The sequence below is a fragment of the Symphalangus syndactylus genome, chromosome 3, assembly GCF_028878055.3.
Source record: "Symphalangus syndactylus isolate Jambi chromosome 3, NHGRI_mSymSyn1-v2.1_pri, whole genome shotgun sequence".
Lineage (NCBI taxonomy): Eukaryota > Metazoa > Chordata > Mammalia > Primates > Hylobatidae > Symphalangus > Symphalangus syndactylus.
In genome coordinates, this window is record NC_072425.2 from 46,925,239 (window position 1) to 46,997,327 (window position 72,089).

Here is a 72,089-nt window from a genome sequence, read left to right on the forward strand (position 1 = left end):
GCTGGAAACCATCATTCTGAGCAAACTATCACAAGCACAGAAAACCAAACACTGCATGTGCTCACTCATAGGTGGGAATTGAACAACGAGAACACTTGGACACAAGGAGGGGAACATCACACACTGGGGCCTGTCTGGGGGTGGGGGGCAGGGGGAGGGATAGCATTAGGAGAAATACCCAATGTAAATGACGAGTTAATGGGTGCAGCAAACCAACATGTCACACGTATACCTATGTAACAAACCTGCACGTTGTGCACATGTACCCTAGAACTTAAGGTATTTATATATATATGTATTATATATATATGGATGGTAAGATGTGTATATATATATATGGTAAGATGTGCAAAAATGTTATGTAATATTCACTACAAAAGAGGCTAAAATCAAGCACGGTTATACCTCAGAATGGAGAGACCACATCTAGGCAATTAAAGGGAATAGAACAGAATGGTTAAATCCCTAAACTTTACAGTCAGACAGCCTTAGTTTTGAGCCCTAATTCTGCCACTCATGAGTTTATGTGATCTAGGGATATAACCTCTTTAAACCATGGTTTTGTTATCAGTGAAATGGGGATACTATTAGTTGGAAAAATGAAATGAGATACTGCATATAAAGTGTCAGCTACCCATTAAGAGTTTGTAGAGTGACTAAAGTCTCATCATATCATTGTCATCGTTGTCATCATCATCATCGTCAAAGGCTTTGTGATGAAGGCACTCACTATCTGGATGGGCAGACATACGACAGAAGACTGAACAACCAGAAGTTATGAAGATAGGTACTGTGGGTGTTAGAAAGATTCAGGGCAAAACAGGGAAGGCAAGTGGTACTATTTAATGGAAACATTGGGTAGTTCCAGGAAAGTAATGGGAAAGAACATTGGGAAGTTAGACTTAAATGCCAGACTGGGAAATTTAGTCTTTATTCTACAGGCAATACTGAGGCTTTACAGGATTCTAAACATGGAAGTGACTGGTTCAGAGCCAGCTGTAGCAGGAATATTCTGGATGTTTGTGCAGGATGGACTTGGGTGAGGGCAGATGAAAGCAGACAGCCACTTAGGGAGCTTTTCCAATGCTTCCAATGAGAAGTTGAGGCCCCTCTCTGGGATGGTGGTATAGGACAGGAAAAGATGGAATCAGCATGTGGGACACTGGGAAGAAAGAACTGGCAGAACTGTATCTAGCTGAATGTGAGAGATAAAGTGAAGAGGCAGAGTCAAAGAGAGTTCTGAAGGCTAAGGACTAGATGGCCAGGCATGGTACTACTATTCTAACAGAAATAAAGCACAGGGAGCCTAGTTTTAGGGGGGAAGATAAATTTGCTTTTAGTTATGCTAAGTTTGAGGTGCAGTGGGACATCCAGCTAATAAGTGATAACCAAGAAACACTTGGAAATGTGATCTTAGCACCCTGACATATTTATTTAGAAGACATCTGCAAAGAGGTAGTAGCTAAAAAGTATATAGTTGGATCAACTGTCTTTGGATAAGAGTATTAACTCAAAAGGATCAGGGACTCTTGGAAAACACCTCCCACACCTAGGGGAGTGAAAGAGAAGCCTGTGAGCAAGGAGGAGGAGAAGGGAGAGAGAGGTGAGGACACCACACCATCAGAGAGGCTCCACACCATCAGAGAGGCCAAAAGTGGAGCAAATTTCATGGAGCGTAGGAGTACTCAGAGGAATTATGAGCTGCAGAGAGGTCAAAAAGGAAGAACTGAGAATGGACCACTGGATGTGGCCATTAGGAAATCATTGATGATTTATGAGAGAATGAGTGAAAGAAAAAGCTAGATTACAGATGCAAAGCAATGAAATGGTGTAGGGGGAAAAGGAGACACTGAGAATACATTACTAGTTCAAGAAGTTCAGAAATGAAAGGACAGAGATAAGGGGGAGGCTCAAGGTGGGACCAGAATTGCTCTTCCCCAGATAAATGACCACTCATCAGTGTTTATTCAGAGATGTTTGTCTATACTCTAATAGAAGGAGTATTTGTGGGAGGATTCCAGAGGAGGGACTTTGGGACAAACTAGATTGAAAGGCAGGCTACAGCCATTGTAAGTTATAGAACATGTTATCTATATGTGTACAGCAGCATCTGTTTTAGCAGAGAGAAGTCATTTATCATGCATCAACAGACTGAGAGAGAGAGGAACAAGAAACTCTCCTTCTCCACTTAGGAAAACAAAGCTTGATCCAGTCTTTGAAAAGTATTTAAAAGCTTTGAAAAAGTATGTTAGCAAGGAAGGAATGCTAAGAAAAACAAGTGTCCATTGTGTTCCCTTCCATGACTTTTCCACCCAAATATATTTTAGGAAATTGCCCAGGTGCATCGTTAGAACATTCTAATATCACTATTAACACTGTCCAGGTTGATGGGACATATATCTGCAGTGTTTTTCATTTTATAAAAAGCTCTCATGATCTCTTTTATCCTCGCAGAATCCCCATGAGGTATTACCTTTCTCTATTTTACAAGGGAAGAAACTGAGGATCAGAAAGAATTAAGTGATTTTCCCCAAGTTACCCAGCCAGGAAAATGATAGAGCCCTGTACCCCTCATTCTTTTCAGTGTATGCTTTCATATAATATGGTCTTCACAGTATGGTTCTCTGGCTATGGCATGACAAACCAAAGTGTACCAGGACTCTCATCTCTCTGGTTTTGGAGGCGCTATAATTTTTATCAATATAGCCTTAAATGGCGTTAACTTTGGGGCACTTTTACCCAGTCTTGTTTTTGACTAAACAGTATCCAGTACATGGCCTGAGCTATTTTTTTCTGTGCTCCCTTTTCACCCCCATCTTAAAGGGCCCTAGGGCAGAAGTTTCAGCAATGTGTTTCCTTCCCTCCTTCATTTGCCCAGCTCAGTCAGGCCTCTGAAATGCATGACCAAATTCTCAATACTTACACCTGCTCCAGAAGGTCAGGAGGCAGGAAAGCAACTCTCTCCCTCAATACCTAGTTTGTTCTAGTAGGAAGAGGGCCAGGCCGGGCTTGGTAGCTCATGCCTGTAATCCTAGCACTTTGGCACGCAAAGGCAGGGGTATTGCTTGAGCCCAGGAATTCAAGACCAGCCTGGGCAATGTGTCAAAACCCTATCTCTACAAAAAAAAAAAAATACAAAAAATTAGCCAGGCATGGTGGTGTATGCCTGTAGTCCCAGCTACTTGGGAGGGTGAGGTGGGAGGATCACCTGAGCCCAGGGAGGTAGAGGCTGCAGTGAACTGTGATTGTGCCACTGCACGCCAGCCTGGGCAACAGAGTGAGACCCCATCTCAAAAACAAACAAACAAAAAAAACAAAAAAAAAAAAAAGAAAAAAGAAGGAATTAGAGGGAATTGGAGGCTGAAGGCCCAGCTTCTGGTGCAAACTACCAGTCTCACTCTGTGATCTTAGTTATGTCACTCAATGCACTGAGCACCAGTTTCTTGATCAGAAAAATGAGGACAATAATAGCTATGTTATAACTCTGCTTCAAGGATCCAGTGAAACACTTGCTGGGTTTAATTTTCTCCTATAGCCATCTTGAAATTCTGAGCAATTTTTGTAGGAGAAGCCCTGTGTTTTCATTTTGCACTGGGCCCCCCAAAAATTATATAGCTGGTTTCATCTGCATGCCCTTGGCCAAGTTACTTCACTTCCATAATCTATAATTAATTTAAATGAATTGAATTGTTAGGAAATCAATTGTTAGGACAATTCTCAATCCTTCCTCTACTTTAGCAAAGTTTGACACAGTGGATTAGTCTCTCCTCCTTGAAACAGTCTTTCCTCTTGGCTTCTGAGACACTATATTTTTCCAGTTTTCCTCTGCCTCACCAGCTGCTCCTTTACTGTTTTCTCCCTAACCTGTTAGCACATCCAGAATGAAACTCTTGATCATCTCCTCCAAGTCTGCTTCTCCCAGTCTTCCTGATCTGTGAATGCTAACTCCATCCTTCCAGTTGTTCACAACAAATCTTTATCTTGATTCTTTATGTCTCACCCCATATACAAGTTATAAGTTAATCCAGAATCTGACCATGGCTTCACCACCGCCATCATCCAAACCTTAATCATCTCTCATCTGGATCATTGCAATACCATTCTGATTGTTCTTCTTGCTTCCTCTGCCCCTGTCCCACATAGTAGCCAGAATAATTCTTTAAACATATAAGTCAGATAGTATCACTCCTCTGTCCAAAACCATGCCATGACTATCCATCTCACTCAGAGTAGAAATCCTACAAGGGGCAATAATAGGCTTCTTCTCTGATCCCACCTCCTTAACACTCCCCTCCTTGGGACATTTACTGGTGCCCCTATACCTGGAATGCCCTCCCAGATATCAGCATGGCATATCTGGCCCCTCACCTCCATCAGTTCTGTACACCTGTCACCCTACCAGTCAAGCCTTCTCTGACCACACTATTTAAAATAACAGCCACCATCAACCTCCTTTTTCTTATCCTATTATGCCCAGCTCAGTTTTCTCCAAAGCACTTATCACCATCTGACACATTATATATTTTATTTATTTCCTTATTGTTTATCTCTCCCCATTAAAGTGTAGGTTTCATAAAGGCAGGGACTTTGCTGTTCAATTACTCTATCTCTAACACATAGGACAGTGCTGGGCACGGAATGAATGACAGTAGAAAGAGCTCTGGCACAGATGATGATATTGCTATTATTAAGTCACAGCAGCATCAAGCCCTGAGTGTATAAATTACTGTCCCAGGCTGCATGTTCATGAAGCAGGGAGTGAGGGCGATTATGGGGACTACAGTGAGCCAAGCCTCCCACCAGATCATACTTTGGAGACAGAAAAGTGAATCAGGAGCTGTATCTGCTCTCTAAGGGTTTGTGGCCTAGAGAGAGGTTTATGTATATATGCAAATAACTCTAGAACAAGGCAGCATTTGTCAAAAAACATGTGGACTTTAATGCCTAACACACATTCTGGAAATTCTAGTTAGAGAATTCTAACTAAATTTCTAACTAGAATTTTCTACAGAGAGAAGGGACCATGAACTGTGGCTTGTAAACTTACTGTAGGCTATTTCTGTCTCAAATTCCCGCTCTGGCCTGTTTATCATGCCAGAGACACCTTGCCTGACTTCCAATCTAGTTTGCTCCAAAGTGTCTCTCCACTGGCTTCCTCCACCCAATATTACCTTCAATTTACTGTTAACTTGAAACCCCACCCTCTTACAGTCCCTCCACACTCTGCTTCTAGATACAGGGAACATGGGGCAGGGGTGGAATTGACTTAGGTAGGTTGTAGCAGGATATAAAGAATCTATTATTTCCATGCAATACAGATGTACACACTTTCTCCTCTATGAGCCTACAGGGCACAGAGCTCAGGAACTGCACCATCCGCCTCTACAGCACAAGAGGGGGCATTAAGTAAAATTTACTGAATTGTTGAACTGGGTGTTACAAGCTCTTAGTAAGGATAATTTTATTCAAGAAGTACTTCTGCATCCACTGAAGGTGTCCCAGAGGGATTCTATAATGTTATTTTATTTTTATTTTTATTTTTTTTTGAGACAGAGTCTTGCTCTGTCACCCAGGCTGGAGTGCAGTGGCACAATCTCGGCTCACTGCAAGCTCCGCCTCCCGGGTTCATGCCATTCTCCTTCCTCAGCCTCTCCGAGTAGCTGGGACTACAGGCGCCCGCCACCACGCCCGGCTAATTTTTTTTGTATTTTTAGTAGAGACGGGGTTTCACCGTGGTCTCGATCTCCTGACCTCGTGATCCGCCCACCTCGGCCTCCCAAAGTGCTGGGATTACAAGCGTGAGCCACCGCGCCCGGCCTATAATGTTATTTTATTAAACTATCCTAATGTAAGAAACAACCTAACTAATAAGAATTAAAACATATCAAATAAAGGGGCCAATATTTAAAAAACACTATTTTGTAATTTTTAAAGTTACTTTGAGTTATTTAAACCCCATATCTGAAAATCCAAAATTTTCAAGCAAATAATGCCTGCTGTTCCGTGCAGGATTCCTTTGAGTAGGGGCTCCCTGAAGTTACTTGAATTTTTAGATACAGAGATTTACTTAAGAGAAGGACTGGGGAACTGAAGAGAGGTAAAGCTAAATATTAGGATTTAGTAATTAAAAACCAAGTTAAATTTTAGTGGCAGATACTTGGGTGTTTGTTATATCATTCTCGATACCCTTTAGTGTGTTTGACAGCTTGTTTCTCTAATATATTTACATGATACACACATTTTTATACCCAGGAAAGATCAAGCACACAAAATGATGACCCATCTCCTAATCTCTAAGAGATGTTGCTGACAATAAGTAATAAAATACTGAGTATAGGTAACTCTTCTCCTCGGTTCTCAGTTTCTTTGTATATAAAATAGGCAGGGACTAGATGATTTTGGGCTGTTCGAGTTCTAATGCCTTAAGACTCCATGGAAGTAGTGGGTATCTATTCATATTACAAAGGTCTTTCTTTATAAAGAATCCTCTTCAGACTTTCTCTTTCTTTAGCGCATTTAAACTATGACTTGCTTTACCAAAATCTGGTTACTGTATTTTTATTGGTAGCTAACATTTATTGACCAAGTTCAATATGCTAGGCACACATAAAATGCCTCATATGGATTACTGGACTTAATCATCCCAGTAACTTTCTGAGGTGGATACCGATATTGTCCCCATGTTATAGATAGGTAAATTGACTCCAAGGCTATCTAACCTGCCTCAAGTCACTGAATTAGGGAATGCCAACCCTAGAATTCAAACTCACTTCAATTCAATCTGAATCCAGAACACATATATTAATCCTGCATCTCCCAGACTGGCTTCCTGTATCAGGAGGTGCTCAGGGTTTCTTCTTTAGTTGAACCATAGTAGTCTGTGGCTCCTTGTATTCACAAATGGGGTGACTGCTTGGAGATAGGATGGTTCCTTTGATGATTTCAACTTAATTTCTGGGATATAATGTGGTGATATTTTCATTAAGAAGTAATTTTTCACATTCCCCTATATGAGTAACAATGGATTTCACTAGTTATCTTGAGTCACTTGTGAATGATTTGGTGAGCAAAAAAGGGTATAAAATTGCTGTGAAATTCTAATTTGGTTCTTTATGTCTATTTCTTATCTAAGTCTAACAGCATACACAGCAAAACTGTATATTATTTTGCAACAGATTAAGGTGAAAAAAGCCACATACGGGAAACCATGTAAGATTAATATATATCACACTTTCTAGAAACTTTTATATCCATTATTTTCACTTTCACAAGAACCGTATGAAGTAGGCAAGACAGGAATTATTTACCCATTTTGCAAATGCAGAGAGTCACAGAAAAGGGAGGTGACTTGCCCTGGGCCACTGAGCTGGTTGGAGCCTAGATTGTGTTCTTTCTACACTAGGCTAACTCCATCTGTAAAAAAGAACATCAGATCCAGACACTTCCTGGAAGATAGAACCAAAAGAGTGCTGACTAGAGGCTGTGCCATGCCAGGCTGTGGCCAGAGAGTTTCCCTGTATAAATAGCAACCTATGCTAGAGGTTGCTAGCACCAGCCATTTCCCCTACTCACACCTGTGCAGTGTGATAAAGATAGTAGAATTAGCCTGCAGTTGTGGTCCAACCAGATAAAACTTTTAGGCGGGAAGTCAAGTGACAGGCAAACTTGTGTGTGTGGTTTTTTTTTTTTTTTAAGTGTTAGTTGTTTTTGATATTTTAAAAAAGTGTCTAGGCTGCTTGTGGAAGTCAGACCAAAATAGCAGGAAGGTATTGCAGCAAGATGGATTTGGGAAAGGACCAATCTCACTTGAAGCACCATCAGACACCTGACCCTCATCAAGAAGAGACCCATTCTCCAGGTAATGAAAAATACCCTAAGAGCTGGTAGCTGTTGAGGAGAATTCAGGGTATGATAATTTTCTCTTTTCAATGGATCTGGCCAAAAAAAAAAAAAAAAAAAGGAAATATACTTAAATGAAAGCTAATGAGACTAGTTCATCCAATAATTTCATTCGATGGCTGTGGTAAAACAAGTGGATTCATACATTTCTATGGCAGCACAAATTTGGTCTAACGTTTGGAAAGAGATCTGGCAATAAGTGGTGAGAGCTATAATACTGCTTATTCTTTTGACTCACTAATCTCAGTCCTTGGATCTATCCTAAAGCAACATTTCTCAAAATGTTTTGTGGAACCTTAGGCCTTGAGATAACTTAAGACATTGTTTTAAATTTTTTTTGCTACATGGATCTCTTTGGCATTCTGATGAACCCAGAGACTCCTTCTTTGAATAAAATTTTTAAAGGCATAAAATTAAATATATAAGACTAGAAAGGGAATAATTATATTAAGATACAAATATCAAAATAAAAATTGTGATATAGTAATCTATATGAGTATTTATAGATTACAATATCCAGTGGTGGGTCTCATAATAGTATCAAGTCAAATAAATCATAGCCAGTAGGTGATATTTTAAGGTATCTGCAACAACCATAATGTGATATAAAAAATATGTGATTTCTTTATAGGGACAAAGTCATATGCTGAGGGGGAGGGAGAGCATCAGGAAGAATAGATAATAGATGCTGGGCTTAATACCTAGGTGATGGGATGATCTGTGCAGCAAACCACCATGGCAAATGTATACCTATGTAACAAACCTGCATATCCTGCAAATGAATCCCTGAACTTAAAATAAAAGTTGAAAAAAAAGTCATATACTGCCAAACTACTGTGGTTGGTTATCTACATTCATAATTGAAGGAACTGTCAATTTTAATTAGAGGTTGGTAAAAATAAAGGTATAATTTTTTCCTATAAAGAACCCTTATCCCAAGAACAAGAGGCACCATGGTTCAAGGGGCATGCTCTATTCTTTAGAGGTCCCAGTGTGGATTTGTGTTACTTCACAGGCTCTGGGAAGCTCTACATCAAAGACTCATTAATTTTTCTCAACCTTAGACGGCAGCAGAAACTTTTTTGATCAAACCCTTAATTTTCCAAAGAACTTGAAGAAACACCATTCTAAGGAAAAAAATACCAAAGAAAAGCTATATGCAATGAATATGCTTATTATAATTTGATATACAAGGCAAAGATAACTAGCAACAACCTAAATGCTCAATCCAAGAGGAATGATTGGGTAAATGAGAGTACATCAACTAGACTATGTATCATATTGTCATTAAAATTATCATTATGAAGACCACATCATGGAAAATAGTTCTAATATAACGCTAGGTTAATAAAAAGATAAAATTGTGGTATGCTATTCTTACAACTTTGTGTAATATAAAGACTGGACAGAAGTGAGGAATAAAATGAAAACAAGTTATCACATTAAAGACAGCAAAATATGGCTGCTTTTTTCATTATTTGTACAATACATAAAATTACTTTGAAGAAATTAATAGGTTGGTAGCACACTTATGTACAAATACTACGTAGGAGTAGGTCTCTGACCTTTTCATTCAAAAACATTTGCTGAATGTCTGCTTCCAGGCTTTCTCTGGAGATACAAGGATAAACGAGATGCAGTCTTTGTCCTCAAAAAGCTAGGAGAAAAACCTAGCACAGAGACTCTGCCACTTGGCTACAGAACTTTTGCTGATAGACACCCCAGTTCATCACTTTCTCTAATCACTTTCATTTTATTACAGAAGTCATTGGAACCTGGAATTTGAGAAACAGAGAACGACTTAGAAAAAGAAAAGCTGAAGTGCAAGAAAAGGAAACGTCACAATGGCTATTTGGGTATGGTAGCATCAGAAGGGAAAGGGAACTAATATATTTATTGAGGATGTTATGCATCAAGTAGTGCTGTGCACTTTACACACTGTATTTTTTCTTTCCAACAATCCTGTAAATCAGGCATGGTTATCCCTATTTTACAGAAAAACAGAGACTAAGCCTCCAGTGAGTTACATCTCTTGCCTAAAGTCACACACACAGCTGGTAAAATGGTGGGAACAGAATTTTTTTCCCTGGTCTCTTTTAATTAAAGCACTGAGCAACCAAATTATATTATAGAGAAGCCTGGCGTTTAGCTCCTATGGTAATATAAACATAGAAGCATCCTGTTGGGAGTGGGAAACATCATTGAAGAAGCCTCCAAGATTGTTCTCCAAGCTTTCTATTAGCTAAATCTTTACTGAATGAGTGTGATTAACTCCCCATGGAATAAGCCAAAACATTCGCTGTAAATGAGTGACAAAGAGTTTACATAACCTGTATGTTCACCTGTATGTAAATGCAGGAAGGGGGTACAATAACATGACTGTACGTTAGGCAGCATCTAATTGCATCTATTTCAAATATGATTGTGACAACTGGGGACTTGCTTGCTTGGAAGGGGAGCCCAAAGAGCCAAAAGTGCAGCATCCATCTAAGCCAAAGTGTCTCCACCTTGGCACTGCTGACACTGGGGGCAGGAGAACTTCCTGTTGTGTGGGGGGCTGGCTTGTGCACTGCAGGTGTTTTGTAGCATTTTCTGGCCTCTAGATGCCAACAGCACCCTCCACCCCAGCTGTGACAACAAAATGTCTCCAAACATTGTCAAATGTCTTCTGGGGTGGGGCTGGGGGGAGACAGGCAAAATCACCCCCAGTTGAGAACCACTAATTTAAGCAAAGCACTCGTCCTAAGAAAGGGCATTTTCCAATCCCCCAAACCCCACTGTGGACTAAGCACTGTCTGTTCTGCTACAACAGATGTTTCTATAACACGAAGTTCACATACGATTGATAAATAGGAGAATGATGTCAGTATAATGTGGGGATTGTGTTGGTTCATGATTTTTTCCTAGTCAGAAGAAAGCAGAATAGTGGGAAGAGAATTAAAGCCTTCAGCTGGAAAGAAAAAGCCTTCAGCTTGGCTGTTGCATAAGCAGGATTCTTTTCAGCCGGCATCCAGGGTTCCCTCCCCAGAGAGGCACAACACCAGCCTTGCGCAGCTCTCCATCAAGTGGCAGCTTGCACTTCCCTCCTGTGCCCAACTTAACAGCAACCCCGCTGGCTCAGAGCTCAGGTGTCAGCAGCTTCAAGCCTGCAATTACACTATATTTGCATTTACTATCCCCTGAGGCAGCCTCCAGCCACAGTAAACTGCTTGTCTGGACCATCCAAGTTCTCTCTCCTGGTACCAATTATTGTTTTAGTTAGTGTTAAAATGTTGCAAGCGTTTTGAATCATTTGTCCCAAGCCTATTTGCCCCACCTCCATAACCACTGTAACTTTATAGAGGATGATTTTGCAGAAAGTGAGGTTTTTTAGGAACACGTGTATCATCTTATAGTAGAAATATTTGTATTAGGGTCCTGTGGCAGGTCTACTGAAGATTATCCAATTAGCTCCCAAATTCCATACTAAGCAATCTTCCAATCATTACTTGGCTTCCCAAGTACTTATCTACAGAGACAGTGCATTTGTTTGGGAGCCCAGAGCCCAGGTATTCTCCTCTCCTCCCCCGGCACTTCTCTCCCCCATCCCCTCCTCTCTCCTCTCCTCTCCTCTCGTTTTCTTTTTTCTCTCTCTCATTCATTCATTCATTCGTTTTGAGACAGAGTCTCACTCTGCTGCCCAGGCTGGAGTGCAGTGGCACGATCTCAGCTCACTGCAACCTCTGCCTCCCAGGTTCAAGTGATTCTCGTGCCTCAGCTACCAAGTAGCTGGGAATACAGACACTGGCCACCACGCCCAGCTAGTTTTTGTATTTTTTAGTAGAGAGGGTGTTTCACCATGATGGCCAGGCTGGTCTGGAACTCCTGGCTTCAAGTGATTTGCCCACCTTGGCCTCCCAAAGTGCTGAGATTACAGGCGTGAGCCACTGTGCCCAGCCAGTCCAGGTATTTTCTACTATGTGACTTTGTATGTCTGTTCATTTAAAAATTGGTCTTCTTTTGAGAAGTGTCTGTTCATGTCCTTCGCCCACTTTTTGATGGGGTTGTTTGTTTTTTTCTTGTAAATTTGTTTGAGTTCATTGTAGATTCTGGATATTAGCCCTTTGTCAGATGAGTAGGTTGCAAAAATTTTCTCCCATTCTGTAGGTTGACTGTTCACTCTGATGGTAGTTTCTTTTGCTGTGCAGAAGCTCTTTAGTTTAATTAGATCCCATTTGTCAATTTTGGCTTTTGTTGCCATTGCTTTTTTGAACAATGAGAACTCATGGACACAAGAAGGGGAACATCACACTCCGGGGACTGTTGTGGGTTGGGGGGAGCGGGGAGGGACAGCATTAGGAGATATACCTAATGCTAAATGACGAGTTAATGGGTGCAGCAAACCAACACGGCACATGGATACATATGTAACAAACCTGCACATTGTGCACATGTACCCTAAAACCTAAAGTATAAAAAAAAATTGGTCTTTAGGTTTATATGTCAGTCTCCTTAAATCTGCTTGATGAGCTCTGCCCCTGCCCTGATAAATGGAGGTAGTCTCAGTGTGCTAACAGAATCAGGTTTCTGGGCTTGCTGGACTGAGGGTATTCACTCAAATGGATAACACCTTAGTGAGCCTCTTGGCAGCTGGCTGGACTTGCTCTGGTGATACATCTCTATAATGCTGAGGCCTGTGCCCTCTTTCCTCACTACAACATACCATACAGTGAAACTTTATCAGTTTCAGAGAGAGGCAGCAGAGTACATGTTTATGAGCCTGGCTGTTAAAGCCAGAATGACTAGATTCGTAGCCTGGCTCCCCTACTTTGTAGCCAGAGCCCTTGGAAATATGGAAAATAAATAATTCTCATTATAAATGAATAGACTGGCACTCTGGTTTATATACTAGTCTCTTTGCATTTAGTCTGTGTGTATTACTTCACTACCCCTGAGTAAACTCATACTCAGGGTTTCTAGACCTGCAATCCAGGCACGGCTCCTTGTCTGTGCAGCCTGCAGGTGGATAATGTATATGGCTTGATTATCAAATACAAGTGTTGGGCAAGTTACTCAACATCTCTGTGTTTCAGTTTTGTCATTTGCAAAATGAAAATAATAACTATCTACTTCATAGACTGATGTGAAGATTATATGAGATAACAAAATAACTAAATTATTTAAGCAGTGCCTGACATATACAAGCACTATAAATGTTTCCTGTATTCATATGAGTCCTAATTTATATTTGAATAATTCATTCATGTGTTATTATATATAATTCTTATAACCACCACATGAAATTGGGCCGATATTATTTACCTCATTTCACTTACAAGGAAACCAAGGCATGTAGAGGTTAAGTGACTTGCCCACAATCATGAGAGAGTACAGTTTAGGCCATATAGGTATTTTTTGTATTTTTTGAAAAACTACCAGGGAAGACATGGACTATTACATTACTCAGATCTCCTCATATAGAGATTTAAATAACAAATTCTTTAGGGTTTAATATCTAGGGAAAAATACGTGTTTCCTAATGAACTTGGATATACTATTAATATCTTTTTCAAAAAATTTATCAGAATTTTATGATTTATCTTGTCACCTTGGTTACTTGTAGTAATAGTTCAAAATGCTGAGGTGCCATAACCATCATCTTTAGATTTCCTTTTTTTTTTTTTTTTTTTGAGACACAGTCTCATTTTGTCAACCAGGCTGGAGTGCAGTGGCACAAGCTCAGCTCACTGCAACCTCCACCTCCTGGGTTCAAGCAATTCTCTTGCCTCAGCCTCCCAAGTAGCTGGGATTACAGACACGCACCACCATGCCTGGCTAATTTTTGTATTTTTAGTAGAGACAGGGTTTCACTATGTTGGCCAGGCTGGTCTTGAACTCCTGACCTCGTGATCCACCCGCCTCGGCCTCCCAGAGTGCTGGGATTACAGGCGTGAGCCACCGCACCCGGCCTAGATTTTCTTTTTTAAATATAATTTTCAATATTATTTTAGACTGCTCTGTTACATCTATATCTTTTTTTCTTTTTTTTTTATAGCCTCATATTAGAAGTGAACATATATACTTTGTTGATATTGACTTCAAACTGTGTTTGGTGAGGTAATCTTTTAAAAACACTTTTTTACAACAGAAATTTCAAACATACACAAAAAAATGGAACAGGGTATACTTTTTTTTAAATATGCAAGGAACGATGGGCACTATAAAGATGTGAAAAAACACTGGTTTTTATCTCCAAAGACTGTCTAAAATGTTTACTAAAAGAAATACAGTTTCTTCAGAAATAACTACAGTATGAGGCAGCCTACATTCCTTGCCTTTAGCATGGTACACCCAGTAAGTCCTATAGGAGTGCTAAGCTGGGAAAGCATTTTAGTCCTGTAGTCTCTTAGAGAAGGCTCCATGGAGCGGGTAGCATGAAACAGAATTTCAGTAGATTTAGAAAGATGATGAAATGCTTATTTATAGTACTTCCCCCAGCCCCCAGCCCATCTGTATTAGCCATCTGTATTTCGTTGTATTTGCAGTGCCTAACAATTTGTCACTGGCTGCATTTTCCATGCATACCCTTTCATCTTCTAGATCTTTAATTTATTAATTAGGAATAGGTATAATATGGCCACTCATGCCTATCTACCAGGCTTCTTAACTTCAAGAAGTGTTTTTGCAGCCTTTGACCCCTTACAGTATACCTCATTTGACATATACTGTAGCAACTTAGAATTCTTTACACAAAATAATGTATTTGATAATCAAGCCATATACAGCATCCACCTGCAGGCTGCACAGACGAGGAGCTGTGCCAGGATTGCAGGTCTAGAAACTCGATTTGTATGAGTTTACTCAGGGGTAGGGAAGTAACACACACAGGCTAAATGCAAAGAGACTAGTGTATAAACCAGAATGCCACTCTATTAATTTGTAATGAGAATTATTTATTTTCCATAACCAAACTTCAAGAATATGCTCAAACACACACACACGCGTGGGCGTGCGCACATGCACTACCCTCACCAAGAAGGCTCCTGGTAAGCAAAGTATCAATGCCACGAAGTCCTGGAGAAACATTCCCTCTCCTAAGAATTGAGAACATCTAGCGCTGCTCCTTCATTTTACAAACAAGGAGATTGAGGTCCAGAGAGATTAAGTGACTAGTTCATGATCCTTGTGCAGTGAGGCAGTGGGGGACCTGGCACTGTTATTACAAGCATTTATTTGAATTCTGTAGCACCACTGCTGACACTAATTCTGTTCTTTCTGCAGAGAACAGAAAAAACGCAAGCAGCAGAGAACAGGAAAAGGAAATCAAAGAGGCAGAAAGAGACAACAAAATACAGAATGGAAGGTGGAGCCTCAGTCACAGATAGAAAAGGAAATAGTGGAGAAAGCACTGGAACCTACAGAGAAAAAGACTGAGCCACCTGGGAGCATAACCAAAGTATTTCCTTCAGTAGCCTCCCCACAAAAAGTTGTGCCTGAGGAACACTTTTCTGAAACATGTCAAGAAAGTAACATACATCAGGAGAATTTTTCTGAGTACCAAGAAATAGCAGTACAAAATCATTCTTCTGAAACATGCCAACATGTGGCTGAACCTGAAGATCTCTCTCCTAAAATGTACCAAAAAATATCTGTACTTCACGACAATTCTTCCAAAATATGCCAAGACATGGAGGAACCTGAAGACAACTCTCCTAACACATGCCAAGTAATATCTGTAATTCAAGACCATCCTTTCAAAATGTACCAAGATATGGTTAAACGAGAAGATCTGGCTCCTAAAATGTGCCAAGAAGCTGCTGTACCCAAAATCCTTCCTTGTCCAACATCTGAAGACACAGCTGATCTGGCAGGATGCTCTCTTCAAGCATATCCAAAACCAGATGTGCCTAAAGGCTATATTCTTGACACAGACCAAAATTCAGCAGAACCAGAGGAATACAATGAAACAGATCAAGGAATAGCTGAAACAGAAGGCTTTTTTTCTAAAACACAAGAAATGGCTGAGCCTAAAGATCTTTCTACAAAAACACACCAAGAATCAGCTGAACCAAAATACCTTCCTCATAAAACACGTAAAGAAATTATTGTGCCTAAAGCCCCCTCTCATAAAACAATCCAAGAAACACCTCATTCTGAAGACTATTCAATTGAAATAAACCAAGAAACACCTGGGTCTGAAAAATATTCACCTGAAACGTATCAAGAAATACCTGGGCTTGAAGAATATTCACCTGAAATATACCAAGAAACATCCCAGCTTGAAGAATATTCACCTGAAATATACCAAGAAACACCGGGGCCTGAAAACCTCTCTACTGAGACATATAAAAATAAGGATGTGCGTAAAGAATGCTTTCCAGAACCACACCAAGAAACAGGTGGGCCCCAAGGCCAGGATCCTAAAGCACACCAGGAAGATGCTAAAGATGTTTATACTTTTCCTCAAGGTAAGGGATGTTTATAGCACCAAGGTAGGTACATCTCCCTCAGAGTAGTGATTTACAACTTTCTCTGACAATCCTAGGTTATCCCCGGTTATTTCAATGGATACTATGAATTTCACTGACTAGTTTTAAGTGAACAATATTTTCATGCAACCAATGTCTGTCTTGCCATATTTCAAAGAGTTAAAAAAATTGAAAATACAAGCATGTACATTAAGTACTTATTCATACTATCCATCCGTTATGAGATGCTATAGTCAATGAAATGAACCCAGTATAGGATGAATTATTGCAAAATATTAAAAAAAATTAAGTCTACATTAACAAGAAAGCTTGATGAATGAAGTTTTTCTAGGAAATTTAATTTGCCTGATAAATGGAAAGCAGGTAAATTCATAGTATGAAGTACTGAGGGAGATGCAAAGCTGTAAAATATAATCCTGTTACTAGGGAATTCATTGTTGTAGGATTTATCAGGTTTACCAAAAACCCTATTTCAAGATTTGTTCCTGAAAAACTTTTTCCTAAGTATAGCAATTTGAAAATAATGCAACCTTTCTTTAATTTCACTTGCCTCAGAGACATAACTGAGAACTCTGGTTCTCTTCGTACAATACTGTAGACAGTATAAGAAATGGACTGAGTCTATCAGATCATAGTTATACCCAGGAAACTGATTTCTAAAGAAATCCCTTTAGTAGTTTATTTGCTCTTTATCCTAAAAGATGAGTGCAACAAAAAGACGGTGCTAGTTGGTTTCCAAGTAATACCAGTTTTGAGGAACTACTTTAAAGAAATACATTGCAGCAAAAAGCAGGCATGTGAAGCAGTACGTGCACTGACAGAGTACCCTGCTGGAGAAGCAGCTCTAACCAACACAGCGTCCTGATTCCTAACTGCTTCATTCTAAACCCAGCAAGGTTGATGTGGTCAATTAATTAATGCTTATTTTATTTTTGGCTTTGTTTGACCAAATAAATGGGAATACCTATTTTTCCTGATTATAAAAGTAGTAAGTGTTCATTATAATAAAGCAATATGTAAGTGAATATCGAGTAAAAGTCCCCTATGATACCATCTTCTATCTCCAGTTCCCAATGTTAAGGTTGTTTTGTTTCAACAAATGAGACAGTACCCATCCTATTCTGTAACTTGTTTTTGTTTTCATTTACAATATGTATTGGAGCCATCTTTATGATGTCTTTTGTAACAACTGCATAGTACTGTGCTATATGTATATTCAACCAGTCTCTATAAGGATGAACACTCAGGTTGCTGCCAAGTTTTACTATTACAACAATGTTCAATGAACATCATTGGGAATAACATTTATTTAGTTAACATTTATCTGGTACTTTTCTATGTGCCAGACACCATATTAAATATTTTATGTGGTTTATTTTATTCAACGTTAAAAGCTCTACTGGATAAATAATACTCCCATTCTAAATACAAGGAAATGGAGGCACTGGAGGCTTAAGTTTGTCTGATTATTTCCTTTGAATCAATCCCTAGAAATAGAATTGTTGGGCCAAAGGGTACCCAAATTTAAAGTTTGAATATACAGTCCGTCAGACTAGCCTCCAGAAATGTGGTAGCAATTCACACAAGACAGATGCCTTTTCCCCACACCCTTGTCAGCACTGTACATTATGACATTTAAAAAATATTTGTCTGTCTGCTAGGTTAAAAAATACACTTGATCTTAGCCAAAAGGCTGAGAAATGATAGGTTAAAAAATAAAACCCACCTAATGGTCTTAATCACCCCTTTCTATAATTAATGGTACTAGACATCTTTTCAGGATTATTATAAATATAATTTTTAAAGAATTGCCTGTTTGAATCCTTGTCCCATTCAACATTTTTTATTTCTTTTTTCCGATTAAAAAAATCTCTTTAAATAATACTTTTTACTATGTATATGTTGCAAATATTTTTCCAGTTGTCTTTGATTTGGTTTAACTTTGTTTATAGTGGTTTTCGCCACATATAATTTTAATTTTTAGGTATTCAAACCTGCTAGTCTTTTCCTTTATGGTTTCTGGTCTCTGTGTTCTGCTTAGAATCCTAAGATCACTAAAAACACTATTATTTCTATAATTTTATGGTATTTAAAAATTTACCCCATCTGCAGTTTGTTGTTGTGTATGTTGTGAAGCAGTTTTTCTTCCTCCAAATGGAAAGTCAATTGTCCCAATACAATTTATTGAATCTATTTTTTTATTTTATTTGATTTTACAGAAATGAAAGAAAAACCCAAAGAAGAGCCAGAAATACCAGCAATTCTGAATGAGATTCATCCAGAAAATGATGTCTATAGTTATGTTTTGTTTTAACAATGCTCAACCATAAAGTTGTGGTCCAATGGAACATACAGCTTAATAGTTTATGCATGATTTTCTCAAAATATTGTAAAACTTTTGACAATGTTCATGAATATTATTTTTTCTATTTGTAGACCATATCTGAAAGAAACAACATTTTTTAAGGCTGTACCACATAGACAATATCATGCTAGAGTGTGTGTGTGTGCGTGCATGTGTGTGTATATGTGGGTATATGTCGGGGAGAGGATAGTGATGGGAAGAGACAAATAAGGAAGGGGGGAGGACTGGATAATTGGTTTTCCCCCCTAAGAACATTTATTTAAGTCTTAAGAGCAGATAAGTGACTAAGACTGAACACGTACATTTTGGGGAGTATATAGTTTTCTTGTAAATGCTGTTCAATTATTAGTGTAACAGTAGCATCAAAATTTTATTCAGGCTTTAGTTGACTCTTTTGGTCAGTTTTAACAATTCTCCTTAAAAGCTATTTTGGAGTGATGAATGTTGTTTACTTTTGTATTTGAATTTTGATTTTCTATTTTTACTTTTTAAATATTGTATTTGTGCAAAATGTACATTAAATCATTATTACATGCTTAACTGTGTGGATACCATCATGTTAAGAATTGTGGAGGTTAGAAGACCTAACACCCCATAGTGGGGTTAATTTGGTTTCATGGGGAAATAAAACAGAAAACAAATAATTACAAAAGAAAATAGTAAGGGCTGGTGCCATTTGAATGGTGGATACAAACAGAGAATGCTCACTTTTTGCTGGAGTGACCTGAAGAAATTACACAGGCATGAAGCCTTGAAAGACGGAAAGTATTTGCATAGATGAGGATAGCAGCATTACTGTATGTGACAAAGAGAAGGGTGAGTTCAAAACATGTTCAAGAGAACTGCAGGCAAACCATGGTTAATGTAGAGTCCATATGAAATAGTAGTAGGCTTGCATGCTAAAAAACTCATTATTACTAGAGCATAGAATATTTTGCTTACCTAACCAAGAAATGTATCACTTGTTAAAAATGGGGAATGAAGTCAGATTTTTGAACAATGGAATGGCAATTTTAGTATTTTAGGAATATGATAAATATGGTGATAATGGTAAAGATTAACTGAAAACAAGAGACCAGGGGCAGGAATAGAAGCTATTCTGGATGGGAAGATGTCTGAAAATCTACCCTTGTATTTTTTGTTTTCAGTTTTCCTTCTGTTATTACAGAGGACTAAGGATATTTTTGCAAATAAAGGTTCATTCAGCAAGAACACACTTGCACAAGCTTTCCATATAGGCACTGTGCTCGGTACTAGCTACATCAAAGAACAAGACAGGGTCACAGTCCCTCAGGCATTCATGGTATAACGAACATGAGAGAGCAGTGGTTCTCTCAACCCTTCTGGTACATTAGACTCGCCTGGGAAGGTTTCAAAAATACATATATGTCCAGACTTCTCCCCCAGGGATTCAGATTTCCCCGTCTAGGTGATGTACAGGCATAGGTATATTTATTTTTTAATTGTTTTATGCTTCAAATAATAGTTTTTGGAGGAATAATTTTAGAATTACAGAGAAGTTATGATAGTACAAAAGTTACTATACACCTTTCACCCAGTTTACACCAATGTTAACGTCTTACATAACCATGGGCCATTTGTCAAAACTAAGAAATCAGGATAGTTACACTATCATTAACTACAGACATTATTCCGTTTTCATGAATTTTTCCACTAATGTCCTTTGTCTGCGTCAGGGTCCAATCCAGGATATAGAATTGCATTTAGGATGTTTTTATTTTAAAAGCTCTCCCAACAATTCTGAAGTGGAGCTAGGGTTGAGAACCACTGGTACAGTGGGATGTTACAGTATTGTTTCCCTCCTATCAGCCTACCCCCTTTTGTGTGTACATTAAATTTTTTACCATCAGGATGTATTCATTGTACAATTATTCATACCCCCATTATATTTATTACACAACATACTGAGGGCAGGGCAGGGCAGCACAACCACATAATAGTTTCTTCTCTTTTTTTCTTTTTTTTTCAGACGGACTCTCACTCTGTCGCCCAGGCTGGAGTGCAGTGGCACTATCTCGGCTCACTGCAAGCTCCGCCTCCCGGGTTCACGCCATTCTCCTGCCTCAGCCTCCCGACTAGCTGGGACTACAGGCGCCCGCCACCATGCTTGGCTGTTTTTTTTTTTTTTTTTGTATTTTTAGTAGACGGGGTTTCACCGTGTTAGCTAGGATGGTCTCGATCTCCTGACCTTGTGATCCTCCTTGGCCTCCCAAAGTGCTGGGATTACAGGCGTGAGCCACCGCGCCTGGCCACAACCATGTAATAGTTTCTTACCTCTCAATGACACTTCAACATTTATACTTTCACATAAACTATTTTATTTGATCTGTACAAAAGTATGTGAAATAGGCCAGGCGGTGATTATCACTCTCACTTAAAGATGAGGGAATAACATCATAGAGGGAAGGTACTCACCCAAAGTCACATCTGACTTCCTTAGTGCTTTTTGTTTCTTCTTTGGAATGTGCTTCTGTCTCAATTTCACCTGCCAGAGTGGGCCAAAATTAGAGGAAAAAAAAAGAGTAAACTGAAGTCTCAAGTTCTAACAGTGTTGCATTAAGATGGACCTTAAGAGATTTGCATACGTACGGTGCACAGGAGCACAAAGATGAGATGGGGAAGGAGAGGGAAAGAGGAATGCAGTACATTAGAGGAAGCAGAATTTCTCTCTTTACCTCTCGGGACCCTTTCTGCTTGCCCTCTTACATCACTCCCTGCATTCACACACAACTTCTGCTTTCTCACCATTCTTGTTCAAACATCACTGTGCATCTAAAATTCTTTTGGCGTTCTTCTTGGCTTAGAACCTTTAGGTGATAGAATTAAAGTTTTGCAAGAATCCTTCTAGCTTGACTTTGTGCTGCCCTCCTCTCATGTTAGGTTCTTGGAAACCCATGAACCATATGATATTATAGCTAAAATGATGTGTGATGGTTCAAAGCTTTAATTGATTCTCAAAGGGGTCCTTTACCCAAATGAGAGGTTAAGAATCACTCTACTGAGAAGTGTTTCTCAAAGTAGTACAAGCTGAAGACTACATAATTATTTAGGTCATTTCTTTAAGGCAGATTTCTAGGTCTTACATCTGGAGGAGAGGTTAAGTCTTATAAACTGCAAATAATCACATATAATTCCAGACAAGATAATAAGAACTTCAAACCCTAGACTCAAAAATGTGCTGCATATTTAAGTTCCTGTTTTCAGTCAAGAGAAATTTTACCTATAAAAGAGGTAGCAATCTATTTCCCTAGTATATTCAAATCAGCTTTGCATTTCAGTACTTGTCACACTTGGTAATTACATATTTTTTGTGTGATTATCAACGTCTACCATGCCCTCCAGGAGGGCAAATATCTCTTTAAGTCTAGTCTTTCCACAGATTAAGCGGGACTATCATTTTCAGCAACACCACCATCTAGTGGCAAGTGCAGTAATTCTGGCCCCGTTTTACACACACACACACACACACACACACACACACACACAGGCGGGCGCGCTATATATATAACTATATATTATATATTACTATATATTATATTATATATTACTGTATTATATATAACTATATATTATATATTACTATATATTATATATTACTATATATTATATATTACTATATATTATATATTACTATATATTATATATTACTATATATTATATATTACTATATATTATATATTACTATATATTATATATATAACTATATATTATATATTACTATATATTCTATATATTATATACATATATTACTATATATTATATACATATATTACTATATATAATATATATATTACTATTTATATTTATATATATTACTATATATATTACAATATATATTTATATATTACTATATATATTACAATTGTTTTCAAACTTGTTTCTCCAGCTGCACACAGCTGTTCCTCCTAAAAAAAGTCAGCCTTTTCCAAGTTGTCCTGTAAAAATGACCTGCCGAAAGACACTATATGAATTTGATCAGTTTTATCTTATTTTTTAAACCACAATCTTTAATTATTTGGCTCCTCCTGCTGGTTATTTTCTACCAGAAATCAATGACAAATGGACAGACATGGAAACATCTTTTCATGGTTAACGTTAGACTTTTCAATCTGTGGATGCATATGCTTTTGAATATTTTATACTGCAGATAATGTTAACAGATAAAAAGATAAAAGATTTTAAAATTTCTCCCAGAAAGAGAATTATATACAGAGAAACTTACTATAGGTGAGAGACAGCATTACAGGTGGGTAAAAGGCTATCATTGCAAGGACAACTGGTCATTGCATGGGGTTGAAAAATGATTCTTGTTAGCTCTTAGCTTCTCAGAGCTGTCCAGAAACGACAATAATCCCCACAATGCACATGGCATGTTGTCTCTTACAATTCCATTCTCACTTCAGTTCTGGTAAGGTGTGCAGCACAAGAAACAGTTCCCACTCCTTAACCCCTAGCACATAGTAGGGCTCCTTTATAATATCCACCACACTTGAAATAAGACTTATTTGGGGTTGTTTCTGACAAAGCATAACTTCTATTACGGAAAAATTGGAGCATAAAAAGGATAATCACATCTGTTTTCCCACCACCCAGGGATAATTTTTTTTTTTTTTTTTGATACGGGGTCACCCAGGCTGGAGTGCAGTGGCGCGATCACGGTTCACTGCAGCCTCAAACTCCTGGGCTCAAGCGATCGTCCCGCCTCAATCTCCTGGGTAGCTGGGACCACAGGTGCCAGAGGAGAATTCTTAACATTTCTTAACGTCCAGTCCTTCCGCTCTGTGTTAATTACATATACACATCCTTTAAAAATTAGGGTCATACTGGACGTATAGGTTACTTAATAATGTTTCGACAGAGACATAGTTGCGAGTTCTTCATGGAGGTGTGTTCCCTCTCAGAAAGCGCGGGAACCCGGAGCCGCAGCCTACCCTAGGAGGGCGGGCAACTGTAGCTGCTCTGCGTAAGATAAACGAGATTGGGGTCCCGGAGGGGCACACGCCCAGGATAGGGGTTCGACGCCCCATGGAGACCTCAAAGCGTCCCTCAACGCCACACTGCGCACGCGCACTCATCTGGGTTCGCGGGACAGCGCCGGCGAGGCCACTGCGCATGCGTCAGGCATGGAGAGCGGAAGCGGAAGTTGGATGCGTCGGGTGGGCACCTCAGCAACCAGTAGCCATGCGCAGCTTGGAGGAGCCGGGGCCCCGGCCTACAGCGACCCCGTGCGGCTGCGTGAAGCCCGCTCTGGAGACAGGTAACTTCCAAGAGTGGCGGTGCCACACTCTGGAGAGGTTTAGGCCCAGGCAGCGGACTTCGTTGCCGAGAGGGGTGTGAAACACACGATCTGGAACTGACGTGCGTCATTCTCCTACCTTCGGCGAAGGCACAGGTCACGTGCTGCGGCGACCACGTGATGTGCTTTGGCGAGCGGGATGACGTCATCTGGCTTGTTCCGCTTTGTTATAAGACTTGTACTGTCTGCGTAGTCTTGGCTCAGTAGCTGGAGCAGCTACGTGCGGGGTAGCGGCCTTTTAGGGGTTTCCTTGCCATAGCGAATGGGAGGTGGTGTTAGGCGGGTTAGGAATTAAAAAATACCATAGAGAGGCATCCTGCGCTGTAGGAATGAGAGAGAAGGGGGAAAGTTTCGGGGGGAGAAAATAGTTTTAAATTGGGCCTAGAAAGACAGGCATGAATTTGTTTCTCTTAATTCACACGTCTTCATAGAGGAATATATTAGCTTTAGAAACTAGAAAGCAAATGGAAGAAAATTAAAATAACCTGCCAGAGAAAGCCATTGTCAATATCTTGGTGTTTACCTTCCATACTTGTTTCTTTGTATACACACTTGGAAAGTGAGGTACTATACGACCTTACTGTTTAGTAATGTTAAAATAATTTAAAAAAATCTTAACAGGGCAATTAATGTTAATTTTAACACTTTGGGCCGGGCGCAGTTGCTAACGCCTGTAATCCCAGCACTTTGGGAGGCCGAGGCGGGTGGATCACGAGGTCAGGAGATCAAGACCATCCTGGCTAACACGGTGAAACCCCGTCTCTACTAAAAAATACAAAAAAATTAGCCGGGTGTGGTGGCGGGCGCCTGTAGTCCTAGCTACTCGGGAGGCTGAGGCAGGAGAATGGCGTGAACCCGGGAGGCGGAGCTTGCAGTGAGCCTAGATCGTGCCACTGCACTTCAGCCTGGGCGACAGAGCGAGACTCCATCTCAAAAAAAAAAAAAAATTAACACTTTGTTTTGTTATTATTAATTTTTGTAGAGGCAGGCTCTCACCGTGTTACCCAGGCTGGTCTCGAACTCCTGGGCCTAAGCAATCCACCTGCCTTAGCCTCCCAAAGTTTTGGGATTACAGGCATGAGCCACTGCAACCAGCTGAACACTTTGTTTTAGAGATGTGCTCTAATTTATGTAACCAGCTTCCTGTTACTGAGCATTTAAGTTACTGCCAGTTTGCATTGTTCTAAAAGAAAGCTCTTGAAGCTGAAATGTTTGTGTACATTCTAAAGTTTGAACTTTGTTAAATTTCTTGGAAGTGCTATTACCTGGCCAAATGTGCTTATTTAAAAAAAATTGTTTCCCACCGCCGATTACAGGTCTAATATTTTGACAAGAAGGAAAACGCAGAAGCCAGGGCTCAGAAGTCTACACAGTATAGGTTTGGGGAGCTGGAAGTCTAAAGTGTTGGATGGAACAGGGAGGTGGGAACCTTTGGATTCTGATTGTGAAGAACCTTGAGTACCAGACTAAGAAATACAAAGTCTGTTAACAGGGGAGAATATGAAAAGTTTAAAGTTAAAGAGTTAGCATAATACAAGAAACTCTAGGAGTGTTGAGGATTTGTCTAGAGTATTTTGAGAAGGGGAAGAACTTGCAGTGGGGACTGAAAGCCTAAGAAGGGTAATTTAATAGTCCAGGCAGAAATGAAAAGGAGCTGAACTTATTTTCAGAGCAAGACGTGTAGACAATCCTGTACACAAAAAACCCCACATTGATTACTTGCTGGCTTTTTACTTATTACACAGTTAATACAGTTGTAATGTTTAAATGAGGAAAAAGCCTGAGCAGGGACTTTAAAAAGCACTCCTTGCTGGGCACCTTCTATTTTACTGGATGCTTTCCATATTTTATTAGTACTCTTACAGCTTTCCAAAGTAGGTAGTATCCTTGTTTTATAGATGAGAAAACGGATTCAGAGAGAGAAGCTAGTTTTTCCCATGGTCACACAGCTAGTGTAGTGGCCCTGTGTTGTTTTTATCCTTTCTCCATCTGAAAGCAGTCCTAATTCTCTCATGCTCCTTTGAGGAACCACTTCTCCCCATTTCCATGAGGTTCTTATGCTGGTTTTTGGCATACCTGTGCTTATTTATCTCTATCCCTGCAAAGGCACCTAGCTAGAATTGTTGATTTACTTGTCTTTCTCTGTCAATGTACTGGAAACCCTTGAGGACGAGAACTGGTTCATATTTGTACCCCAAGTCCTTAGCACAGTGCTTACCAAATGGTAGGTGTTTACTGTTCTTTTGAGTTTTTGTTGTTGTCGTTTTGAGATAGGCAAGAAGAAGAAGACCAGAATTCCCCTTGGCAAACAGTGTCAGGTCTCTGCTTCAAATAGCATTTATAATTTCATAGCATTATCCCCAGGAGGGCACAGAGAATGTATAAATATGTCCTAGAAGAGTTCAGACGTACTAGGATGTGGATATTTGGTATTTTGAGAGTGGTCCCAAACATTTTAGAGTAGCAGAGTTAGAAGAACTCTTACAAAGTAGCTCTTGAGTATACTTTCAGTTCATTGCTAATCCAGTGTTGTCTTGCTTATGTTCTTAAGGAGATGCACAAAGAGGATAGAAGTAAATCTAATTGGCAGCTACTTATGTTTATCATATCATATGTGTAATCTGTGAAAAACAGGCATAGACTGATACATTGAAGTGATAAATCAGCTCTCATATAAATTCCTAGGCCCCAAATCAAAGAGTCAAGGGCGGAAGGCTTTGATTACGTTACTGCTGACAGGACATTTCCTGTGATACTGAAGCATGGTGTGAGAGTCTCCCCAACCATTAAATTCCTCTGTCGTTAAGAGTTCTTGGTTTGTATCTTTTCTCCAAACTTAACACAGTGTCTGGCAATTGTAGACACTTGGAAAATAGTGTTTCTCTCTTTCTTTTCTTTCCTTTCTTTCCCTTTTTTCCCTTTCCTTTCTTTTCTTTCCTTTTTCTTTTCTTTTCTTTCTTTCTCTTTTTTTTTTTTTTTCTCCTCTTTGTGGAGCAGAGCTAACTCGTGGGCAGTGTGCCCAGAGTATCAGCCAGAAAATGTTTCTTGAACAAATGAAAACAAGACACAGGGATTTTGTGGCTGGGTTAGGAGTCTTTTTGGCCATTTATCTTCCAGACATAAGATATACCAGGTCGTTTGGCCTCAGTTTCTTCATTTTTAAGATGTCTACTATATCTGTTCCATAGAAGCATGGATGAGGATGAAAAAGAAAAAACAAAAAAACGAAAAACAATGCCTGTAAGCATACTTGGACAAAAATTAAAGTTGTCAAAAACATACAGAATATATGGATGGATCTTAGCCTCGTAATATTGAGAGAGAAAAAGCAAGTCTGAGAAGACAACTTACAATTTGGTGCCAGTTTTTATAGATCTTAAAGACAAAAATCAATGAAATACTGTTTAGGCATGCATGTACATGTAACAAAATCATACTCTAAAAGGAAGTGAATGATAAAGACCAAATTCAGGCTTCTGTTTATCTCAGAGGGAAAAGAAGAGTGTGAGATAAGGAAAACAACCTAAAAAGAACAAGTCGTTAGTAACGCTCTAGTTTTTGGGATGGGTGGTGTATACACGGGGTTTCGTTATCATATTATGCCGTATAACTTACATGTATGTTACATATAATATTTATATGTATCAAATAATATAGCTTCTAGAAGTGAAGAGTAATGAAAGATACTGTGAGGGACAGCCCCGGACCTATAGTGTTACTGCTTATGCTTTTAGGGTAGATTTAAGGAAGCAGGAAATAAAATGAAAGTCTGAAGTGTCTTTATATCATCTCTCAGAAATTGATAACGCTGTCATGAAATGTGAAAATGAAAAAGTTATCAATAAATTCAAAATGGTAGCCATGGAAACCTTGGACTTTAAATTTATATTGATAGTGTCTGGCCATTTTTTTTTCTTTTGAAATATGTTGTTACTTTAAAAAATTGTGATTTTTTTTTTTTTTTTTTTTTTTGAGATGGAGTCTCGCTCACCTAGGTTGGAGTGCCGTGGCATGATCTTGGCTCACTGCAACCTCCGCCTTCCAGGGTCAAGTGCTTCTCCTGACTCAGTTTCCTGAGTAGCTGGGACTCCAGGCATGCACCACCATGCCTGGCTAATTATTTTTTTTTTGTACTTTTAGTAGAGATGAGGTTTCACCATGTTGGCCAGGCTGGTCTCCAACTCCTGACCTCAGGTGATCTGCCCGCCTCAGCCTCTCAAAGTGTTGGGATTACAGGCGTGAGCCACTGCACCTGGCCTAATTTGTGATTATTGAAAAAATTTCAAATATTACAGAAATTACAAAGTTAAACATAAAGGTAATTAAAAAATCTCACCACCCAGATTAACCACTGTTAAAAAAATTGGTGAACATTGGCCAGGTGTGGTGGCTCACACCTGTAATACCAGCACTTTGAGAGACCAAGATGGGCAGATTGCTGGAGATCAGGAGTTTGAGACCAGCCTGGCCAACATGGTAAAACCCCTTCTCTACAAAAAAAAAAAAAAAAAAAATTAGATGGGCACGGTGGTGCGTGCCTATAATCCCAACTACTTGGGAGACTGAGGCACGAGAGTCGCTTGAGCCTGGGAGGTGGAGATTGCAGTGAGCCGAGATCGTGCCACTGCACTCCAGTCTGGGCAACAGAGCAAGACTCTCTCTCAAAACAAACAAACAAAAAAAAAAAAACAAAACACAGCATTTGGTGCATATCCTTCCAGATAGCTTTCCAAACATACCTGTACGTGTTTAAGGAGGTAAATATATAAGAAATTTCCATAAGTGGGATTATATTATACATATTATTCTTTTACTTTTTCAATTTCCACGTTAATCAGTTTAGACATATATAATCTTTTCTTCCATGCAACATGAATTTTTTGAGTACCTACTCCGTTGCAGGCAGTGTACTAGACAATGAGAATGCACCAATAAACAAGACAGAAAAACTGCCCACATGGAGCTTATGTTCTAGAGGGGCAGCAGGCTACAGGACCAAGCCTAACTTGAAATTTACCTTGCCTCTAGATATTTTAGCACTATGAGCTTATAAGCTCTCTTTATTGCTTAAATTAGTTTATTTCATATGTTCTGTTGCTTTCAATTGAAGATATCCTTACTTATGTATTACATATTACTTATGTATACCCAGTGTTTCCTCATCTTTCATTATTCTCTGCCTCTTATTTCATACTCCAGCCAATCAAAATAGCTTGTTCCCTGCATATGCTATGACATTTCTCATTTGCTTTTGTGTACAGTCTCTCCTCTATTAGAAATACCCTCATAGGCCAAGCACTATGGCTCACGCCTATAATCCCAGCACTTTGGGAGGTCGAGGTGGGCGGATCACGAGGTCAGGAGTTCAAGACCAGCCTGACCAACATGGTGAAACCCCTTCTCTACTAAAAATACAAAAAAAAAAGCTGAGCATGGTGGCAGGTGCCTGTAATCCCAGCTAGTGGGGAGGCTGAGGCAGGAGAAATGCTTGAACCTGGGAAGCAGAAGTTGCAGTGAGCCGAGATCGGGCCACTGCACTCCAGCCTGGGTGACATCTCAAAAAAAAAGAAATACCCTCATAGCCCTGGCCAGAGTCACTTGACTTGGTATTGGTAGCATAGAATTTTAATTATGGTCATAGTAGGTATTCTGAAAATGCCCCCTTCCTTTCATTCTTTCTTTCTTGGACCATTATTCTTTCTAGTATATCTAAAGGGATATTACTATGTATGTAATGATATATGTGTATGTAATGATGAGAATACTTATACGTATTCATGAATACTATAAAAATCATTTTTGTAGTTGCACGACACTAAGATTTTAAAACTATGAAACCAATGCATTAGAGAAAACATGTTTTCTTACAACTTGGTTTGACCTTTTGACTAATAATTTTTTACCTAATTTTCTCCTGTAGGGAATCTTTTAACTGAGCCAATCGGCTACTTGGAATCTTGTTTCTCGGCCAAGAATGGTACTCCAAGACAGCCATCCATTTGTAGCTATTCTCGAGCCTGTTTGAGGATTAGAAAGAGGATCTTTAATAATCCTGAACATTCCCTGATGGGCCTAGAACAGTTTTCTCATGTTTGGTAAGTTGTTTTATAGTTAGATATAGGATTTTGGGCCAGAACTTGCGCCCGAATAAAGTACTGCAGTTGAAGGCAACCTTGGAGTCTGCCATCCAGACCACCCTCATCTTTCTGTTTTGTTTTGTTTTTGAGTCGGGGTCTCTGTCACCCAGGTTGGAGTACAGTGGCGCAGTAGCAGCGCACTGTAACCTCTGCCTCCTGGGCTCAAGGTATCCTCCCACCTCAGGCTCCTGAGTAGCTGGGACCCCAGGTGTATGCCACCGTGCCTGGCTAATTCTTTTTTGTATTTTTGGTAGAGATGGGGTTTCACCATGTTACCCAGGCTGGAACTCTCATCTTTTGCGTGGATTTTTTAATTTTTTTATTTTTTGAGACAAGTGCAGTAGTGAGAAGGGGGGAAAAGTAGAACAAAAAGTTCAATCTGTAACTGACTGTGAACAATCAATTGAGATAACTCACTACCTTTGGACCAGCCTGTTGTATGGAATTTTGTACTGTATTTGCGCATACGATTATCTGTGTCATTTAGATATCCTCAGGGAAGCTTGGGATCCACTGAGGTGGCATGTTCCATTTGCAGTTGGTTCTAATGGTGATGAACACCTTCTGTTGACTGGAAATTATAGACCTCCTTGACTCTGCCCCTCAGTCATTATTCTACCCTCTAGACCAGGGGTCAGTTAACTATGGCCCATTTTTGTAAATTATTTTTATGGGAACAAAGTCATGTCCATTTGTTTAAGTATTGTTTGTGGCTGCTTTTGTGCTGTAGCAGCAAAGTTGAATAGTCTCTATAGTGACTGGTTGGCCTGCATGTCCTAAAATATTACCCTCTGACCTTTTACAGAAAAAGTTTGCAGATCCTACTCTAGACTCATGTAGAATTAAGTATACTCCTAAAAGACAAGACACTGTAGAAATCTGGATATTTTAAGTGTTACCTATATTACGGCCTGTGTTATACTAGCATTGTTTGTTGTCATTTCAAATTCTGTGTTCATTCTTCCTCACCCCAACATCAGCAGTCTGAATGGGTCTATTTTTATTGGTAGAGACCTAAAAATTAAGCGTTTATTCTGAAATAGTTTATTTTTCATGTTATTTTGGGGACAAGAGTAGATTTAGAAAATGTATGTTCTGACCTAGTTTGTATTATGATCCTGATTGAATTATTTAAGTTAAAAACATTGATGATGTAAAAAATGGGTTCAGAAGTATATAAAGAGATTTTTCCTTATCCCTCCTATTTTCCTCCCCTCTCTCCCCAACCCCAACCACTCATCAGAGATTATTACTGTTAACAGCATGGTGTAGATCCTGCCAGACCATTTAATGTTTTCTTTTTCAAATACACATAGAAACAAATATACACATACAGAGTGGGTATTTGTTTTTTTAAAAAAAGTATGTTTTCTTCACATAACAGTATATACCATGAAGAGCTTTCATGACAGTAGATTCACTCTTTTTTTTTTGCTTTAATAGCTATTATTAGAAAATATAGATGTAGCCGGGCATGGTGGCTCACACCTGTAATCCCAGCACTTTGGGAGGCTGTGGCAGGCGGATCACGAGGTCAGGAGATCGAGACCATCCTGGCTAACACGGTGAAACCCCGTCTCTACTAAAAATACAAAAAAAAATTAGCCGGGCGTGGTGGCGGGCACCTGTAGTCCCAGCTACTCCGGAGGCTGAGGCAGGAGAATGGCGTGAACCTGGGAGGTGGAGCTTGCGTGAGCCGAGATCACGCCACTGCACTCTAGCCTGGGCAACAGGGCGAGACTCCGTCTCAAAAAAAAAAAAAAAAAAAAGAAAATATAGATGTATATTTTGTAATATACACACTCTTGTTAATGGAGGGCTGTATTGTTATTATAATAACTGTGACAAACCCCCTTAGACACATTCTTGGCCACTTGTGTATTTTTATGAACAGGATGCCAGAAGTGGATATATTGGGTTAGAAGGTAAGCATATTTAGAATTTTGGAGAACTACTTCCAAATTATCCTCCAAAATTAACCAATGTATACTTCAATAATATATGCAAATGACCTTTTTCTTACACCCTTCCCAACACAATATGTTATCGGTTTTTTACATTTTTGCCTGATGGGGAAAAAGAGTATTTTGGTTTTTTAGTTTAATTTCTAAATTTAGAAATTTCTAAATTTAGAAATTTCTAATTATTAGTGAAGCTCAACATCTTTTCATATGGTTCTTAGCTACTTGCCATTTTTTTGTGAATTACTTATTCATGTTCTTTGCATAGTGTCCTATATTGGGTTGTCCTTAGTAATTTGTAGGAACAATTTGTGTGCCACAGATATTAACCAGTGGTCCATTATGTATGTAGCAAACGTTTTCTCTTAGGCTGACATTTTGTAGTACATAAATGTAATGATTTCATGAGTTCAAATCTGTTAGTTTTTCTTCTTGGCTTCTTGGTTTTGTATCTTATTTAGGAAGGTCTAGTCATGCCAAATGAAAAAAAAAGGAAGGTCTGGTAAAGTTATTTAACATTTCTGAACTTCAATTTCCTCATCCCAAAAATGGGGGATAAATTATATTACTTAAGATAGTTAAGATTGTATGAAATGAGTGTAAAAATGTTTTACTGTACTACCTGGCACACCTCAGACACTTAGTAAATATTGTTTATTGGGCACTTGATAAACGTCTCAAGTTCCCACTGTGTGCCAGTTGTTGTGTTAGCTGCAAAGGATGTGGAGATGAGATTCTGTCTCTTCGTTTAAGGAAAGGGGATGGTGTTATTTTCTTCCCACCAGATTACAAGTTAATACTATTTAAGACATGATTTCTGTTAATTTGTGGGAGATTGCATTTTTTTCCCATCAGATCATTGTGGTAAAATAACTTGTGCTCTTTTCTTATTCCGTGGTTTGTTTTGTTTTGTTTTCTATAGGATTTTGTTTGTTTTTCACAAAAATGGTCATTTGAGCTGTAAGGCAAAAGTGCAGCCTCCTAGGCTGAATGGTGCAAAGACTGGAGTTTTTTCCACAAGGAGCCCTCATCGTCCCAATGCAATAGGACTGACCCTGGCCAAGCTGGAAAAGGTAGAAGGTAACCCATTTCATTTCTACTTTTACCTTTTTCCTTACCCAAAAAAGCCTTATAAAATAAACACAGCATTCACCACTGGCTGTTTATTCAGACGAGTACCAATGATGTTAACTCCTGAGAATCAGCAGACATTGAAGAAAATACAATGATTAAAAGAATGTTAGCATTGAAAAATGTTGAAATAAACTCTCATAGGATGCTCAGGTTTGTTTATATTATTGCATATATCCAAAACTATTAAATTATTTAGAAATAATACAAATTTCATAATCATTAAATTAGTAACCAAAGTTTCTCTGACTTGGAGTGCAGTAAATACAAAATGATTAAAAATAAATGGACACTTTCCAGTTTAACACACAATAACTCATTGTACATGCACATATGGAAAACACATAGACTGGTGGTATATCATTCCTTCCTTGCAGTCTTGGGGAAATGGACAGACATCATGGCTGCAGTACTGATGTCAACTGTGCTATGTGGCAGGAGTCTGGGATGAATCACACTAGAAGGACAAACATTGGTCAGATTGTAGAAGTTTTAAACTAACTAGTTTTAACTGTGTGTTCATATATAACCTAGTTACGCATTTATGGAAAGCATTCCATTCTGACCTAACAGATGCATTTGTTATAGAGGCAGCAGATGAAGTGGCAGGTAAACTAGGAGTCAAGAGACCATTCCAGGCTTCAGCCTGCTGGTTGTGAAGTGGGCAAAGGAGAAGGACCTGCTTCGCCTGTGATTCCACAGAATATTTTGAGAATCTTGTAAGAGAAAAGTTCTAAAACTACTTTTTCAGGCTATTGGACACTAAATAGATGAGAGCAGTTATTTTGCTTGTTCTTTCCAAGAACTTGAACTCTCCCACTGGATTGTACTCAACTGGGCCTTAGTTTTCCCAGAAAAATTGAGTAGCTGATCCACCTTGAATTTTATCAATTTGTAATGGCTAACAGACTTGGATAGCAAGTACTAGAAGATTTTGTGATTATTCAGGGACATATTTTCTAGCACTGAATATGTGCCAGACTTTGTCCTAGGTGCTAGAGCTATAGTGATAAACAAATCAGATAAAAATAGAAATCCATGCCCTAAAGAACTTAATGTTTCAATTGGGGAGGTCAAGTCAGAAAGGTTAAAAGGGAAACACAGTAGCACTGTAGACATTACTATATAAGCTTTATGGCAACTAGTGTTTGTGCAGTGCTTTACAGTTAGTAAGTGTTCATGTACCTTATCTCACAGTGGCTTTGTGGGTTTGACAAAGTAGCAATCCTCATCTCATAGGTGAGGAAACTAGGGCTCTTTAAGGTTAGATAATCTGTCTGATAGCATCCAGCCAGGTGGTCATCTAACCCTAAATCCTTTGAAGTCTTACTTATGCTACAGTGCCTTTCTTTTTCCTACAGATATTGTTAGGCATAATTCATCATCTAGCAAGTCCAGAATCATCTTTCCAGAGTTCCAGCTCATTCATAATAAGCATGTTTCAGAAATCAGGGTCCTGTATTAGTTACGTTTTTCTTAAATGGAGACGGAATCAAATGTGACTGCATGCAGTTTTTCTGTTCTCATTTGGCCTATTTTCCAAGAGTAAGGTTAGTAGATGACTACTTGTAGCAGTAACTGGACAGCATCTGTCCAGTGGGACAGCTGGAGAGTTGTCTTTAGTATTTGGTAATGCTGACTTATGTGCTGCTTAATCTTTTGAGTCTTGATGGATGTATTAGATTTCTACTGTTGTGTAACAAATTACCACAGAATCATCAGTTTAAACAACACACATTTATTATGTGTTTGAAACATTATTATGTATCTGTGGGTCGGAAGGATGGGCACAGCTTAACTAGGTCATCTTCTTAGGTCTCACTAGATTGCAATTAAGTTGTCAGCTGAGATGAGGTCTTATCTGGAGGCTTGACCATGGAAGAATCTGCTTCAAGCTCACTCAGACTGTTGGCCACATTGATTTCCTTGCCATTGTAGTAGGACTGGGGGCCCCAGATTCTTGCTGGTTGTTGGCTGGAGGCTGCCCTCTGTCTAAAGGCTACGTGGGCCTTGCAGTTCCTTGCTACGTGGGCTTCGTAGCATGGCTGCCTACTTCAGCAAGCCTTTAAGGAGAGTCTCTCGAGTGAGTCTTCCAGCCAGCAGCAGTGCTAACGAAAAGCATAGTCACTGGAGGGACATCATACCTCTTTTTCCGTATTCTGTTGGTTAGAAGCCAGTCACACTCAAGGGGAAGGATTATATAAGGGCATGAACTTCAGGAGGTGCAGGTCACAGGGCCACTTTTGGATCTGTTTGCCACAGTAAGAACCTTCATTGGTCCCACAGAGATATACTGAGGACTACTATATCCCTGGAACAGAAGCACCAGTGATACAAAGATGAGTTGGCCCCAGCCTATGTTAAGGGGCCTATCTGCGTCTAGGGATAAAGACTCTGAGCAGGTCACTACCCTACCATGGGGAAAGGACTCTAGCAGAGGTTTGTGCACAGGCTTCTCTATGGGGACTGTAGGAAAGAATGCTTTTGTCTGGAGGAGCCAGAAAGGCTTTGTAAAAGGTGTACTTTTGAGGGCCTCAAAGAGCAAGTAGGAGTTTGATAGGTAGAGAAGAGGATAGGCTACCAGGTAGCAAGAAGGGTGTGTGTTGGCACCAGGTCTATGTGAGAGAATTATGAGTAAGTGTAGTGAGGCATAAGCAGACAGTGTTAGAGGATTCTGGGATGTGATTGTATTCTCCAAGTGTTTGCACTGTTCTTCATTTTTCACTTTTTTATGTCATAGGTGGAGCTATATACCTTTCTGGAATTGACATGATACATGGCACACCCGTACTAGACATCAAGCCCTACATAGCTGAGTATGACTCACCACAAAATGTGATGGAGCCTTTAGCAGACTTTAATTTACAGAATAACCAACATACACCAAACACTGTGTCCCAGTCTGACAGCAAGACTGACAGCTGTGACCAGCGACAGCTCTCAGGGTGTGATGAGCCACAACCCTACCATAGCACTAAGAAGAAACCTAAATGTCCTGAAGACAGAACTTCAGAAGAAAACTACCTGACACACAGTGACACAGCCAAAATTCAGCAAGCATTTCCTATGCACAGGGAGATAGCAGCGGATTTTGGGTTGGAATCAAGACGTGATCAGAGTTCCAGAGTGGCAGAAGAACAAATTGGCCCATATTGCCCGGAGAAGAGCTTTTCAGAGAAAGGTACAGACAAGAAGCTAGAGAGAGTGGAAGGAGCAGCAGTCTTGCAAGGAAGCAGGGCAGAGACACAGCCCATGGCCCCTCACTGCCCTGCTGGAAGGGCTGATGGAGCTGCCCACAGCGTGGTTCCTGCCTGGGTGACAGAGGCTCCTGTGGCCACTTTAAAAGTGCGGTTTACTCCTCATGCCGAGATGGACCTTGGGCAGCTCAGTTCACAAGGTGAACCGGGTATCTTCAGTTTCTTCATTCTGAATGAGAGATGAACTTTTACTCTGAGATTTAGCCAAGTTTGGTATTTATGAGGGCAGTTACATGAAGTGTTTTGTCAGTATGACTAGTTTATAGGAAACAGGTAAAATAATATTTTTGCAGCACCATCATATGATGACTTTTGTTGGACAATTTTGTGGTCAGCACAGTTAGTTCCAGGCTGTCAGTAAAGCATTGGCAGAGAGTGGCGGCTGCCTCATGAGGTGGCCTGTGACTTACTTGCTACAGTAGTTCTTAGAGTCTTCAAACATCATTCAGAAACTAAATTGTGCTTGTTCTATACTTATGTACATAAAGTTTTCCTACTTTTTTTACTGTCTGACTAGAGAAATGTTGCATTGTATTCTGACTGTCAGGTAGCTGATAGCTCAGCCTCTGGCACAGAGGACTCTAGGAGCCCAGAGTCAGAGGGGAAGAGTCTCTTAGCACAGAACTTGCCCCAACAAAGTCCCACTGCTAGAGGCATACACTTTGCTGCAGAAGAGAGGCCACAGGGCTCTTACGTGGAGCTGCTTACTTTAACACATGGTTCTTAACAAATGTTATCTTGTTTCCCCAGCCCACAGCAGATCCCAAGCAGTAGCCTAGGATGAAGGAAGGGGCTGTTAAGATGTGGATACAGTGATACCAGTAAGAAGTAACTACTTTCAGGCTGGGCATGGTGGCTCACTCCTGTAATCCCAGCACTTTGGGAGGCCGAGGTGGGTGGATCACTTGAGGTCAGGAGTTCAAGACCAGCCTGGCCAACATGATGAAACCCCATCTCTATTAAAAATACAAAAAGCCAGTTGTGGTGGCAGGCGCCTGTAATTTCAGCTACTCGGGAGACTGAGTCAGGAGAATTGCTTGAACCTAGGAGGCAGAGGTTACAGTGAGCCGAGATGGTGCCACTGTACTCCAGCCTGGGTGACAGAGTGAGACTCCATCAAAAAGAAGAAGCTGGTTGCCAAAGACATGTCAGATTGCAAAAAGCTGTTCTTTGTGTTACAACTCAGTAAGGAGCCAGCATAGCCATATAAAGAGGGAAGTTCATTTATTCATTCCACAGTTGTTTACTGAGCTTCTGCTAGGTATCAGACATTGGTCTAGGTTCTTGGAATACATCAGTGAACAAAACAGATGTAAAAAACTCCTGCTGTCATGGAGCTTGCATTCTAATGGGGAGGAGAGAGACAAACTAAAAGTATAATAAGCAATCAAGTTATTAGACCAAACATATTCAACATTATATAATATTAGAAGGTGATAAGAGTTACTGAAAAATTTGAGAATACAGCAGGCTTGAGGTGTTGTTACTATTTTATTTTATTTTTGAGACAGGGTCTCACTGTGTCACCCACGCTGCAGTGCAGTGGCAAGAACATGGCTTACTGCAGCCTCAACCTCCCGGGCTCAAGCAGTCCTCCCACCTCAGCCTTCTGTGTATCTGGGACTACAGGTGTGCACCACAACACCTGGCTAATATTTTGATTTTTTTTTTTTTTTTTTTGAGACGGAGTCTCACTCTGTCGCCCAGGCTGGAGTGCAGTGGCTCGATCTCAGCTCACTGCAAGCTCCGTCTCCCGGGTTCACGCCATTCTCCTGCCTCAGCCTTCCGAGTAGCTGGGACTACAGGTGCCCACCACCACACCCAGCTAATTTTTTGTATTTTTAGTAGAGATGGGGTTTCACCATGTTAGGCAGGATGGTCTCGATCTCCTGACCTTGTGATCCACCCGCCTTGGCCTCCCAAAGTGCCCAGATTACAGGTGTGAGCCACCGTGCCCAACCTATTTTGATTTTTTTAAAAGAGATGGGGTCTCATTTTGTTGCCCAGACTTGTCTTGAACTCTTGGGCTCAGGGGATCCTCTGTCTCAGCCTCCCAAAGTACAGGGATTACAGGTGTGAGCCACTGCACCTAGCCTGTTGCAATTTTAAATAGGTGGCCCCAGTGGGCCTCACTGAGAAAGACACATATGAGCAAAGGTCAAAGAGGTGAAGACATGAGCCAGTCTGTCCAGAGAAAGGACATGCTGGCCTGAGGGACAGCCAGTGCACAGCTGCAAGGTGGAGGGTACATGGCACGTTTGAGGTCACGTGGCCAGAGTGGACTGAGGAGGGCTGAGTGGAAGGATATGAGGTCAAAGAAGTACTAGAAAAGGGACGAGGTCACCTAAGGGTTTTATAGGCCATTGTAAGGACTTGAGTTTTGATCTTGGGAGAAGTAAAAGGCAGAGGAACTTGATGTCCGTATCCCCAGAGAGCAGGGGACCATCTCTGGGGTCAGATCACTACCTGTGTGATTTCTGGGATGTCACACTTCAGTGACATGCAAAGGCAAGCTGGAGTTCCTTATTGAGACAATGAAGACTTTCATTCTGTATCCAAAAAATAAAGGCTTGCACAGCCAAAGATACTAGATTTTCCCCTGCTTTACTAGCAGAGAGAGAATGAAGAGGCTAGGGGGGTATTTGGCTTTGATAATCCAACCTGACGAGGTTCTTCTGTTGGGAAAAAGAAGTCTAAAAGTTGGGACTGGAGACACATGCCAACTGACTCTGAGATCTCCCCATTTCTTCCTGTCAGAGCCACAGCCAGCCCACACTGTTGCCTTTTGCAAAGGAAAAGCCACCCCTTCCTCTGGGTGGAGGCAGCCACCTGCCAGGGCCCAGGAGCTGGTTTTAGCCCCAACATGCCAACCTCAGCCAAGTGCCGTATGCAGGGCACCCCCTGTACTTCTGCACGCGGCAGTCTCGTGGTCATGAGTGGTGATGCCACTTGAGGGTTGTGCTTCTCGTTCACTCCTAAGGCTTTACTTTTAAACAAAGCTTTTGATTTTAAAATTGATCTCTTTATTTTTAAAAGTTTTGTTGATAGAAATCATTGCATCACTATATACAGTTGATGGGAGGAGGCTGGTCAGTTGTAAAAGGATTTTATGGTGGAACAAAACAGTCCTGCCTTCTAGACACTTTATGTTTATGCTTACCACTTGTTCTGTGGTTATTGTCGAATGCAACCTACTATGGAAAGTTTTGTTTTTCTTTTTCTTTTCTTTTTTTTTTTTTTGAGATGGAGTCTCGCTCTGTCACCCAGGCTGGAGTGTAGTGGCGCAATCTCAGCTCACTGCAACCGCCGCCTCCCGGGTTCAAGCGATTCTCCTGCCTCAACCTCCTGAGTAGCTGGGATTACTGGCGTGAGCCACCACACCCAGCCTGGAAAGTTTTGTTTTTTAAACTGCAGTGCAGTATGTGTCAGATGTTTGAAATATGCCTTACTGATTAAAAAAATGATTAAAATGAGAAATTATGCAGTGTAACTACAAAACAGGAACTGATTGATAGCAAACAGCAAAATTCAGAGCTGTTACAGAAATAAAAAGTGACTTCAGGAAGCTCTGGGTCTAGAAGAGGTTAAAAGTGTTGAAATGGGAGGAAGTTTGGTGCTGGAGTAAAGGTCTGGGCAGAGTGCTGTGGGCACTCTTGAGAGGAGAATCCTGACTTGTGTCTGGGAGGGAGTGTGGGAGGAAACAGTGCTTGAGCTGAGCCTGGCAGGATGAGTAGGCAGGAAATTGGGGGAAGGCACCCATGCCAGATGAACAGCCAAGCAGAGGCCTGGAGCCTCTCCCAGAAATGCTGTCACAGGGGAGTGTGATGAGCTCTCCTCATTTTTGAGTGGCCTTCAGAGCCATTTTCTATGAGCCATGCAGTAAAGGAACCTTATTGCCATATAATTGAATTTTTTTTTTTTTTTGAGGTACAGTCTCTTTCTGTCACCCAGGCTGGAGTGCAGTGGTGCGATCTTGGCTCGCTGCAACCTCCACCTCCCGGGTTCAAGTGATCCTCCTGCCTCCTGAGTAGCTGGGATTACATGCGTGCGCCACCATACCCGGCTAACTTTTTTTTTTTTTTGTATTTTTAGTAGAGATGGGGTTTCACCATGTTGGTCAGGCTGGTCTTGAATTTCTGACCTTGTGATCCTCCTGCCTTGGCCTCCCAAAGTGCTGAGATTACAGATGTGAGCCACTGTGCCCAGCCCATATAATTGAGTTTTGACTAAAAATTGTACTTCATGGCTTTATTTACCCAACCTGCTTATTAGATATGGCCCACAGTGATTTTTGGCTGTTTGTGGAAATCAAATCCATTCCAAGAGGGATAAAGATCCACTGCCATCACAGATGATATTTTGAGCAGGGACAGTGTTTTTAAGATCTGTACCTTCCTGGAAGGGGCATTTGGATGTATGTGATGTTGTAGTTATGAAAAACTAGGTCACAGTTACTTTCTAAATTTATGTTTTATACATACTGTATTAAAAAATAAAATACATTAAAAATCCTACAAACATAGGAAGTTTTGCTGTTTCTTAGGGACACGGATGTGAGAGAGTCCCAAAGCAAAGGGACGTTACTGGTAACTGGGGCTGTGATACCAGCTTTCTGGTGCAGCCTCTCTTGCCTGTAGCTGGTGTTCTGGGTGTGTATGGGTTTAGTTCTCTTTCTTGTGGCTTTCTGAGGATGCTGGGACTGTCATGCATTTCCTTGTCTCTGTTCTGAGAAGAAAATGATAAGGAATTAAAGTCTACATTGAGTATAGAAAAGTGGCATTTTGGATGTCAGAAAAGTGACATTTTGGCTGACAGAAAACGAAAGCTCACCTGCCTTAGGAGACTAAGGAAAAATACTACCATGATTTGGGGGTGTACAAGTTAAACCTAATGACAATAAACACCTCTCGAAGGTGACAGTCTCCGTAATGATCAAATAGTTTTCCAAACCCTGTCCATGTCAAGTGATCTTTAAGGAACCAACCAAATTCCATATTGAAGTTTGTTGTAATTAAATTCAACCTGCATGATAGTGCTCATTAAGTTGTGTTTTTTTCATTGCAGATGTTGGTCAGGCGTCATTTAAATATTTTCAGTCAGCAGAGGAAGCAAAGCGTGCCATTGAGGCTGTGCTGTCAGCGGATCCTCGGTCTGTGTACCGCCGGAAGCTTTGCCAGGACCGCCTTTTCTACTTTACTGTAGACATAGCGCATGTCACTTGTTGGTTTGGTGATGGCTTTGCAGAGGTGCTGAGGATCAAGCCGGCTTCTGAGCCTGTTTATATGACTGGCCCTGTGGGGTCCTTGGTGTCTCTACGGTCTTAAGGAGCCTCCCTCATGTCTTTAAGGTAGCATCATTGATCTTTGGATGTGGCTTTTGGATTTTCTGAACAAGCTAATGTTGTGTCGAGAAGCAACACTTTGTGATCTCATGGCTTTGGTTGATTTGGGCTGTTCAAAATGTTTATTTGAAAAATGTATACATTAATAAACTTAACAAAGAGATATAAAATACAGAGAAATCACCAAATGCTTTTTGATCTGTCGATATTAAAGAATCGAAAGGTGATGCTGTCTCGATAATTTCTGAAAGAAGCTGTTCTTGGTGCACTTGATAAAATTAAACAAAGGTCATTCCAGCAGAGACGTTCTAGTTGAGGGGATCTATTCGGTAATTCATATTGGTTTTCCTGTCTGTCTGGAAAAGCCTGACCTTTCTATTTGATTCCAGATCAAACCTATATCTTAGGAAACTAACAAAAAACAAGTAGAGATAGTTTTTGAGATTAAACTTCTGTGTTTCAGAGACTTTGTGACATAGTCACACACACATATATATGTATATATATTTAATACTGATTCTAAAATAGAGACTCTCTGAGATTTCTTTGGATGTCTTTGTATCAGAAAAGGAAATCACCCCCAGAAGTTCAAGAAAATTGTTACTGTTTTTTTGTTTTTGTTTTTGTTTTGAGATGGAGTCTTGCTGTTTCGCCCAGGCTGGAGTGCAGTGGCGTGATCTTGGCTCACTGTAATCTCTGCCTCCCAGGTTCAAGCAATTCTCCTGCCTCAGCCTCCTGAGTAGCTGAGATTACAGGCATGGGCCACCACGCCTGGCTAATTTTTGTATTTTTAGTAGAGACCATGTTGGTCAGGCTGGTCTCAAACTCCTGACCTCGTGATCCGCCCACCGCGGCCTCCCAAAGTGCTGGGATTACAGGTGTGAGCCACCGTGCCTGGCCTATAATTACTGTTTTTTAATATACTCACTCTGCAACTATTTATTGAGAACCTATGGGTTAGGTTTTGGTGATAAAATAAGATGACAAGATGTAGTTCTTGTTGCAAGTCATGGTTAATGGAAGAAGTAAGACATAAATAAATTATTGTATTATAGTTTTAGAAATACAGTAATTATACATGGGTCCTCTGTAGTACTACATAGGAAGCAGTTGTAAGAATGTATTGCCTATAGGTGATTTTAATGATGTGATCCCAGATAACTGAGGATTTATGATCAACATAACCAAATTAGACACCTGTCAACATGGTACATGCTTTCCTAATCATGATTGTAAATCTTAATAGCTGATTGAAATGAGCTGATTGGAATAGTCTTGAATAGTTTTGAAATGAGCCCTACTGCCTGTGGATACTTGTGCAGAGTCATTTGTGGCTGATGACACTGTACTCCTAAACCAAACTGATTTGTAATTGCCTTTGATGTTACCTAGAACTTCTTGGGGAGGTATCTTTAATTTGATTTTTGGTTTTTGATTTCTTTTTAGAGATGAGTCTCATGCTTTTGCCCAGGCTGGAGTGCAGTAGCCTGATCGTAGCTCACTGCAGCCTTAACCTCCCAGGCTCAAGGGATCCTCCCACCTCAGCTTCCTGAGTAGCTGGGTCTACAGGCTTATGCTGCCATGCCCCACTATTTTTAAAATTTTTTGTAGAGACAAGGGTCTTGCCTCATTGCCCAGGCTGGTCTTGAACTCCTGGCACCAAGCAACCCTCCGTCCTCAGCCTCCCGAAGTGCTGGGATTACAGGCATGAGCCACTGTGCCTGGGCTAATTTGATTTTTTAAAGCTTTTTATTTTGAAATAATCAGAGGTTCACAGGAAATTGCAGAAATAGTAGAGTTCCCATGTACCCTTCACCCAGCTTTTCATTTAACTTCTTCCAGTGGTTCCATCTTACATAACTATAGTAAACATTAAAGGTAGGAAGTTGACACTGGTATAGCCTACACTTTAGTTTGATTTTGTTGTCTTTTCTTTTGAAAAGTTATTTTGAAGCTTAATCAGGGCTTGAAGCACAACATGTTTTGTTTAACATGTTAACAATGACTCTGGGGGATGGTAACCAACCGGCCTTATAACAAGAGGACTAGTAAGTTGTTTGGGGTTTTATTATACAGTCTCAGGATTTTAGAGCTAAGAAGGATTTTAGGCTGGGTGCAGTGGCTCATGCCTGTAATCCCAGCACTGTGGGAGGCCGAGGCAGGTGGATCATTTGAGGTCAGGAGTTCGTGATCAGCCTGGCCAACATGGTGAAACCCTACCTCTACTTAAAATACAAAAATTAGCTGGGCAGTAATGGCACATGCCTGTAATCTCAGCTACTCGGGAGGCCATGGCGGGAGAATCACTTGACCCCAGGAGGCAGAGGTTGCAGTGAGCCGAGATCATGCCACTGCACTCCAGCCTGGGCGACAGAGAGAGACCCTGTCTCAAAAATAATAATAATAAAAAGGATGTTAAATATAATCTGGCTCAGTTTTCTGCCAGTTCCTGAGTCTCTTCAATGTTCCCACCATTTGGCCTTTCCAGGCCCTGCCTAAACACCTTCAGAGATGAGGTATACACCCCTGACCTGTGCAGCTTATTCTTTATGGACAGTGCTCATTATTAAAACGTTCTTCCTGAACGTGAGATCCACTCTGTCCTCCGACAGCTCTGCCCCACTAGAGAGACCACACAGGTTGGTTGTCCTCCCAAGTTAGCCTGTCATACCACCCCTTGGTCTTCCCTAGGCTGAGCACCCCTTTTTCTTCAGCCGTGTCTGATAACATGATCTCAAGCCTCTTCTGAACCCCAGTCCTTCTTGAGTCTCCATATGAGCATTTGTCTCTGTGGGCGCAACTTCCTGTGTCCTTTGTGAGGAAATGTGCATCTCTGGTTGGTGAACTTCCATCCGTCAGAGAGAAATAGAAGCACAAATTTGAAACAAAATGTCTGTTCCTTTATGTCTTGGAAACTTATTTATCCATCCAAGCTTTTTTTTTTTTTTAAGCCTTTGAGAACAGGCAACCATCCAAGCTTATTCCACGAACCCAGAGAATTAAATATACCTGATTTGTAGCACAAAATAAATAAATGATAAACATTCCCTCAAACCTTCCATCAAGTGGTTTAAAAACTGTCATTGATTTTATGTCCGGAATTGAAGTTGTTTTGGTGCGTGCCCACACACACATGCATGTACACACAAATATACACTAATCCTAAAATGAGATGGAAATGAGCTACAAGAAAACTCAAAAGTGCCATAATTATGACTATCAAAAATAGTGTTACAGCTCTAGAGTCGTTTTGTGTCCTATTTATATCAAAATCACATTTGGGAGGTCCTTTATAGGTGGGAGGTGAGTACATCAAGAGGAAGAGGTTGTTTGATTCTTGACCTTTTAGATTTTTAAGACTCTTTGGCCAGAGTTTTGGAAAAGGGATTATGTCAACAAGTAAAGTTATGGTTTCAGGACTGCCTTAGAAACTTTTTCAAAAGAAGAAAGGAAACAGTTCCCTACTAGGCGTAAATGGCACCCACCCTAATTTTTAGCCTTTGCTTTTTGGTGCCTGTAGGGGGAGCCCTTGATAGCAGATTTTATTCCCCCTTCACTGGCTTGGAGGAAAACGCCAGGAGTTCAAGCTGTTTAGGTAATTTTGGCGTTTGGCCCATCTGCCCCAGCTTTAAAGAACAGTAACTTGTACAAACAATGCTGACTGATGCTTGTCAGTCACGTGAGAAGAGATTAGAAAGATGAGTGGCATTTATTAATTTTTTCTTAAATTGTAAGCTTGGCTTCAGGAGTGGGATTGATTATTCCAGCATGTGGATCTGTGCACAACCAGGTGACTCATTAAGTCCATGAACACACACGGACAAGGCATTGACTTTGCTTCTGTGTTTGTGACTTTTTTTCTCGGAGAGAAGAAAATGAAGTTGACGTGAATCAACCTCTGATTGGTAGGGTTTTTAAAATGCTATGGTCCCAGAGAAAGCAGGAGAATACTCAATAAAAATGAAAGTCTGCATCACTTACTGAACTTTATCATGTCCTTGGAACTGGACTATGCACTTTTTGTACATAGGGTGGAGGTTAAGTAACGTGCTCAAGCTGGTCAGCTGCATGGCTAGGATTCCAACCCACCAGGTCTGGCCTGAGTCTGCTTCATTCTCAGCCTGGCTGTACGCCTTAGCAAGTCATGCTGGTTTATTGGAAGGTCAGCAGTTCCATATGATTCAGCACAGGACTCTGGCAGAGTGAAGTCCATGGAAATCCAACCACTCATGAAGAATGCACAGGGGAGTAAGGGCAGAAACGCCCATTCCCACAGGATCTGCATGGAACCTCCTGGGAAGCAAGATGGGAAATGCGAAGAGCACTGGGCTTGGCCTCAGAAACTTCAAGCACTTTCTGCCCTGCCATGGGCTAGCTCGGGACCTCAGGCAAGTCGCTGCACCCTGCCTCCAGCTCTGTGACCTTACAGAGTTGTTGCAAGGATAATGCTTGGGAAAGTGTCTTCTGAATTCTTCAATGACCTGTAAACCTAGGTAATATTTTTATTGTGCTTCTCTTCATTGATAGCCTTTCTCTACCACTCTGTTCTGGCTTACCTGGCTAGATAAGCAGATTTCAAGGGGATCTAGGGGGTCCCTAAAATTCAATGTATGAATGGCTTCTGTTTTTGTTGTTTTGTTTTGTTTTTTGAGGCAGTCTTGCTCTGTTACCCAGGCTGGAGTGTAGTGGTGCAATCACGGCTCACTGCAGCCTTGACCTCCCAGGCTCAAGTGATGCTCCTGCCTCAGCCTCCAGAGTAACTGCTTGTCACCATGCCCAGCTAATTATTTTTTCTTTCTTTTTTTTGAGACAGAGTCTCTCTCTGTTGCCCAGGCTGGCGTGCAGTGGCTCAGTCATAGCTCACTACAACTTCTGCCCCTGGGCTCAAACTGTCTTTTCACCTCAGCCTCTTGAGTAGTGGGGCTACAGGCGCATGCCACCATGCCCAGCTAGTTTTTGTAGTTTTTGTATTTTTGATAGAGACAGGGTTTTGCCATGTTGCCCAGGCTGGTCCTGAACTCCTGGCCTCAAGTGGTCTGCCTGCCTCGGCCTCCTAAAGTGCTGGGATTACAGGCGTGAGCCACCGTGCCTGGCTTTAGCAAGCCCTACCTCCATGATGGAGAAGGGGCAAGTCATAAGTTTTAAAGCTCAATTAAATATATAATAGGGATGTTTATGTTGTAAAGAATAAGTTTCCTGCTGGGGCACGGCAGCTCATGCTTCTAATCCTAGCACTTTGGGCTGCTGAGGGTGGCAGATCGTTTGAGCCCAGGAGTTTGGGAGCAGTCTGGGTAACATGTCAAAAGCCCGTCTCTAAAAAAAAATTTTTTTTGGTATACAAGTATGTATACAAATGTATATATATAAGCACAAAATTAAAAAACGAGGTGTGGTGGCTCATGCCTGTGGTCCTGGATACGCGGGGGGGTGGGGGGCTGAGGTAGGAGGATCACCTGAGCCCAGGAAGTCAGGGCTACAGTGAGCCAAGATCATGGCACAGCACTTCAGCCTGGGCGACAAAGACCCTATCTTAGACAAAAACAAAAAATTTAGTTTCCTGATCTAGGGAAGTCATAAAATGACTCTCCAGCATTTACCCTATTCTTATCCTTTCTGCCCCTTCTCTGCCTTTGTAGGTTCCAGCAGATGCAATTCACAGAAGGTTCAAGATTTAGGCCAGTGCACGTGGCTGTGAACAGCAAATGGAGGAAGAGCCTTTTCAATGCCCGCAGTGCAAAAACTCAGTGATATACTCTCTGTTTTTCAGTGGAGGGGGACACTTGGCATATGAACTCACACCACAAGAATCACATTTGAGTTAATGTGTGTTTATGTTGTGTTGACAAAAGGGTAGGAAGCCAAGTGTGCTGGTGTGTGCCTATAGTCCCAGTTACTCAGGAGGCTGAGGCAGAAGGATTGCTTGAGCCCAGGAGTTCGAGGCTGCAGTGAGTTATGATCATGCCACTGTCCTCCAGTCTAGGCAACAGAGCAAGACCCCATAGCTAAAAAAAATTAAAAAAAAATTTTTTTAAAGTAGGATTAGAGGTAATACAATGTTATCTTCTGCCTCGTAGATAGCTTGAAAATTCTGAGATTCTTCGCTAATATATCTAACTCTTCATCCAATTCAAGATATAAAAAACATTTTTAAATTCCATATTAACTTTTGTTTTAAAAAGTTATCCACATGCTAAACACTGAAAAACTACATAATTCTTCATATTAGTGTAGACTTTACAATGCAGTTTAAAATATATTATCTTATTTGGTATCTCAGTAATATTATGGATTAATTGTGCTTCTGGGAGCTAAGCTGTGGGCCTAACCATCATTTAGAAGAGGGGTCAGCAAATGATAGTCCAAAGGCCAAATCTGGCCCACAGCCTGTTTTGGCACTACCTGAGATCTAAGATTGGTCTTATTAAAGGATTGTAAACAAAACAAAACAAAACAAAAAACCTAGAGAAGAAGACATGACAGAGATTGGTGGGTAAAGCTGAACATACTCACAGTTTGGCCCTTTAAAGAAAAACCCCTGATCCCACTCCTTGATTTACAACATTATTTCTCTGAAACTCGTTTTGAGTTCCGAATGGTTATTTACAGAAAGGTTGTATTGAGTTCCAGAAAGGTTATTACATACAGAAAGGTTACATTTTTGGGATATCACATGCTTCTAAGAGACTGTTTTTATTTTTAAAGGATTTTATGTAGCCATGTGAGAAAATATATGAATAGGATATAAATGGCAAGTATGTATTATAATATCCCATTCATATATGTAAAAAGGAGGTTATACAACCCATGTTTGCACATCTGTGGAAAATTTCTGGAAGCATAAACAAAAATATGCTAACAATGGTTACCTTGGAGCGGGTTCTCTGGGGACTCACTGCAGAAGGGGAGTTTTTGCTTTATTTTCTTCAGTACCTTATGAATTTTCTGTCTAATCAAAAGCATGCATTATTTTTATATGTGGAACATGAGGCAAGTAAAATGTCAAGAACTCAAACTGGAATGGATCGGGTATGTTAGTGCATCTTAATAAATAAGTTAGGCCGGGCACAGTGGCTCACACCTATAATCCCAGCACTTTGGGAGGCTGAGGCAGGTGGATCACTTGAGATCAGGAGTTTGAGACCAGCCTGGCCAACATGGTGAAACCCTGTCTCTACTAAAAATACAAAAAATAGCCAGGCATGGTGGCACATGCCTATAATCCCAGCTACTTGGGATTCTGAGGCAGGAGAATTGCTTGAACCTGGGAAGCAGAGTTTGCAGTGAGCCGAGATTGCGCACTGCACTCTAGCCTGGGTGACAGAGCGAGACTCCATCTCAATAAATAAATAAATAAGACATATATATTTAAATAGATAACTATTTATCCTCCCTCTCTTCCATTTAGTAAATATGGTTAGAGGCATTTTTACTTTTTCCTAGAGCATAACATATGGATCACAATACCAAAAACCACCCAGGTCATACACTGGCTGTGGAGCTGAGCCAACTTGGAACAGGCAAACTGGCTAAGCCTGGGCAGCTTTGTCCCTGAGGGTGCGCTGACGTTTTCTATTCTTCCAGAGACAGGTTTATGGATAAGGCGCTGTGCCTCCAGGCAGAAGACAGACGCCCATGTGGATGATGTTGCTGGCAGGGCTGAGCCACCAGAGAGCTCCTTGACCCAATGCTTGCCAAAACTGTGTGGTTCATCCAATCTGGAGTCTCTGCCTGCAGATCCACTCACTTATCAGCTCCACCCACTGGTTCACTGTCTACTTGCATGTAGTGAGCTAGGCTATGAGTGGTAGGAATTGCTGTCCCTACCACTGGACCTTGCTGCTGTCAGAATGGGGAGTCTGAGCTCAGTCACTTGAGTCAACAGTAAAGGAGAGGCTTGGAGTCCAAGATTGGCTGTGCCTCTCTGGATAAGGTGACTGTACTGATGCAGAGGTGGGCAGACCTAGGAGAAAGGCCAGGCTGAGATGTTGGCAGCTGATGGAGCAGAGCCTATGTTGCGGGTGCAGTAGAGTTGTCAACAGACTTGGGAGTTTAGGCTCTGCTGGGATTAGGGGAGGAGTTGAGATACGAGAGAACTGACAGAACCAAGGTAGGCTCTGAGTCCAAGAGAGGATAGGCAGGTTATCCAGGGTGCTCAGGGACCTCAAGGCAGGGACCTCCTCATCATACTGGAGCTGGAGATTTGTATTTCTTAGTTCTTTGCCTGATATCTGATCTTTGCCAAGATACAAGGTCACATATGAAAATACCTTCAAAAATATAGTGGGATGACATAAATAATTAATGCTTAAAACTAATGGGCCAAGGGAAAGCAAGTGATGTTAAATGGAAGGCTGAGACAGGGGATGGCTTTGAAAACTGAACTGACTTTGGAACCTCTGCACACAGAAGGTGAGTCATAATTTGTGGTCTAAACCTAACTGGAAAGAATTGTTAGGTTAAAAAAAAAAAATCAGTGTTCTCCAGAGGACTTTAATAGGATCCAGCATCTCACAGCATAATACAGTCATGTACTATATAACAATGTTTTGGTCAAAAATGGGCTGCATATACAACAGTGGTCCCTCGAGATCATAATATCATAGTTTTACTGTTTCTTTTCTCTGTTTAAATATATTTAGGTACACAAATACCACTGTGTTACAATTGCATGCGGTATTCAGTACAGTAACATGCTATACAGGTTTGTAGCCTAACAGCAATAAGATACACCACGTAGCCTAGATGCGTAGTACGCTATATCATCGGTTTTGTGTAAGTACACTCTGTGGTGTTTGCACAATGACAAAAGTGTTTGATGAGGCATTTATCAGAATGTATGTCTGTCATTAAATGACATATGACCATATTCAAAATGTCTAAGCTATCCAAAATCACTCAAAAAAGTACTAGGAAAATTTAAACTATTATCAATGGAAAAGACAACCAATAGATGCCAATCCCGAGACGACTCAGTTGTTGGAATTATCAAAGACTTTAAAGCAGTTGTTACAGCTATCCTATAAGAACTAAAGGTGAACACTCCTGAAACGAATGGAAAGATACAAGTTCTCAGGAGAGAAACAGAAGCTACAAAAAAAGAACCCAATGGAATTTTAGAACTAAACACTACAATATCTAAAATAAAAATTCATTTTAATGGGCTTGATATCAAAGTGAAAGTGACAGAGAAAAGAGTTAGTGAGTCAGTGAACTTGCAATAGGTAAATTGAAATTATCCAATCTGAAGAACATAGAGGAAAAACAAAAAATGAACGGAGCATCAGCAATTTGTGGGACAATATTAAAGGTCATGCATATGCATGCCATTGTATTCCTGAAGGAGAGGTGAAAAAGATTGATTGCAAAAATAAAAATTGGTGAAATAATGGCTAAACACTTCACAAATTTGGTGAAAAATACATAGATTTAAGAAACTCAGCAAGGCCAGGCACACGCCTGTAATCCCAGCACTTTGGAGAACAAGGGTGGTGGATCACTTGAGCCCAGGAGTTTGAGACGAGTCTGGCCAACATAGGGAGCTCCTGGTGTCTTTAAAAAAAAAAAAAAAAAAAAAAGCGAGGCCTGCTGGCATGTCTCAGCTACTTGGGAGGCTGAGGTGAAAGGATTACTTGAGCCTGGGAGGTTGAGACTGCAGTGAGCCGTGATTGCACCACTGCACTCCTGCCTGGGTGAAAGAGCAAGGCACTGTCTCAAAAAAAAAAAAAAAAAAGAAAAAAGAAAAAGAAAAAGAAGAAACTCCACAAATCTGAAATATGAAAAATTCAAAGAAAACAATGTCCAGACACATTATTATTAATCTACTGGAAATGAGAGGTAATAAAAACTATTTTGAAAGTATCCAGAGAAACGTTACAAAACAGAAATTAAATGATTTATTGTAGCAGAACTCAATGAAATTGAAAACTGAACAACAGAGGAATATTAGTGAAATGAAAAGCTGGTTATTTAAAAGGATTAATAAAATTGATAAACTTCTAGCCAGATTGGCCAAGAAAAAAAAAGAAGACAGATTACTAATATCAGGAATGAAAAAGATGACATTACTACAGACCTTACAGATATTAAAAAGATATTAAGGGAATACTACACACAACTCTATGCTCATAAATTGAATATCTTAGATGAAATAGACCAATTCCTTGAAAGACACAAACTATTAAAACTCACGCAGTAAGGGAATGGAGTAGCTAGGCTATTTGAGACAAGGGGCACGTCATTGGGAATCCTGAGGCTGGCTTGGCAGTTTTACCTCCAATTTGAGCCTCAACTCATCTTTAAGGCTTAAACATTCCAGATCTTGGGCACCAGCACTGTTGGTGACGGGGCATTTCTTCGTCACTGGAGCCCTTGACCACTCGGATGGCCATTTAGCTTTTGGATATCTCCTGGCTCACTGGCTTTCAGGACATCTTCTGGGTGTGGCTTAGGAGTTGGAGTCTCCTTGGACTTCCTATCTCCTTGACATCTTTGGCTCTTGAAGGAATCCCTAAATCTCCAACATCTTTTTCCTAAAGTGAAAACTCTGAGAAGATGCTGTCCCCTGTGCTGAGGCCCTTCAGGCCCTCTGCCCTCTGTCCTCTGCCTCTAGGTACTGCTCCTCTATGGCCAGAGTTTGTTGGGACATAACTCCACTCTCATCCATTGGGTATGTCCTGCCATTGTCTGACTTGAAGTGACTTTGGACTGCCTCTCTTGTCCCCCTAACAGTCTCACTCTGACATGATTTGTCCGAGAAGATGGTAAAAGGAGCTTAAAAGTTTGCCTGCTTTCCTTCTTGGACTCACGGTCCTCTGTGACCAAATCTCAGGACCTTCTGGACTTCCTGCTTATAGCTGAGGAAGCAGGGAAGGAATCTCTGGGGTGAGGACTGAATTTTTTTGTGATCCTCTTGTCACCTGGCTTCAGCTTATCTAACGGTTTCTTTCAAGGATCTAAACAACCTCAGCTTAGCCATCATGGAAACATGGGGGGCTGAGGGAGAAAGGTGGACTTGGGAAGGAGCCATGATTGGGCCTCTGTTACCTTACGTTTTATGGATTCAACAACTTTGAGAGGTAAGTTATACCTCTACCTCTGCCACACTCAAAACCATACCACCTGGGCTTCTAGTGCCTATGTAGCACTTGAATCAAGAAAGGAAAGCTTCCAAGAGGTATTCAGGCAGTATTCTGATTCGTTGAGGGTGCCAAGGTTTCAGTTTCCAGAAAGATACAGGACTTCCCAGGAGGGGGCGGTATATAGTTGGCAACATTCATGAACCATGCCCATGGTCTCCAATTCACCCAGCTTCTTGTCCAAGTGAATGTTTAGGGTGTTTTCCGATGGCTCTGGTCTAGGTTCTCTCTTGGACCCCTGGATGAGTCATTCCCTGAGTGACACTTCAAGCCATTTCTTGTCTCCTTCTAAAAGTCAGACCCTAGGCTCCTCATGGGGTAGCTTTTTAAGCACCAGAATACATTGTTTTTTCTTTTTATCTTTCCTCAAGTTGGGCTCCATACTCTGCCTGTCATTCCCTACTGCAACTTTGCTGGCCCTCTCATAGGAAGCTTCCGGGCACTTTGGTGCCATCTTGTTTAGATCTTTACTTGCTGCTTTGACCCTTACCACAGAGGACTGTATGGGTCCACGCTTGCCCTTTGGATGAGAATTTGTTCTCAGGCTGTATCTGTGCCAGGTGGGGCTGGTGTTGGATGAGGCTCTTTCAATGGTGGTGCTCCTCTTGCCCCCAGATCCTGCTGCTGACGGGACATTCTCCAGCAAGGATGGAGATGGATGCTCGGGTCTGAGAGGCCACGCTATCCTGAGGAATGTTGAGAGCCGAAGGATTCAAGGTTTCCTGAGATCTTTGGACCAAAAAAAAGAGTAAATGCCACAAATATTCTACTTGCTTTTGCAACCAGTGCCAATTCAGGTATTGAATTTCCCTTGGGATGAGAGACTGTACCTCTTTCTGGGCTCTAGGGAAAGATACACCACAGGCCCTAATCTGGGGTGAGAGTTAGAATGGGGGAGAGGATTGAAGGTGGGCCTGAGGCAGGGCTGGGATTGGGACAGGGGCGGGGGATGCAATGCAGATTCTTCGGCCTAAATTAGGCTGGAGGCCATTAGGAGAGCACTGAATAAGACAAATGGAAAATCTAGTGGGGATCAACTACCAGAGACTAGGACTGTAGCCTCCAGGAACTCGCTGTGCAGAGGGCAGACCCCAGAAAAGCTGGCTCCATTCCTGTTGCAAATGGTTCTGCCAGGTTTTGAGATCTGTGAGCTGCTGAGGACTGTCCAGACTGACTTGTCTTCAGTATTTCACAAGGGTTGGGAGCCTGTGGTGTTTTGCATGTCAGCAAGACATTGACTGTAAAGTAGACCTAGAAGATTTCAGTTGATTTTTCCCATTATTTGGGAAAAATCCCTCCTGCATTTCTCTCCTCCCTAACCTGGAAATGCACTCTCTTTGTGACTTGTATCTCTAGAGCTCCTGAATGTCAGGGCTGAGGAAGACAAGCTACCATCTTAATACCTGCTGGCAGAGTCCCCTAGAGACAGGCCTCTGAGGGAGGGAGGGCCCAGGCAGAGGAGCTGTGGAAGTTAAAGGGGACCCAGAAGGAGCATCTTCCCCAACCCCCATAAACAGCAGAAGTTCAGCTTGTGTGGTCAATCAACCTTGACCCTCCCAGCAGGAGTCATCTTGGTACAAGCTACCCTCATCAGGAAGCCTGCCCAGATGGCTGCAAAAGTCAGGAGATAGAAGCTTCAGCCAGAAGCAGAATGGGGGCTGGGCATGATGGCTCACACCTGTAATCTCAGCACTTTGGGAGGCCAAGGCAGAAGGATTGCTTGAGGTCAGGAGTTTGAGACCAGCCTGGCAAACATGGTGACCCTGTCACTACAAAAAATACAAAAATTAGCTAGGTGTGGTGGCAGGTGCCTGTAATCCCAGCTACTCAGGAGGCTGAGGCATGAGAATCGCTTGAACCCAGGAGGTAAAGGGTTGCAGTGAGGTGAGATTGCACCACTGCACTCCAGCCTGGGTGACAGAGCAAGACTCTTAAACAAAAACAAAAACAAAAAACAAAAACGAAAAAACAGAATGAGGATAGATAGAAGGCCCAGCAGGCCTGGTGGGAGTTGCATTCTCCCACACCATGAGCGTTGTGGAACTTCCCTATTCCTCATGCTGGGGCTTTCTTTCACATTCCCTTCCTATGGGATTCCCCTCCCATGCCAACCCCAGCAGCACTAGGGCCCTTGAGTCACACAGGTCATGCTAGGAAAAGGGGTACAGGAAAGGTGAGGAGATTAATCAATACATGCTTTTCCAAAGAGCAAGTCCAGTGTCAACATGAGCTCCTTTCTGGCAATCTCTCCCAGCTGGGAAACCAGGGGACTCGGTCACACGTGGTGAAGGTAGGAGCAAAGGGATCATAGAGAAGGCTGGGGAAGGTCCTGGGACACTAGACTCTGACAGCTCCAGCCGCTGGTACACAGGGTGGAGTGGTCAGTGACAACAGTCCACAGGCTCAAGTATGTCACCACGTGTTATACTTAAAAGTGCTTTCTTTTACGTTATCCCGTATGATCTACATACCTGTGTTGTGGGGAATACAGGCCAAGTGTATCTCAAGGAGGAATCTGAGCCTCAGGGAAGTTAAATATTTGTCCAAAATCTGAACCTCAAAGGTTCGCCTCCATCTACTCTTCCCACTGCACCTTACAGCGCCATCTAGTGGGTGAGACCCATGGGCCGCCTCCATCATTCTTTCATTTCAGGGGATGGACAGAGCAGGCAATCTCCTAAGCATTCCAGATTCGGATTCCTTTTTATGAGTGTCCCTGCTGGGGGCTTTGTCTTCTGAGAGTAATGGGCTCTAGCAGCTGACACAGCCTCAGAGGCTGTGGACTGGGGTCCTCATGGGAAAGGAGAGATTAGGTTTAGACCTTGAGAGTTCTGGGCCAAACAGGCAGAACCTTGTACTATTGACTGAATGTTTATATCCCCCCAGTTCATGTGTTGAAATCCTAATCCCCGGCCCAACAGTATTAGGAAATGGGGCTTTCGGGAGGTGACTAGATTGTGGGGGAGGAGCCTTCATGAGTGGAATTAGTGGCCTAATAAAAGAGACCCCTGAGAACCCCGTTGTCTGTTTTACCATGTGAGGACATAGTGGGCCTCACCGGATACTGAATCTGCCAGTGCCCTGATTTTGGCCTTCGCACCCTTCAGAACTGTGAGAGATCAATTTAAGCCACCTAGTCTATGGGCCTATGGTATTCTGTTATTGCAGCCCAAACGGACTAAGACCCTAACCTGGAAAAACACCCTCTTTGCTGCTCCTCTTTTCTCTGCATTGATGCTGAAAGACAAGAAAGGAAGGAGGGCTGAGGTCCAATGCTGTCTCTCCTCTCTAGGCAGACTATGCTCATGGATAGTCTTTCTCCGCTGCAGGAGTGGAGCTCTATGTTACTTCCTTTTTATTCATTTGTAACTTGGGTAAAAGCGTTTTTCTATTTTCTTCTTTTGAAAACCTTAGAAAAGGGTTATCTGTGTATTCCTCACTTGAGGAAGGGGACAAAATCTCCAATAGGGTTTGCTCCATGAGATGGGATTCGGCTCCACAAGGACAGCACTAGGGCTCCAGCCTCTGACTGGAAGCTTTCAGAGGCTCAGCATTGCTATCCAGATCAGCCCTAAAACGGAGGAAAGGCTTGGCCAGCACACCTAAATGGAGGGGTCTGACAAACAGGGTGAAGACTCTGCTCCCCCTCGGTTATTCTGAACTCTTAATAATCCAATCCCTGGCTGGGAATTTTCCCTGAACCCCTCTACCACATCCAGATAGATGGTCTGTGAGTATTGGATAGAAGCCCTAGTCTCAACTGTAGCCCCTCCATGTCCATAAAGATGATGCTCTCTTTTTTCCTGAGAGTTCCCATCTCAGTTGTGTCTCTGGGCTAACATAATAATTCATTTAGAAAAGTGGGAAGAGAGACCAAAAAAAAAAAAAAAAGATTCAATCTCTGCTGGAGTCTGGCCTGCAGTTTCTCTAGAGTGGGACGGGAAGAACAAAGAGTGCCAGGTGAACTCATAGTCTCCCCCACCCCGACTATTTAGTCCAGAAGACCCTTAACCCTCCAGCTCCTTCTGTATCTCCCCACCCTTCTCTGGGCCTTCCTATTCTCCAACTCCATCTTATCATCATGTCAGATATATCCCTTATGCTATTTCCTATTTCTCCCACCTAGAACCTAGACATTAATTGGGTCCATTACCCCTTGAGATCTCAGCTTGACACCCCCTCAATTCCACAGCTTTTGAAAGTCTTGCTCATTTCCAGGAGTTTACCCTGGAGACTTCCATTCCAGCTTCCCTTCATGATATGTTTTTGCCTTGCATCAACATCCTTGCAGTCCAGGTGCAGTGGCTCACGCCTATAATCCCAGCAGTTTGGGAGGCCGAGGTGAGCAGATCACTTGAGGTCAGGAGTTAGAGACCAGCCTGGCCAACATGGTGAAACCCCGTCTCTACTAAAAATACAAAAATTAACCAGGCCTGGTGGCACATGCCTGTAACCCCAGCTACTCAGGAGGCTGGGGCATGAGAATCACTTGAACCCAAGAGGTGAAGGTTGCAGTGAGGCGAGATCACACCACTGCACTCCAGCCTGAGTGACAGAGCAAGACTCCATCTCAGAAACAAACAAACAATTCATCCCTGCATCCTTCAAGACTCCCTGGAGAATCCCCTTTCACAAAAAAAGAATGACTTTTCCAAAGACAGTGTAAGAGTGACAGGAGGGAAGGAGGCCCATAGCACACACCATGACAAACAACTTAAAAATTCCCTCTTATTAATTCCTTTTCTCCCAAAGTCTTTTGTGCTGCTGTGCCCCTAAGGGCTCTCACCTTCTGTCCTTCATTCAGGTGGTGCCCCACCCTGCTTGCTGCTCACTCCCCTCTCCCAGGTCCCTCCCCTCCCCCCAGCATTATGATTCTTCTCCTTTTTGTACAGAACAGTTCACCTCTCCCAAAACTCTGCCCTAACCTGCACACCACCCTGATTTGGGAGTTCTCATAGCAGTTATGACTATAATGCACAATATTCTATACAAACCTAATTATTCCTTTTGTCATTCCTTTCATAGGTAGTATAGGAGCAAACCATTGTGTTACCTGGTGGTTACTTTAGAACACCCAAATGTTGTTTAGATATGAAAACATCTTAACAATTTTGTTGTTTTGAATATGAAATCTGGATTTGGGAAAGGCAAAAATCAAGAAAAGATGGTTAGAGGATGGCCAGGCATAGTGACTCACGCCTGTAATCCCAGCACTTTGGGAGTCCGAGGCAGTCAGATCACTTGAGGTCAGGAGTTCAAGACCAGCCTAGCCAACATGGAGAAACCCCACCTCTACTAAAAACACTAAAAATTAGCCGGGTGTGGTGGTGCATGCCTGTAATCCAAGCTATTTTTGGGGGCTGAGGCAGGAGGATCGCTTGAACCTGGGAAGTGCAGGTTGCGGGGAGCCGAGATCATGCCACTGCACTCCAGCCTGGGCGACAGAGCAAGTCTTTCTCTCTTTCTCTCTCTCTCTCTATATATATGTGTGTGTGTGTGTGTGTGTGTGTGTGTGTGTGTGTGTGTGTAGTTAGAGGAGACAAGATACCGGCATACTTTGGAAATATTATAGGTTTGATTCCAAACCACTGTAATAAAGCAAATATTTCAATAAAGCAAATCAAATAAGTTTTTTGGTTTCCCAGTGCACATAAAAGTTGGTGTGCAGGCCGGGCGCGGTGGCTCACACTTGTAATCCCAGCACTTTGGGAGGCCGAGGTGGGCGGATCACGAGGTCAGGAGATCGAGACCACGGTGAAACCCCGTCTCTACTAAAAATACAAAAAATTAGCCGGGCGTGGTGGCGGGCGCCTGTAGTCCCAGCTACTTGGAGAGGCTGAGGCAGGAGAATGGCATGAACCCGGGAGGCGGAGCTTGCAGTGAGCCGAGATGGCACCACTGCACTCCAGCCTGGGCGACAGAGCAAGACTCTGTCTCAAAAAAAAAAAAAAAAAAGTTGGTATGCAATAGCATTATGTCTTAAAAAACTATAATTTAAAATACTTTATTAAAAATGTTCAAAAGAATAAATCTGACCTACTATTTGATAGCAAAATAGGGTGACTATATAGTTAATAATAGCTGTACATTTTAAAATAACTTAGAGTGTAATTGGTTTGTTTGCAACTCAATGGGTAAATGCTTGAGGGGATGGATACCCCATTCTTCACAATGTGCTTATTTCATGTTGCATGCCCATATCAAAATATCTCATGTAGCCCATAAATATGTACACCTAGTATGTATCCGCAAAAGTAAAAAATACTTTATTGCTAAAAAATGCTGGCACGGAGACATGAAGTGAGCATATGCTGTTGAAAAATGGGCACTGATAGACTTGCTTGATGCAGGGTTGCCACAAACCTCCAATTTGTAAAAAATGAAATACCTGCAAAGCACAATAGAGTGAAGTTCAATAAAGCAAGGTTTGCCTGTGTAAAACCTGTATTTAAAGATAAGGCAGGTGACATTGTAACACATGGCAATAAGGAACAATTTTTTTTTTTTTTTTTTTTGAGACAGGGTCTAGCTCTGTCACCCAGGCTGGAGTGTAGCGACACAATCTCAGCTCACTGCAACCTTCGCTTCCTGGGCTCAAGCGATTCTCCCACCTTAGTCTCCTGAGTAGCTGGGACTGCAGGCATGCACCACCATCCCTGGCTAATTTTTGTATTTTTTATTTTATTTTTTTTTGGTAGAGACAAGGTCTCCTTATGTTGCCCAGCTGGTCTTGAACTTCTGGGCTCAAGCAATCCTCCCCACCCACGTGCTGAGCCACTGTGCCCGGCCTAGGAGCAATGATTATTAGGAACTTAACTAAGTATGTTAGAAAGCACCAAGAGTTAAAAAAATTTTGGTGACACAAAAGAAACTTTACTAATGTGGGCATAAAATATTTGAGTAATTTTACATAAGCATTACATAATGATGTATAATAAAGGATTTACTGATATCCTTTTATACATGTGAATCTAGATATATGCTGTTATATAAAAATACAAATGACTACTAAATCTAAAGCTTATGTCTATCGCTTTGAAACACAAAGTATCAGTATATTAAATAAAACAAGATATATGTATATTTACTAGCTGAATAAACTGAAACAACTTTTAAAAATAAACATTAATCATATCTATTATATTGCATGCATGTTTGTATTTATCTATAATTATTATTCTTAGAATAGTCAACCAATTACAGTAATTATCATGTTTAACCCAAGTACAGTCATAACCTAAGGATGTTTAGGTCAATAATGGGCTGCAGTATATGATGGTGGTCCCATGAGATTATAATGGAGCTGAAAAATTCCTGTCACCTAGCAAGATCCAGCCGTTGTATCATCATAGCACAATGCACTACTCATGTGTTTGGGGTGATGCTGGTATAAACAAACCTACTGCGCTGCCGGTCTTATAAAAGTATAGCGTATACACGATGTACAGTACATAATACTTGATAATAAATGACTATTGGCTGGTTACAATGGCTCATGTCTGTAATCCCAGCCCTTCAAAAGGCTGAGACGGGAGATGGCTTGAGTTTGAAACCAGCCTGGGCAACATGGTGAAAACTCATCTCTATAAGAAATACAAAAATTAGCCAGTCGTGGTGATGTGTGCCTGTAGTCCCAGGTACTTGGGAAGCTGAGGTGGGAGGATGGCTTCAGCCTGGGAGGTGGAGGTTGCAGTGAGCCAAGATCCCACCACTGCACTCCAGCCTGGGCAACAGAGCCAGACTCTGTTTAACTTAAAAAATAACAACAACAATAACAAACAACTATGTTACTGGTTTATGTATTTATTATACTATACTTTTAATCATTATTTTAGAGCATACTCTTTCTACTTACATAAAAAGAAGTAAAATAGCCTCAGGTAGATCCTTCAGGAGGCGTTCTAGAAGAAGGCATTGTCATCATAGGAGAGGACAGCTCCATGTGTGTTACTGTCCCTGAAAATCTTCTAGTGGGACAAAATATGGAGGTGAAAGACAATGATATGGATGACATGGTGAAACCCTGTCTTTACTAAAAATACAAAAATTAGCTGGGCATGGTGGCACATGCCTGTAATCCCAGCTACTTGGGAGGCTGAGGTAGGAGAATTGCTTGAGCCCCAGAGGCAGAGGTTGCAGTGAGCCGAGATTGTGCCACTGCACTCCAGCCTGGATGACAGAGCAAGACTCTGTCTCAAAAAAAAAAAAAATTGAGATAAAATTCACATACCATAAAATTCACCATTTTGGTACACTTTGATGGCTTATTTTTTTAAGAAACGGGGTCTCACTCTGTTGCCCAAGCTGGGGTGCAGTAGTGCAATCATAGCTTACTGCAGCCTCAAAATCCTGGGCTCAAGCAATCCTACCACTTAAGCTTCCCAAGTAGCTGGGACTGCAGGTGTGTACCACCACACTGACTAATGTTTAAAAATTGTAGAGACAGGATCTCATTATGTTGCTCAAGCCAGTCTTGAACTCTTGGCTTCAAGCAATCCTCCCACCTAGGCCTCCCAAAGCACAGAGATTATAGGTGTGAGCCACTGTGCCTGGCCTGAAGTGTACAATTAGGTGTTTTTTAGGATAGTTTCAGAGTTCTACAATCATCACCACTATCTAATTCCAGAACATTTCATAATTCCTTGAGGAAATCCTGTGTACCCATTATCAGTCACTTCTTATTTCACTCTCCCCCATAAGTCCCTAATAACTACTAATCTTTCTTTCTCTGTGGATTTGGCTATTTTGGATATTTCATATAAATGGAATTAGATTATATGTGGCCTTTCGTGTCTGGTTTCTTTCACTTAATGTTTTCAATTTTTTTTCATGTTGTAATATGTATCAGTTCTTCATTCCTTTTTATGGCTAAATGATATTCCATCATCTAGATATACCACATTTCGTTTATGCATTTATCAGTTGATGGACATTTGGGCTCTTTTCACTTTTTGGCTATTATGATTAATGCTGCTATGAACATTCATGTACAAGTTATTGTATGTACATATGCTTTCATTTCTCTTGGGTGTATACCTAGGAATAGAATTGCTGGATCATTTGCTAGTTTTATGTTGAGCTTTTTGAGAAATTGCCAAACAGTTTTCCACAGTGGCTGCACCATTTTACATTACTACAGCAATGCACAAAGATTCCAAATTCTCATTGTGGTTTTGACTTCTAGTTTCGTAAAGACTAATAATGAACATCTTTTCATTTGCTTATTGGCCATTTGTATATCTTCTTTGTAGAAATGTCTATTCAAGTACTTTACTAATTTTCAAATTTTTTTATTGTTGAGTTGTGAGAGTTTAAAAATATGTATATTCTGGCTATTAGACCTTTATCAGATACATGATTTGCACATATTTCCTCTCATTCTTTGTCTTTCTACTTTCTTGACAGTGTCCTTTCACATGCAAAGCTTTTAGTTTTGATAAAGTCCAGTTATCTATTTTTTCTTTTGTTACTGTGCTTTGTTTTTGGTATTATATCTAAGAAACTGTTGAATAATCCAACATCACAAAGATATACATGTGTTTTCTTTTATAAGTTTTATAACATTGGCTATAAACATTAAGGTCTTTATTCTATTTTGAGTAAATTTTAGCATATGGTGTGTGGTAGGGATCTGAATTCATTCTTTTGCATGTGGATATTCAGTTGTCTCAGCACTATTTGTTTAAAAGGCAATTCTTTTTCCATTTAACGCACACTTGTTGAAAATCAATGACTATTGATTTCCACTGAAGGCACACTTGTTGAAAATTAATGACTATTGATTATGCCAGTAAGGCATAAGGATAGACATATAGATAAATGGAATGGTTTTTATTGCTGTCATTTTGTAGTCTTTTTTTGTTTTTTTTTGTGTGTGTTTTTTTATTTTTTATTTTTATTTTTTGAGACAGGGCCTCTTTGTCACCTGTGCTGGAGTGCAGTGGCATCAACACAGCCCACTGCATCCTTAACCTTCTCCTGGGCTCAAGCAATCTTTCTGCCTCAGCCTTCCACATTGCTGGGACCACAGGTGCATGCCACCATACCTGGCTAATTTAAAAAAAAATTTGTAGATACAGTCTCACCATATAGCACAGGCTGGTGTCAAACTCCTGGGCTCAAGCAATCCTCTCGCGTTGGCCACACAAAGTGCTAGGATTACAGGTGTGAGCCACCGTGCTCAGCCCAATTTCATTTTTTGATTATTCATAATTGACTTTTTTTTTTAAAAAAAGTGAAAGCCAGTTTATTAAAAGGAAGTAAAGGAATAAAATAATGGCTACTCCATAGGCAGAACAGCTCATAATTGACTTTTAAAACAATGCAGTTGCATTATTCTGATAAAAAATGAAAATTAATTCTAAAAATAAGAAAAAAACAGTGTTTGGCAGAGACTTCATATAAAATTTGCAAGTAAGCCTGATACAGAATCCCATTTAGCAAACAAATTATATGAAATTTTTATTTCCAGTAGTTTAGCTCTCCCACTGCAAAAACCCAAATGGTAGATAAATTAGAGCAAAATAATTTAAAATACATTTATAGACTCACAAGAAAATAAAGTCCTTTTCACAATGCTAAAGGCAAATGTTTGTTGAATTGAAATTATATATCAAGTAATGCTATGTTTTAAGAATAAGGGATACATTCTGGGAAGATAGTGATAAATGCAGAATTTTGAGAACAACTTAATAGCAAATCCTCAAACCCATGCACAATATTGACAATAAGACTAGGTGGCCAGGTATTATCATAAAGCCCACAGTATCAAAAGTAGAAACAAAAGGCAATGAGATGGACAATATGAGAGAATAGAAAATTCGGTGATTATTATAAGGGATTGTACATTCAACTATTAAGAGACCCAGAGAGAACAGGAGATGTGATGAGGAGAGATGTGTTAAGGAAGTAATATAGGAAATGTCCTAGAATTGTAGGGTATAAATCTCAAAAATGAAAGGTCCTAAAAGTACCCCATACAACAAATAAGAAAAGCCTTATATTAAGATACATCACTGTGAAATTACAGAGCACAAAGAAACAGAGAAAATCCTATAATCTTACAGAGAAAAATGGGTTGCAGAAAGGATTAGAAAGAATAATGGCATCATTTCTAGAAGGCAATGGAGCCATGCCATCAAGACTCAGAGTGAGAATTATTTCCAACCTACAATTTAATACCCAGTGAAGCTATCAATGAAGTATGAAGGTAGAAAAATTCATTTTCAGATATGCAAGGTGCATTAGTTAGGCTATAAATATTGAGAGGAGGTAGATAAACTTAAGAAAAACAAAAATTATATAAGAAATGTAACATTTATTGCTTGGTTTATCAGAAAATAAGCTTTATGCATCATAATATGCTCATATAGTAAACACTGGACAGCTATGATATAGATGTAACTATTTTGGTAGACGGTGGTAGGAAGAAACTGGAGAGAAGTGGGTAGAGAGGCAAATCTTTATCTTTTTCAGTTGGAACTCAAAACACGTCTTTGCCAGGCCAGTGGCTTACGCCTGTAATCCCAGCACTTTGGGAGGCCAAGGCAGGTGGATCACCTGAGGTCAGGAGTTTGAGACCAGCCTGGTCAACATTGTGAAATCCCGTCTGTACTAAAAATACAAAAAAATTAGCCAAGTGTGGTGGTGGGCACCTGTAATCCCAGCTACTCAGGAGGCTGAGGCAGGAGAATTGCTTGAACCCGGGAGGTGGAAGTTGCAGTGAGCTGAGATTGCACCACAGCACTCCAGCCTGGGCAACAAGAGTGAAACTCTGTCTCAGAAAAAATCAATCAATCAAACAAACAAAAAAACACATCTTCTACAATTAAAAAAATTTGAGATTGCAATTACAGATAACTACTGTAACCTATATAATATCCTTTTCCTCTTATTTACTAACAGAACACTGATTTTACTTGAGGGAGCTGAGCATTCAGCTAAAAATTAAAAATCTGCCCATCTTTTCTGCAGTGGGGGTGGCCTTTTGACACAATTGTAGCCATTGAAATGTAAGGAGAGGTCCCTGGCAGCGATGTTGAGATGTAAGCAGTCAAGCGGGTTGTCCAGGTGCAGTGGCTCATGCCTGTAATCCCAGCACTTTGGGAGGCAGAGGCAGAGGAATAGCTTCAGCTTGGGAGTTCAAAACCAGCCTGGGCAATGTAGCAAGACTCTGTCTTTATGAAAAAAAACAAAACAAAACTGTCCAGCGTGGTGGTGCGTCACTGTAGTCCTAGCTACAGCCACTTGACAGGCAGAAATGGGAAGATCTCTTGAGCCCGGAAAGGTCAAGCTGCAGTGAGCTATGATATATTAAAAAAAAAAAAAAAAAAAAAAAAAAAAAGGTTGACTCAACTAGCACTTTTCTTTTGTGCCTTTTCATCCCTCTACTTCCTCCTGCCCTAGTTGCAGACATATGGCTGGAGCTCTGGCAACTCTATTGAAAAGACTAAGACAGAGGTATAGGGTCACACCCTGAAGATCACAGCTATAAAAGGGAAAGCTGTAAGGAGCCAGGTCCTTTTGGCATCATAGACTGCAATATTAACTCTGAACTCGTTTTGACGTCAGAGAAAATAACACTGTATCTTCAGGTTTCTATTACTAGTGCATTTCCTACTTGATAATCAATATATGGATATATAATAGGGGAGTCTAATTGCTATAACAAATAGATGCCAATATGCATACTGACTCAAATATAGTAGAATTCTTTTTTCGTAATGGTACTGGGCAGGTAGAAGCAGACTGGTAGGTCAGTCTTCCTTCTTTCCCTCATTCAGACACTGGCTGATGAATGCTTTTTTTTTCTTCTTCTTCTTTTTTTTTTTTTTTTGAAATGGAGTCTCACTCTGTCACCTAGGCTGGAGTGCAGTGGCATGCTCTTGTGTCTCAGCCTCCTGAGTAGTTGGGATTATAGGCATGTGCCACCACGCTCGGCTAATTTTTGTATTTTTAGTAGAGATGGGGCTTCACCACATTGCCCCAACTGGTCTCGAACTCCTGAGCTCCAGCAGTCTGCCCATCTTGGCCTCCCAAAGTGCTGGGATTACAGGCGTGAGCCACTGTACCCAGCCTAATGAATGCTCTTTCATCTTTCGTATGTGGCTTCCGGAGCCTGCCAGGACATCATCTCCATTCCAGGCAGCCATAAGAAGAAAGATCATAGGCTGGGCACGGTGGCTCACACCTGTAATCCTAACACTTTGGGAGGCCAAGGTGGGCGGATTGCCTGAGCTCAGGAGTTCAAGACCAGCCTGGATAACACGGTGAAACCCCGTCTCTACTAAAATACAAAAAATTAGCCGGGCATGGTGGTGTTTGCCTGTAGTCCCAGTTACTCAGGAGGCCGAGGCAGGATAATTGCTTGAACCTGTGAGATGGAGGTTGCAGTGAACTGAGATTGCGCCACTGCAGTCTAGCCCGAGCAACAGAATGAGACTCCCTCAAAAAAGAAAAAAAAGAAAGAAGAAGAAGAAGAAAGAAAGAAAGAAAGAAAGAAAGAAAGAAAGAAAGAAAGAAAGAAAGAAAGAAAGAAAGAAAGATCATAGAGGAGTACATGGGAGAACATGGTGGTTTTAGGGACCAGGCTTAGAAGTGGCAGTAGCACTTCTGCTCACATTTCATTGGCTAGAGCTCAGTTGCCTCTAACTTCATGGCTGGGGGCCTGGAAGGGGGAAGAGGAGACAGGAGCAGGAGCTGAAGAATGAGATCTAGCTGTACACCCAGGAAAAACAGAACATGGATTGTGGAGGGCTGTTAGTCTCTGACACAGCTTATGACTTAGAAATATGCAGGTAACCAACATAAGAGGAAGCTTAAAGAGTTGGAAGCTGCTACCTCCTGAGAATAGGACTCAGAGGTAGAGCAGGCTAGGCCAAGGGATCACTGGCTTTTGTTAAAAAAAAAAAAATCCTTTTAATGCTATTTTATTTTTATCTGTTTGTTTCTTTGTTTTTCTTGAGACAGGGTCTCACTTTGTCACCCAGGCTGGAGTGCAGTGGTGCAATCTTGACTCACTGCAGCCTCTGTCCCCTGAGTTCAAGCGATTCTCGTGCCTCAGCCTACCAAGTAGCTGGGATTACAGGCATGCACCACCACGCCCGGCTAATTTTTGTATTTTTAGTAGAGACAGGGTTTCACCATGTTGGCCAGGCTGGTCTTGAACTCCTGGCCTCATGTGATCCACCTGCGTTGGCCTCCCAAAGTGCTGGGATTACAGGTGTGAGCCACTGTGCCCAGCCAATACTATTTTATTGTAAAAACACTTTATAAATATTACCTTGTAAAAAAAAACCACAGCCAAATTAATTTATAAAAATAAAGCAAAAGGGCTGGGTGCAGTGGCTCACGCCTGTAATCCCAGCACTTTGGGAGGCCGAGGCAGGTGGATCACCTGAGGTCAGGAGTTCAAGACCAGCCTGGCCAACATGGTGAAACCCCATCTCTACTAAAAAATACAAAAATTAGCCGGGAATGGTGTAATCTCAGCTAGTCAGGAGGCTGAGGCAGGAGAATCGCTTGAACTCGGTAGGTGGAGGTTGCAGTGAGCTGAGATTGTGCCATTGCATTCCAGCCTGAGCGACAGGGCAAGACTCCGTCTCAAAAAAAAAAAAAAAAGTTTCAGCTACATCTTCCTTTTGCATGCCTGTCTCTGCCTCTGCCACCAATCTCCCCAAGGTGGGAGCCCTTTCTTCTTTTCTTTTTTCTTTTTCTTTTCTTTTCTTTTTCTTTTTTTTTTTTTTTTTTTGAGACGGAGTCCTGCTCTGTTGCCCAGGCTGGAGTGCAGTGGTGTGATCTCGGCTCACTGCAACCACCTTCCTGGTTCAAGTGATTCTCCTGCTTCAGCCTCTTGAGTAGCTGGGACTATAGGCGCCCGCCACCACGCCTGGCTAATTTTTGTATTTTTTAGTAGAGATGAGGTTTCACTGTGCTAGCCAGGCTGGTCTCGAACTTCTGACCTTGTGATCCACCTGCCTCGGCCTCCCAAAGTGCTGGGATTACAGGCGTGAGCCACTGCGCCCAGCCGGGTGAGAACCATTTCTTAGATCCATCTTCTTTCTTCTTCTCCAGAGACCCACACAGGACCATATGCTGCTAAACACGCAGAAAAAAATGTTGAACAGAATGGCATTCTGCCCTCTTTGCCTGCAGTGAGCTCGCTCTCATCTAACAGCCGCTCATTCTTCCCACGTGTCCAGCCTGGTAGATTTGTGCTGTAGCATGCACTGCTTCAGTCCTGAGAGACTGGCCAGATTCCAGGGCCCTTGTACTCACTGCTTGATGAAGCCAGAGGAATGCCTGCAGCGGATGAGCACATTCCCAACCAGTGTGCAAATGGTAATGAAATCACTGCAGCTTCCTGTGGGGAGTCAAACACCATGACCCCAACCCCAACAAGAAGACGCTGATGGGTACATTAACAGAAATAGATTTTCTAGGATGCAGAGTCCTTGCATTTCACTCTATCCTGGATCATTACCATTAAATTATAGTGTTATCTTTTTCTTTGACTTTCAGGATCGTGTGATTGCATTTCTAAGAAAAGGTTTTCTTAGATCTTCACTTGCTCAACAAGGAAATGGGATGCCGTGGGAAGTTATGAGTTCCCTGCTTGGGGTGCTGGATAACTGATTGGCAAGGATGTTGTGGAGGCGGAGAGGAGGACTCCAACCCCAGGATGCTATGAGTCTTTAGTGCCCATTGTCCCTAGGACGCCACCAGAGGTATGCAATCTGATGCGGATTTCGCAACACAGCTTCTGAGGTTAGTGATACAAGTTCATTCAGGAGAAAACTGTGTGGCTGGTGAGATGGACCCAGGCTGTTGAGGCTGCTGCTGGGGCTAGAAGTGTCTGACTCACGCTTCACAGCCCCTGCCAGCATTTCAGAAGGAAGCGATGTTGTCTCTTGTTCTTCTTCCTCCGCTCATCCCCTAAGCCAGGCGTCTGGTCTTCAGCCCTTGTCTCTTTCATTGCACACAACCCCCTGAGAAATCTCAGCCACACCCCAGCCTCAGCCCCCATCTCTGTGATAACTCCTAACTCTGTCTACAGCCTTGACCTCATCCCTAAGCAACAGACTCATATAGCGAACAGTTTATTGGACATCTTCATCTCATTGTCCTACATTTCAAACATGATGTATCTTAAATTGGGATGTTTTCTCCTGGCTTCAAATCTGAAGTCCCTCATCCAGCCAGCCACCCCATACAGAAACCTTCCTCCGTCTCCCTCTTAAGCTCATTTCTACCTTGTGTGCAAGTCCTGTATATTCCACTTCTATGGTGTCTCTTTTTATTGGCCTTTTTCATTCTAGCTCTGTTACCACTGATTTCATTCCTGCCAGAGTGAGTATACTTCAACCCAAGTGGGACTCCACCTCCACCAGGTGGTCATTCCCCTCCAAAAAAAAAAGCATAAAACACAAAAAGACTGACAATACCAAGTGTTGACAAGAATATAGAGCAATGAGAACTCCTGTGCATTCCTGGTGGGCATGTACATGGGTAGAACAACTTTGGGAAACTAGTAGTATCTACTCAAGTAGATATATGCATAGCCCACGACCCAGCAATTCCACTCCTAGATATGCATGCAACAGATTTACCCCCAGAGGAGCATGTAAAGGCATGTACAGGAAGGTTTACAGCCCCAAACTGGAAACTGCACAAAGCTCATCAACAATTGCAGTGCATCCATACAGTGGGATATTAACCAGCAATGAGCAAGAACAAAGTGCATTTATGTCTAACAACATGGGGGAGTCTTGCAAACATATGTGGAGTGAAAAAAGCCACACACAAGAAAATAGCGAAAACTAGTTTATGATGTTAGGATGGTTATTTTTCTTGTATGTAAGTAGTTCCCGAAAGAGGCCAGAGTGGGTCTCTGGAGTTTTAGTAATAATTTGTTGTTTTTGTTTTAATCTGAGTGCTATTATGTAGATGTGGTCAGTTTGTGAAAAATTTTGTACTTTTCTATACACATGTTACATTTCAATAAAAAATTTGCTAAAACACATCCACCTATGCATACACACTGAAAAAACAAAATCTCTTCCACGGTTCCTCACACCCGGAGGAGAAACTTCCAGACCCTAACAGAACACTCATAGATCTCCATGATGTGACCCTGTCTGCCAGGCCACACCCTTCCCACTGGTACTATGTGTGCCATGCACTAGACCATTCTCCTTGCTGATCTCTGTGCTACTCCTTCAGCCTGAATCCCTCTGTCCACCTGGCTCTGTCTGAAGATGCCACCTCCTCCATGAGGCCTCTTCTGATTTCTGAGACCACACATGCTGCTTTTCTTTCTCACACAGCTCTGAGCTCTCTCTGCTTGCATGCGTTCCCTTGACTGAAAGCAGCATGCCATGAAAACGCAGCCCAGGGAGACATTTGTGTGGTCTCAGAAATCAGGAGAGGCCTCACAGAGGAGGTGGCATCTTCAGACAGAGCCAGATGGGCAGAAGAATTCCAGGCTGAAGGAAAAGCACAGAGACCTGCACAGAGAATGTGGAGTGGGCTGATAGATGGCACACATGCCCCAGGTGGGAAGGAGGTGGCCTGCTAGACAGGGTCACATCATGGAGGGCAGAAGGTAAACCTCCTCGAGGTGTCAGAAATGGTGCCTGGTTCATCTTTGTAGACCCTCCTGGGGCCAGTGCTGTGCCTGGTACAGTGCTTGAGCTAACAAATGTTTGAGAAATGAGTGAATGTATGCTCTGAGTTAAGCTGTAGTCCACAGTGCCAGAAAGCCAAGACACCCAGTGTGCCTGCAAACAAGCTTCTGCCGAGAGCCAAGTCCCTTTGGAACCAAACACATCCTGTAGTCCTTTATTGGCTGCTGAGAGCCAGGTCGATGTAAATGTGTTGTGCAGCATTGTGGGCGTGTCCAGTTAGACTCAGTGAGATGGAGCAGCCCAACTAACATGAATAAGCCGTGCAAATATGTGGTTAATGACCATGTCGCTCCGTGTCAATTCTTAATCCCGGATAATTAGCAGATAGATAATTGGTGGAAGAAGGGGAGGTGCTGATGGATGGCCCATCACTTGGGTGAAGCTAATGATTCTCTATGGACTAAGACCCACCCTCTGTAAGTGTTGATGGCTCTTATTTGAAATGCTCCTTTTGAAAGGGCCTAGATCCAAGAAAAGGTGTCAGGAACTCCAGAGCTGGGCGTTGGCATCAGGACTAATTCCCTGGGCTGCTTCCATGAAAGGTGGGCTGACATGTCCCGCTGCTGCCAGCCTTGTGCAGGCAGCCAGAGTCCTGGACTACTCCTGACTTGCTGGCTAATCCCAAGGAGGGCCTTTTTCCTCTCTTAGTTTCGTCACTTGTCTAATAGCAAAGAGCGGGAAGGCTGGGGTGGGTGTGCTGACTTGAGAATCCATTGTAGACGAGAGTTTCCCTCACCTGCCCCTCCTTAACCACATTGGAGGTGTGTCATTCGCTGCCATTGAAATGGTTTGGGTGGACTAGCTGGCCTCAATGATAGGGTGCGGTGGAGGGGACATGCAGGAATTGAAAGCAGACACCTGAGATGGAAGCTTGTGGTACCTTATGTGATTTGAGGCAGGGCCAGCTAGCTGTCCACCAGGATGGGTGCATGTGGTGCCACAGTGTGAGTCATCACTGCACAACAATTGCTCAGCCAGCAACTCCATTTCCCAGGCCCCTTTGCACTAAGTCAGGTACAGTACAGTGTTTCCTGTTGTTGACAGCTGACATTTGTTCCGATTGGCTGGGTGTCCACTCCGACTGGTTGGTGCATGTGCTGAACTAGTCAAAAAGTGTTTTTTTCTTTTGTTTGGTTTTAAGGAGCAAAAAGTTTAATAGGCAAGAAAGAAGGAAGAAAAAAGAGACCAGCTCCCTCATACAAAGACAAGGGAGGAGGACTTGGAACAAAGAGAAACGCTGTGTGCAGCACAAAGGCAGTCCATTATATAGGGAGGCTGGAGGAGGCAGTGTCTGGTTTGCATAGGGCCCAGGGGATTGGTTTGACCAGGTGTGTCATTCATGCAGCCCATGAACAACCTGGCCTTCCCACCTTAGCCCTTTAATATGCAAATAT

At 41.5% G+C, this 72,089-nt stretch overlaps 2 protein-coding genes across 6 annotated transcripts; both read left to right on the plus strand.

Moving 5' to 3' along the window:
- Positions 1-722: 722 nt before the first annotated feature.
- HEMGN (hemogen) lies at positions 723-18,721 on the plus strand. Of its 2 annotated transcripts, none has more exons than XM_055271735.2 (5): positions 723-787; positions 7,725-7,858; positions 9,662-9,755; positions 15,160-16,346; positions 18,587-18,721. In XM_055271735.2, exons 2-5 carry the CDS (start codon positions 7,780-7,782, stop codon positions 18,679-18,681), a joined length of 1,455 nt encoding a protein of 484 aa, XP_055127710.1. In that variant the 5' UTR covers positions 723-787; positions 7,725-7,779; the 3' UTR covers positions 18,682-18,721. The 2 variants fall into 2 exon arrangements, with proteins under 2 accessions (XP_055127710.1, XP_055127709.1); XM_055271734.1 differs by lacking the exon at positions 723-787 and adding an exon at positions 4,751-4,856.
- A 5,154-nt stretch (positions 18,722-23,875) lies between these two features.
- On the plus strand, positions 23,876-44,937 carry TRMO (tRNA methyltransferase O). Of its 4 annotated transcripts, none has more exons than XM_055271737.2 (5): positions 23,876-24,010; positions 29,970-30,144; positions 33,070-33,227; positions 36,019-36,675; positions 41,600-44,937. In XM_055271737.2, exons 1-5 carry the CDS (start codon positions 23,935-23,937, stop codon positions 41,857-41,859), a joined length of 1,326 nt encoding a protein of 441 aa, XP_055127712.1. In that variant the 5' UTR covers positions 23,876-23,934; the 3' UTR covers positions 41,860-44,937. The 4 variants fall into 4 exon arrangements, with proteins under 4 accessions (XP_055127712.1, XP_055127713.1, XP_055127714.1 ...); XM_055271739.1 differs by having other exon boundaries at positions 23,891-24,010; positions 36,019-36,459; XM_055271738.2 differs by lacking the exon at positions 29,970-30,144 and having other exon boundaries at positions 23,888-24,010.
- The last annotated feature ends 27,152 nt before the right edge of the window (positions 44,938-72,089 follow it).

Coding starts and splice junctions, on each gene's coding strand:
- HEMGN (XM_055271735.2), top strand. CDS start 7,780: ATGGATTTGGGAAAGGACCAATCTCACTTGAAGCACCATCAGACACCT. Junction 9,756..15,159: donor ACGTCACAATGGCTATTTGG/GTATGGTAGCAT, acceptor TTCTTTCTGCAG/AGAACAGAAAAAACGCAAGC. Junction 16,347..18,586: donor TGTTTATACTTTTCCTCAAG/GTAAGGGATGTT, acceptor TTGATTTTACAG/AAATGAAAGAAAAACCCAAA.
- TRMO (XM_055271737.2), top strand. CDS start 23,935: ATGCGCAGCTTGGAGGAGCCGGGGCCCCGGCCTACAGCGACCCCGTGC. Junction 24,011..29,969: donor GAAGCCCGCTCTGGAGACAG/GTAACTTCCAAG, acceptor TTTCTCCTGTAG/GGAATCTTTTAACTGAGCCA. Junction 33,228..36,018: donor CAAGCTGGAAAAGGTAGAAG/GTAACCCATTTC, acceptor TTTATGTCATAG/GTGGAGCTATATACCTTTCT.